The sequence below is a fragment of the Pseudopodoces humilis genome, chromosome 3 (assembly GCF_049639895.1).
Source record: "Pseudopodoces humilis isolate 2021_Gansu_Grassland_sample_001 chromosome 3, ASM4963989v1, whole genome shotgun sequence".
NCBI lineage: Eukaryota > Metazoa > Chordata > Aves > Passeriformes > Paridae > Pseudopodoces > Pseudopodoces humilis.
Genome location: NC_142202.1, coordinates 4,168,295 through 4,239,502, shown reverse-complemented (window position 1 = coordinate 4,239,502; position 71,208 = coordinate 4,168,295). Strand labels below are relative to the sequence as shown.

The 71,208-nt window shown below is 42.4% G+C and overlaps 2 protein-coding genes across 3 annotated transcripts in view; both read left to right on the top strand.

Moving 5' to 3' along the window:
• TMX4 (thioredoxin related transmembrane protein 4) overlaps positions 1 to 8,403 on the top strand; it is a 20,649-nt gene extending 12,246 nt beyond the window's left edge. The window contains exons 4-8 of the mRNA XM_005525510.3: positions 282 to 410; positions 1,113 to 1,158; positions 2,591 to 2,692; positions 4,370 to 4,433; positions 4,869 to 8,403. Of these exons, the coding sequence (XP_005525567.2) occupies positions 282 to 410; positions 1,113 to 1,158; positions 2,591 to 2,692; positions 4,370 to 4,433; positions 4,869 to 5,155 (628 nt within the window). The 3' untranslated portion in view covers positions 5,156 to 8,403. The remainder of the gene's footprint in view (positions 1 to 281; positions 411 to 1,112; positions 1,159 to 2,590; positions 2,693 to 4,369; positions 4,434 to 4,868) is intronic.
• A 4,175-nt stretch (positions 8,404 to 12,578) lies between these two features.
• Positions 12,579 to 34,937, top strand: HAO1 (hydroxyacid oxidase 1). Of its 2 annotated transcripts, XM_005525445.3 has the most exons (8): positions 12,579 to 12,731; positions 19,029 to 19,180; positions 25,524 to 25,779; positions 28,649 to 28,824; positions 29,281 to 29,372; positions 31,892 to 32,050; positions 32,329 to 32,398; positions 32,741 to 34,937. In XM_005525445.3, the coding sequence occupies exons 1-8, from the start codon at positions 12,595 to 12,597 to the stop codon at positions 32,809 to 32,811; spliced, it is 1,113 nt and encodes a 370-aa protein (XP_005525502.2). In that variant the 5' UTR covers positions 12,579 to 12,594; the 3' UTR covers positions 32,812 to 34,937. The 2 variants fall into 2 exon arrangements, with proteins under 2 accessions (XP_005525502.2, XP_014110188.2); XM_014254713.2 differs by lacking the exon at positions 31,892 to 32,050.
• Positions 34,938 to 71,208: the final 36,271 nt, after the last annotated feature.

Sequence of the window (71,208 nt, the reverse complement as noted above, 5' to 3'; positions counted from 1 at the left end):
CATATATATGTGCACCTCTAATTCTGAGTTGTATTTAGAAATGCTTTGGTTGTTAACCTCATGTGCTTTGTGTATTTGCTGTGCCAGTGAGTATTTAAGAAAAATAGCAGCTTTATAAATGGCAAAATCCCAAGCCGTTTAAAAACTGACATTTTCCATCATGCACTGATCCCAGTCAGCTCAGAGCAAGTGAAGTCTGTAATGTGTGTGGGGAGGTTTTGGCTGAGTTTTTTACCCCAGAGTTTGGGGACTCTCTGTGCTGATGGGGGTTTGTTTTGCAGTGCCAACGATGGGGTGTTCCGCAGATACCGCGGCTCTCGGACCTTGGAAGATCTTCAAGGCTACATCTTAGAGAGGAAATGGGAAGCCGTGGAGCCTGTAGCAGGATGGAAGTCTCCATCTTCTATAATGTAACTCTTGGTTTTTATTAAAAAGAACAATGTTTTATATCTCATTACTCATTAAGGGTCCTGTGTTGACAGTTTAAAGACAAAAGGCCTTTATTCCTTAGACTTGCAGGCTTTGCAGAAGCAATCAGTATTGACAGCCTGATTCCCAGCTTCTCACCTATAAAGGCAGCATATTTTCTGCATTTGCTTTCATTTGTGCCTGCTAGGCTTGTTTATATCATCTTTGAAAAAAAGATTAAGAGAAAAAATAAAGCCACTGAGCATTATTTAAAGTGGCATTTCCAATTTTTGCTGAGTCCTGGAATCAAGTGTGTGTTTATGTAGATTATTATTTCATGACTTCTGGCTACTGGGCAGCCTTTAGCTTTAAGGATTTCTCATTTATTTCTTTATAAGAAAGACTTCTATCTCCCTTTGGAATAGCAAGCAGTGTAGTGCTTGCAGAATGTAAAAGCATTTGTTTATAGGGAGAGGGATAGGAGTATTGTAGAAAGCTTGTATGATACAAAGGATGAACCAGCCATGTGAGTGGCCTGCAGTTCAGTCTGGCAGAAGCCTTTATGTATAAATTCACATCAAAGATATCCAGAGAGGGTACTTATTTCTCATGTGAGAAGGAAGAGGAGCTGTAGGATATTTAGGAATGGGGAGAGGAGCTACAGGGCTGCTGTGAACTTGTCCTTCCATTTCCTTGTTTTCCAGGATGCATGGCATGGCAGGACTGTTTCACTTCTCGGGATGGATCAGGGTAAGTAACTGTACAGTGTTTTCCATACTCCCTTTTTATGCTTAGAATAATCATATGTTTAAAAGATAACACATAACTGAATAGTTTTATTATCCTTTTATGAGAGTTGCATCTTGTATTGCCCAGGCTAAGGGAGGGCAAGGGGGTTTTTTAGTAATAATTTCTGCATCTGGGGTTCAAACTGGCAGCACTCGTATAGGAATGTGAGGAATTTGGATAATAGAGTAATTATCAGAAGTAAAGGAGGAATGCTTAGCTATACTGAAATGTGCTTTAAAATATGAAAGGATACTTTACTTTAAAATATTTCAAGATGATTTCATTTGGGAGCTATCCAAGTTTTCCCATGGCATCCAAATACTGAGAATTTTCAGACCTTTCAGATTCTGGCCAGTGAGATTGAGAGACTGTATTTGATTGTGGCAAAATATGTTACTTTTGTAACATGTGCTTCAGAAAAGAAATGTAGTTGAGAGTTGGAACAAGTTTGTATCACTTCTACTAAGAATCAAACTAACATAGAATCAAGCAGAGTTCTAAAGTTGTGTGTCTTTGATACTTTCACTGGATGATACTTACTTTTTATAGACTTCTCATGTTTCTTTTCCATGGTTGCTCTGAAATAGTGTTGTTTCTCTATAGTCTCCTTCCTGCAAGATTAACTATCCTGTGAAAAAACCTCTCATTTGTCTTCCATTTTGATGAATGTTACATTTCCTCACTCCTCCTGCTCTGCTGTCTTTGCTTATGCTTTAATAAATATGAAAAGATGTTCTGACATTTAAAAAGAAGACTCTAGAATTTCTGTATTTAAACTCCTGTAAATGTTGATTGTTGTTTGTTTTGAAAGAGATTTAATGTCATAATTTACTTCCTACCAGCTTGTCTGACTCGATGTGCTGCTTGAATCAGCCAGTTGAATTTGTAGGTTTCAGGAACATACTAAAGTTTGAAAGAAATCTTAATACTGTATTTGGGTTATTATATTTAAATTTAGAAGTGAAATAGTTTATTTAGTGTACACTTAGAGCGTGTGACTCCTTTTAAGAGCTGAAAAGCTTCAGTAAGAGCTGAATGGCTTCATTTTAGTTAATGAACAGATGCTACATAAGGATGAAGGATGTTGTGATACTTTCCTGCAAGCTCTGAGGCTCCTCATCCATCCATCTGTAGTAAGTGTTGTGTATGGCATCTGTAATGCTGAGTGTCTTAGGGAGAAGAAATTGTTCATCCTCTGCTTCAAAAGCCTTTTAATGTAAAAAAATTAGTGAAAAACCCGAAGATTTAATGGTGTCAAAAGGGGAAGACTTCAGTATAAATACTATTAAATGAAAGGGCTTAATCAGACATCAATTTATGTAATGGTGCTGGCAGTAGAAATTCTAAGTGGTTTTAGGTATGAAGTTATTCTGTATCTTGTTCTAATTTCCAGCAAATACATAACTACCTCACTGGCACTCTTGGAGTTCATGTTTGGATTTCCTATGCCATCTTCATCTTAGCTACCTTACTGATTGGCCTGCTTCTGGGTTTGGTAAGAAAACATTACTGTTTTTTCTCTGTGCATTATCTTGTGAAAAAAACCCAAACAACTTTGCTCATAAGATATACTTAAATACACCTTGCTTTAATAATATATTGCTAAATACTAATATCTCTTCCCTGTGACCTCCAGAATGTGTGAGAGTGGATTAAAGCTGTGCCAGGGAGGTCTAGACTGGACATTAGGAAGCTGAGGGTGGTTAAAGACTGCAACAAGCTCCCCAGAGAGGTGGTCAGTGCCTCAGGCCTGTCACTGGTTAAGAAGCATTTGGACAGTGCCCTCAATACAAATCAGGTCACCTTCTTATGAAATCAAATTCTTATGAAATGCTTCAGTTTAGATTTGTTTAGTCCATCCCCTAAAAGGAGCAATTCTTGTATTGGCCTTTTTGTATCTAAAACTGTTCTACTTATGGGTGGAATGTCTGTGCTCAGAGTTGGTCAAGACTCCAGCTTTCTAAGAACACAGATTTTGTGGAGAGTTTTATTAACCACAGAGGAATTGGTTTTGTGGGAGTCAGCAGTGTAAGGATTCTGCCACACTGATAATGAAAATCAAAGGATGAAAATATTTTTTAAAGCTTTGAAGATTTGGGGCTTTAAGTTCTTTTATATTAGTTGGCTGTTCCACAAGTTGTGTTCTGCAACTGCAAGGACTGTTCAAATAGTTCTGCTGGTAGCTGGTTTAACCTGCTGCTAAGTCACTACTCCTTGTAAGAGGTGTAAAAGTTGTTTCTGGGATGTGGATCTCTGCCCTTCAGTCCAAATATTAATGAAATAAAGAAAAATTTTGTCAGTGTATTTCTCATTAGTACTGGGAAGGGATTTTAATGAATAATTGAAATTTGAATTTAGGCAAAACCATGTTTTTATATTTGATGGGCATACAGAATTGTCGTATACAAGAAAATGTTTTTGATTATTCAATTTCAACAACTGCATTTTTCTGGATAGTAGATTTTCACCAAATGAGATAAAAACAAGTTAGTATAACTAGGAGCAAGTGAATATCATGTTTTAAAGGAAACTCTTCTTCTTACTCCTTCACTAAAAAAAACCCAAACTGAAAAAGCTGAAAAAAAATGTCAAGTTAATCTCCCAGCTCTTTCCAAAAAGCTTTTCAGTGATTGAAATATATTTCTTTGACATGGTGTCAGCTCTGTCTTTTTCTTTGCACTATTCTTAGCATGTGACAGTGAGGCACAAATGTCTTCCTTGCATTTTGAGTGTCCGTGTTCTACACTGGGCTGGTTAAATAATGAGCACAAAAGGTGGAATACACATCTGTATTGGGGATCCAGGGGTAGGAATGGATTAACATCCTGAAATACAGGAAATCTTGGTCAAGATTTTTTCATAAATTTTCAGAAAACAAAAATTCTCAACTGTGTTCTGAGCTGTTCTTGAGCTGTGAGCAGTGTCAGTACTGAATAAATTTAGGAAAGTAGGAGGCAGTAAATGGGTAGTAGAAGGCAGGGAATGCTGGTTAGTACACACTGAGAAAGCACTTTTTTCCATGTTTTTATTTAGCTCTTATCTCTAAGCAAGATAATATAATATTGTAAATTTTATTGTGTATATCTATCTAAAAAGAATGCAGGGTTTTTTGTAATTGCTAATAATTGCTGGTTTTTATTATTGCTGATAAATGCCTTTTTCCTTTCCACAGATCCTGGTTTTGATTTCAGACTGCCTCTGCCCAGCCAAGTCAAAATACACAGCTGAAACACCTGGTAAGAACTCTTCAAGAGGGCGAAAAGCTGTAGTTTAAAGTGTAAATTTGTAGGAGGATGGGCAATACACTGTTCAGATCTTAGGTGTGAACCAATAATCTAGGAGCCAAGTAAAATTGGTTTGTCTTTGGTTTGTAACTCAGTGGAATAAAATGAAGGTCTATCTGTGGCTGACATGCAAGGAAAATAAATGGAAGTGGAGGAGAAATCTACTGAAGTCTTAATGAAATAACTGAAAAATAAGGAAAATATTTCAATCACAAAACCAGAACGGTTCATGTTGGAAGAGACTTGAGGTATCATCTGGTTCCAATCGCAGTTGGAATAATAATCAATTATAATGTTCATCAGTATTTCAGAGTATGTCCCTGGTGATGCAACTTTAAAAAGCTTTGTTGTGAGATCCGGTCTAACTGCAGTGTCTGCTTTGTTTAGAAGAAGCAATTACCAAGGAGAACGCGGAGAACGCGGCGCTGGAGGAGCCGGAGGAGGCTGCAGAGCTTTCCGCGGGTGATGCCGAGGAGGCTGCAGATGTGAAAGATCTCTCAGACGGAGAAGATGCAGCAAATTCAAGTGCTGATGAGTCGGAGGAGGATTTAGCACTTGGAAAAGAATCAGGGGAAGAAGAAATGGAAGACTTAAGTGAGCAGCCTTTAGCTGAATCAGAGACTGAAAGCACAGTGAGGCAGCGGAAAAGTCAGGGGGCTGAGAAGGAACTATAGTTTTCCCAGTGGCGTATCTTGTACACTTGGACCAAAGAAGTATCAGACCCCTTCAGGGTCTGAAGCTGGAGCTTACACTTGATTTGTCGTTGGTGTTTACGCAAAGCTCTGCTCTGCCAGCAGGCTCCTCTTTTTTTAAGCTTAGTACTTGCTTACTTCCTTTGATAAGCACATTTGCTGTGTTTTGTGTGACCTTAGCCGTGACAATCAAAATCAGTGTCTTATCTGTTCCATGTCCTCTCAGAGAAAAAGGGGGTGTCATTCTCAGTTCACCAGCTCTGAAATGATCATTGTGTGTGTGTTCCTCTAAGGACTGACCTGGGCAAGATCAGGACTTTTAACTCCACGATAGCTTGGCAGGACTATGACTTTTCTGTCTGAATGTTGATTGTTCCCAAATGCCACAGAAGCACAGAGACGATTCACTAGTGAAAGGAGGCACCTTATTGGTCTTCTATCAAAAATGTTGTGTACCATGGGTTTGTTTTTATCACTTTCAAACGGAAGCACCTTTCTGTTCCACTTCTATTTGTGTTTGTTTTGGAAGTTGATCCTGCAGCTCACCCCCAGATGGGTCAGTTTTTGGTGATCCAGAGGCTGTGCAGCTTGAGTTGTATGAGCCTAGGAGTTGGAGTAATAAAAAACCTCAGGCAGAAAGAGAGTGGCAGCTAAATGTGTAAAGTGTGTTGGAACTTTGGAAAGGTTTAAAGGAAATTATTTTGGTTGGTGGGAAATTTTGCCAAAGCACTACTACTTTTTTTTTTTCTTTTTGGTAATTTGTTCCCATCAGGAGATTGTAGCAGGAAATACTCACTTTGGAGTCAGTAAGTTGTATTTTTCTTGCCAGTACAAGTTCATCATGTGCAGTGCAGTCCTGCCATTGCCAACTCAGGATGCTTTTGGCAGAACTCAAGCTGCTTTAGTGATGTTATCTGAAGAGGCACTTGATCACTTTTCTACTTTTGGAATCATCACATTGGAAAAAGAGAGGGTGCACAGGTGGGTAGTGGTGGGAAGCTTTGGATCTTGCTACTTCTGTCAGAATAAACGTGCGTGTGTTGAACTGTGTAAAGTGAAAATGGCTCATCAGGTAGACAGCATTAGATGTGGTTAGACTTGGGTCATTAAACATATCAGTGTATCACTCCTTTGGGTTAATATGCAAGTCTTTTTTGGTCAGGAATGCCCTCAGTGAGATCCTGTATTTTCCCACTTCATTGATGTACAACCATGAACGTAAGATATGTCCTAATCTTGATATTATTTTAATATATATATATATGTTGCATAAACCTTGCTAACATGCATGAATTTAATCTTGTTCTTCAAGAACAAAGAGTAGTCAGAGGTGAGAGCATCTCCCATTAGAAGAGAAGTTGTGAGAGCAAAATGCTGGTTTCCTTTGAGACTGTGATTAATAGGGCCAATTTTTATTGAAAGCTATTTTGTTGTTTCTTAATGCTCATGAAGAACATATTTGCCAGGGAAGCTCAACTTTCCCATCTATGTCCTGTCACATATGTTTTCGAACTATAAGGTAGAAACTTTGCATTTGTCTGGTAGAGCTGCTCAAAGAAGAAAATTACACTGCATATCCTGAAATCAAAATTTCTCAAGGAATACCCCCAGTCTGGAGTTTGAGTTCCATATAGTGGACACCTCTAAATGTGCTTTCACATAGGTGAAAACAGACTTGATAGTATCTATACATTGCACTATCTTGAGAACAGTTTGTGATGTTTGGGTGTTGTCCCATCTACCTGAGCAGTTGTAAAGCTGGCAGCCGCAGAACTCAGCAGTAGGTGAGGCACACAGCAGCCTTTTGAAAGCTACACTTTTATCTGCAAAAATCAAGCAAACTTTGTGGCCACTACAGTGTGAAGAGGAGAGCTGTGCACTTTGAAGACAAAAAGGTCTTCTCACAAGAGTTGGGTTTCCCAGCGGTGTCTTTGGATTTCAGAAGCTAACAGACCCACAAATGGCACTTTGTCCTAAAAGGCACATGGTTTGTGAGATGCTGTGGGAGAGATCAGAAACCCCTTTGTGTGGTGTGTCTGAATTCTCTGCTCACATTTCCTCCGTTGTTGCGTGTCACAGTTGGGTTCAGACTATTTAAACCAAAGATGTGAATTGTTTTCCATCATGATAGACTGAACTGTAAGATCACTGATGAGCAGGGATTAAATAAGTAGGCAGCAGGTGACAGCAGCTTAGATTGTCCTGTGAATCTAGGAATGAGCTTGGTCAGGCTTCTAAGGGTTCTTGAACATAGGATGGATGTTGTTCCTGTGTTTTCTTGAATAAAGCAGGGAATATTAATGCTGACTGGGTTTGACCATATTTGACATGTATTGCTGTATCTTGTTACAAAGATCACTAAATTGTGGTTCAGGCTTTGCTTAGAAAAGGTGATACTGTGCAGCCATTGATCTCTCCAACTTAATTTTATGTTTGTAGGAAAATTACTGTAGTGTGATACTGGAAATGCTCAGTTGTGACTAATGTTTATCTGGGAAATAGTGAGCAGCAAACACTGTAAAAGCAAAATTTGTGTTTAACAGAAAAACAATTAGCTGTGCAGTAGAAGTGTCATGTTAATATACCTTCCAGGATTGGGATTTTTTCCACTAAAACACATTTTAATTGAATCATGTGAGTAGTGCTAATTAGACTATTACAATAGTTTTAAACTTGGTGTGTTTCCAAAAAGTTGGGATCAACCTTTTGTGCAATCTGGGTGTTCTGTTATCTCTGTTCTGTTAGGATTAATCGTGAAGAAATTGAACTTGTTCTTGCAACCTCAAAATAGACAATAGGGCCTTGGAGAAGCTGCTGCTGGCACTGTTCAAAATGTTTTGATGAAGGACAGGGCCTTAAGGCTTGGGAACTAGAGCTGTGTGTCAAAATTAATTTAAGATTGTTGAGAAGCAATTTAAATATCAATTGGGCTGCATGCCAGTGGAATGGGAATGCTCAACAGCAAGTCCCCCAAAAAATCTGGCAGATTCCTTTTTCAAGATGCTGGAAATCCATCCAGCATTCCAAACCTCCTGTCCTTGGGATCTGTGTGAAACTTGTATGTGTGTCTTGGAATGCTCTGTATCTACTGCCCTGTGGGGGTGTGGCATGTGTTATATGGGTTTTCTTCCTGGAAATGTTACACAGGGTTGTCTGTTACATGAAAGTGTTGCAAATTTATACTTAGGCGTATTTTTACTGAAATGCCACATAAAATTTTGTATTTATGACCTGCCTGGAGTCATTTTCATTTCATCTGTGCAGAGTTGGCTCATCTCTGTCATTAACAAAAGGTTTGGGTTTTTTATAATGCTGATCTTCAGTTAATCATAGAGGTTGTAACTTGTGAAGATTCCTTAAAATCTTTAAAAGGAACCTAGACATCAATGAATTGCTTCCTTTTGGAGGGTTTCCCTGGAGGAACCCAGGGCTCTCAAAGGTTCAGAATGGAGCTGGGTGGAAAAATATAACTGCTCCACCTCCACATGAGGTGGTTCTTTCCCCTCCCTGAGAAATCCCCTAACTCTGCCAAAGCTGTGCTGACTCCCTGTGGGATTTGGAAGCCAGCAAGAAATGTACAGATCTAAGTGAGGCGTGCTCAGGTTGTGGTTCACGTTTTAGGCAGTGCTGCAGGAATAGGCCATGGGGCACCTGTGCCAGAGGGAGAAGGGACTGCCAGGAACCATCCATCTGTGACCTCCTTGGATGATGTGAGCAGCTGCTGGATCTGGCACGTGGATTCATTGTGCTCAGGTGAGTTACCTGAGCTGCCTCTCCCTGTGAACGGAGCAACTGCAGGCCCTGGGCCGTTCACCACTCACTCTGGTTTTCTTCTTTTCCACTGTGTTCACCTCTGGATGCAAAGGGGAATTTGGAACAGTATCAAATGAATCCTTGTGAACATTTTGTTTGCTGTTTCATCAGCTGCTTCTTGTTCTCTTTTGTGACGTGAGAATATGAAGTTTTCTCCGTGAAAACAGCACATGGAATACTACAGGCAAAATGGGATCAGGTTTTGATCAGGTTCATCAGACAAATCCAAGTTCTAGTTTTGTAGAACGAATATTGAAGATACTCTCTGGTGGCTGAACTGAAGTGATAGAAAGGTTTGATTTTCTGTCTGGAACCAGGCCAGTGGTAAGTCCCAGCTCTGGGAATGCAGCTGCCCATAGTGTGTGCTGTCATTCCCTTCCCTGCTGGGGAGCACGTTGTGTTTTACTCCAGTGAGCACTGTGGTGATTGCTTATTTTTAACCAAACATCTTCATTCCTCTCCCATTATAAAAACACCTAAAACTCTGTGCTTTTACTTTCACTTCATCTTTCCTGAGGAGAAAGGAAAGCTCAGTATTTAAACACACAGGGAGCAAATGGGGATGTAGTTATCCTAATATTTTCATTCAAATTTCCATTTTTTATGGAAAGGTTGATTTTTATGGCTCATTAGAATTACTTGGAGCCTGCTGGTACTTCGACATCTGTTACTCTGGATTCCAGGGGAGTGTGGGAGCTGAACCTGCACACCGTGGTGCTTTCAGAGATGCAGAAAGCACAGTGGCCATTCCAAGTGTCAGTCACACATCAGGAAATTAAAAGATCACCCTTGATAAGGGCACTTTTTATGTCTTTGTTGCTGTGGTTGCAGGGACAAAAGTAACACTGAGATCTTGTTTGTAAATCTGCCCTGGATTGGTTTCATTGTATCAGAACCATCCAGCTCCTCCCAAGAGAATCAGTCCTCTGCTCAGTGCTGCACTCTCCTGTCATCCCAGCAGTCTCCAGACTTCCCAGCTGACTCCCCAAAATAGACATCCAGGGGCCTGTTCCAGCCACCTGCTCACTGCTGAATGGCCAAGGAGCTGCTCATCCCTGCAGCATCCATCAGCTTTGACTCCCACAGTGCAGTTGCCAGATGGCTGCTGGGGTAAAACCTCACAAATATTTTTTGTTGGTTCTTCTGGCTGGCTTGGAGGGGACAAAATTAATTGGTTCAGCTTTGACTGATGTGAGATGCTGTCCCAAAACACTCAAAAAATGGGTATTTTATGACTTTATTTGGAGAAATGGTTTGTGGGGAATTAGGAAGCCAAAATAACTGTTTTACTTACGTAAGGTACTTGATAAAACAGCTTTGCACAACAGTCTTGGGAAATGGGCAATGGCTTGAACATTAAGATATTTGAATTCTATGCTGTAGCTAACTTCTCCAGTTAATCTTTACTGCAGTTAACTGAAGGGAGAAAGTCCCAGCTGGGTCATCTTTCCCCTGCAGAGGTTTTCATGTGCTGACATGTGAGACTGTTGTTGTTTCTCTGCTTCTGCAGAAGGACACAGGTCCAGAGTGGAAAGCTGTGCAGAGTCCCCCTTTCTAGCAAGTAGCAGACATCAGGACAAGCAGGTTGTGGTTTTTCTCTGAAATCGTTTTGGCTTTTGCAAGTGGTGTTTTCTAAGCCACAAGTTGTGTCTCTGTTCAGTAACATTCTGTGGGGTTTTTCAGCCAGAATTTGTGATTGACCTTTTTGAATCACAGTGAAAAGTTTCCTTTTCAGAGCCTGGTTCAGCTGAGCTCCAGGTGTGACCCCATTCTCTGTTTGTAGTTCCTGCCGAAAGAACAAGGGAGAAGCAGGAGGTGTGGGAGGGGATGTTCACACTACCCTGACTCTGCTGGGTTTTTGACATCGATGGTGGCGGTGAGGTTTGCGTGGTTGCTCAGGCAAACTCTGCTGTTCAGTTCCTTGGCTCCAGGGTTAAAGGTCAGACAGGCGATGCCTCATTAAGCAGCCAGAGGAAATCTCATTCAGAGAGATTCATTAAAATGAGGAGCCAATTACTTGGAGAGAAGCTGTGTGTGTTGGTGTCAGATGTGCTGGGGAGACCTGACATTCAATTTCGTGTTTTCCTTAGCTTTGCTTCCCTTGTGTTGGTGCTGGCACCTTCCACCTCACCCCAGCTCAGCAACTAGCCAGCCTGGGAAGTGGTGGATCTTGCTGGAGACTCCAGTTCCAGTTGGACCCCTGAGCTCTGTGGAGCTTCCCAAAGTGTGTTGGCTGGACTGCAGCAGGAATTCAGTGGTCACAGAGGGGCTTTGGGATGTGACTGGCACATGTGGAAGGATCCATAAAGGGTGGCACCTGAAAAACTTCACAATGGGAGAGGGAAGAGGAGCTTTCAGCCCGAGTGGCAAATAATGATAATTAAAGTAATTCACCAATATCCTGTGAATGTGGCAAAGAAGCATCTAAGTGGAAAAAGATATATCAAGGTGAGAAGAGTTTTGAAGAATACAGACATTCTAGACTGGGAAGAGAGTGGTGCAACACTGTTGTTACATCCAGAAATGTTTGCAGCTTCCCAACATAAAAACCTTTTGAGTTTATTAAGGTTGAGTTCAGCTGCACATATTTAAATATTCAGCTATCATGCAGCACTTCCTGTCTCATGCTCCAGGATAAATACCTGTTTTTAGCACAGATGATGCAAACTTTAAATAAATGCAAGCAGACGTGTCCCCAGTTTTTTGCTGCAAGCACACTGAAATGCCAAGGTTAAAGCACTTTGCATTTGAATTGTTTCTGACACTGATATGTGACAAATGCCTCATGGTGTAATTGTGTGTAAATTGATATTAATGTGCAGTCTGCAGCTGAAAAACTGAATTATATACACATGATATACTCTTAATTTCCTTGTCAAGTTACTGTGAACCTGTTGCAAACTCTGCATATTTTTTAAAATTTAAAACAAGGAGCAATTAAGAAATTTTAAACAAGTCTGTTACACTTCGGATGAGGGTTGTCTCTTTGGTAAAATATTTTTATTTCCAGCTGATGGTTGCATCTGACTCTTAACATTTTCAGAATAATGAGAGCCCTTTGGGTTGTGGAGATGGAATTACCTGAAAATCAGGAGCTGTTTGCCCAAGGATGTCTGGAAGCTGGGTCTCTGCATCTGGCCTCAGTATCCAGGATTCTAATGGAAATAACTGCAATCTCACCTGTGTTAGGTGCTACCCTAAATGTGCAGGCTGGGACCTGCTTTTAGAAATCATCTAAATCAAGATTTTGGCTTTTTGGGTGTGAGCAAACTCTGTTCTCAGTCTCCTGGATATTTTGGATGACAGAGGGGAATGTACATTCCTGTCATTGGAGGTTTAACTACATATTTCTTTCCTTGCTTAATCATTTTCTCTCTTTTTACCATATTTTATTCTGTTATGTTCTAGGTTGGCCTTGACCATATGAACTAAAAGATGGTGCTGAAGTCCAGGATGACACAAGAAGTTGGTGTATTTATTTTTTTGGGGGGGAGAATGTAGATAAATTGAATCCTGATGAAGTCCCATATTAATGATTTACAGGCAAAACTCCAGAGTTTAAAAGAGTGGGAAGTGGGAACAAAGTAACCCAGTGAGATCTGGCAAACATGTCTGGCAAGCCAGTGTGCATTGCAGATTTTGAGGAGTATGCTAAAACCTTTCTGCCCAAATCCGTGTACGATTATTACCGATCTGGGGCGGATGACCAGGAAACACTGGCTGATAATGTCGCAGCGTTTTCCAGGTAGGAGGATGATTGAAGGCTGGGGTGGGAGGCAGGGGGTGTAAGTTCTGCTTTATTGGTAGATGTGGTGCAATTTTAGATTTTTCTCTGTGACAAAACTCAGTTCTGCAACTTCTTCCTATTTTTTCTTTCTTCAAAACTCTGCGACTTCTTTCTATTTTAGCAAAAAGACTCTGAAAGAACTGATTTTCAGGATTACTCTCTCTCCCCTTTCACTCCTCCACCTAACATATTCTGTCAAAAAGCAGTCCCTAAAATCCATTAGCACCTTTTAATCTTTGCCTGCATTTGGGTTCTTTTGTTATCAGAAATTCTCTCCAGAGTCCTTCAGCTCCAATATTTAATCAGCTAATGAAACTGAAACTTCTGCATTTCAGGTTATAGTGCCTGCAAGGGGTTCTTGGGGTGGGGTTGTACTTTTTAGGTCCTTAGTAAGTTTTGCCTTTTCCTTAGTTCTCCTGAACTGATTTAGTTCCACAGCCTTCCCAGATGAGAGCTATAGGGCCCTGCAGGAAGGAGCTGCTTTTCCCAGCTCTGGAGTGAGCTAGAAAATCCAGGGCTCAGTCCTGGGCGGCCCAGCTGTGCTCAAGGGATTCCAGCAGGAGGTCAGCCCTTTACCAGGAGATACTGTAAATGCTGGGAACAGTTCTAAACCAATTTTGACCTAGACTGACCTCCTGAGCTGTTGTCAAAACTTGGGCTCAGGTCACCCTTAGCCTCAGAAGGACAAAGTCAACACAAAGTCAGTGGGCACTTGCTGTGGGATTCGGTGGAAGTGTCACAACTGGCATCACATCAGTTGGTTCCCTACTCCTAAATATCCCTGAGCAGGGCAGAGGGAAGGAGGCAGCTGGAGGCTGCTCCCCTCAGCCCAGCTGAGCCCAGTGAAGCTGCTGAAACAGCTGCTGACATCGCCTTCCTTCAGGGGCTGTGTTGATGCAGACATTTAACCCCCTGCACTTGCCTTTACAAAGGCTTTGTCTTCAGTTCCTCTGAGTTTAACAAACCAAACCACAATTTTCTGTTTTATCCTCAGTCTTTCTCCCTCCCTGCTTTGCTTTTCTGCAATCCTACTCACTGCTATGGCTATGGGCCATTCAGCTGAAAGTCTGATGCAAGTTGAAGGTTGTAGAAAACTCTGTGATAATTCATTTAGCAGGATCTCAAAGGTCAGAAATGGGCCCAGAGTCTTAATTTTAAGGACACACATAGAAAAGCTTTATAATGTTAAGAGAAGACAACTCACCTCCACTGCTTATTCCAGACCTCCTAGCTCCATGCAGAAGCTGCCATCACAGAAGTTTCCCTGCTCAAACACAAGCACAAACACAAAAAAGATTGCCCTGAGGAGTGAATAGGAGCAGGAGGGGATGGAGTAGCACTCACCTGATTTTTACTGTACCTTTTTTAATGCTTCCAGATGCTCTGATGCTACTTGCCCTCATAAAACCAAAATGAGACATTAAGGAAAGGACACTCAAGGAAGTACTTGTAGGCAATAAACTCTGGGAGCAGTGAATGTTCTACTTGGAACTGCTGAAGCTAATCATGATGAGGTGGGATCTAAAGCTGCCAGAGACAGGCTAACAAAGAATTGGGCACGTCCCTTGCTGTGCTGGCATCAGCAGAGCTGGGAGATAAGCACAGCTCTGCTCTGAAGCTGTTTCCTGCCACAGGGATGGATTCCTCTGATAAGAGACCCCCTTACACTGGGCTGGTTGCCTGTGGGGTTCAGGCTTACCTCATCTTTCCTGGATCTTCTGTCAGATTTTCAGTAAACCCTCCAGTTTTAGGTGTTCAAAACTGTGATGTTTGCAGGCAGCCTGGGACTAAAGGAGATGTTCATTAGCAGTGCCTTGAATGGCCTGAGACATTAAAAGAAATCAAAGACATTTGGTGTGGTTGAAAGTCCCGTAATGCTGGGTCCCTGCCCCTCAGCAGTGTGGGGATGAAGGGACTGGGAGATGTTTCTCTTTGCTCTCCCTCCCTTTATATTTATCTGAAATAAAACAAGATCCCATTTTCTCAGCACGTGGGATGGTGCCATTAACAGTCCTTAGACCATATTTGCAATGGCTTCCTCGGAATACATCTCTAAAAGGTAGAACCTGCTATAAAGACTGTAATATTTTGGTTTATAAGACCTATTTGACACAAAGGACTTGGTAAAACCTTTATTTTTTCCTTGGTTGCTGTTGGGAGAAGCATGGCCCAGCTGTTAGAGATGGGGAAGTGCTGCTCACTCTGACCCTCACACAGTCCTGCTGTTTCTGCCTGTTCCTGACTGCAGCTTGGTGGTAAATATAAAGTCAGATGGACTTTACACCCCTGAGGCACAAAGGGTCACCAAGTCAGATAGTTTTGTGAAATACAGGAGTATGTTCACCTTCATTTCCCATTGATTTCCCCTGACAGAAGCTTAGTTGCAGGGTTCAGTCTGCAACTAAAAGTATTTAAAAGTTTGCAGTTTATTTAATATTTATAAGTTCAAATGGAAGAGAAAGCAGAAAATGGAACCAGAAGCAGGAACTGTTAGCATGTACCTTTATGGTGCAGGATTAGTCAGGTGAGGTGTGAGGGTGGAAAAGCAGTTCTGGGCTCATCTGTGAGTTATTATTTTTTTTGGCAAACAAATGGTTTCATTTCTGGAGAAACAAATAGATGTTCTTATGAAGGACTAATATTACTATTGTTATTAAGAACTAACCCTAATGGATGGTTGTGTTGCTGGATCCTGCAGTATCTTTGGAACACTCCATGCAATTTTGGGAGCAGCACAATTCATACTCATTGGATTATAAAATTAATGTCTTGGCCTTTTGACCTTGAGGTACTTTGTGTAATCACATATCAGGGTACAAACTGCCACCACAAGGACAGTGTTTAAGATAAGTTTCGGGCACAGCAACTCTCCCCCAGCTCCCAGCTCTTCTGGGACTGAGGGAAGAACCAGCACTCGGATGTTGACATCAGTGTGTTCCTGCTGAGGCCAGATAAGTATTTCTTATTCATAGTTCTCAAATGGCCCTGGCAGAAGTGAGGCATTAAGGCCAGAAAGGATGATTTGGGATGCAGAGCATATGTCATTCGCTGGGGTCTCTGCCTGCCTTCACCTTGGCTTTGCTCTGCATCCTGGAATGCCGAGTGTCCTCCAAGCCACATCTGGAGCTGGAATTCCCCTCTCGAGTTGTCACAGAAGCAAGAGGCCTGAATAGAGAAGAGGTGTTTGTGACAAGGTCAGGACACCTTTAGCTCGATGGCATTCAGGAAATCAATCTGGAGTCTCCCCTCTCGGCATGCAAGGAGGGGGACGTCGGTGTGTGTAGGAGCAGGCTCCTGCTAATCCGCCCTGCCACAGAATTCCTGCAGGCCTTGGGAGAAGCTGCCTTGTTCTGTTGTGTGCAAGGAACAGCAGCTGCTGCTTCAGCAGTGCCAGCATCAATGCAGCTGATGCAATTTCTGCAAACGTGGTGTTACCTTATAGCAATTAAAGACATTAAAATGGCCACAGAAATGATTTGAACATTGGTTAAAAAAGCAAGGCTGAGAGTGGGACATGGTCGGACAAGTCTGGAAAGTTTAGGGGGAGAAAAGGAATGCTTGGAATAATGATTCAGGTATGTTGTTGTGATGTCTTTCACCTGGGATTCCCAGTGCACCACGAGAAGTGTGTGGATGGCAAGATGTGCTGGGAGGGAAGATAATTTTCCCCAAGGAAAAGCAGCTGTTGCTTAGCCTGGCACAGCACCAGCCCCTGCTCCTTCTGAAGGGAACTGTAGGAGAGAGAAGGGCAGGAAGCTGGGTTGGGTTTAGGATGGAGGCTTGCCCTAAGCAAAGTGTCTTTTTCCCAAATGTGCTTCTTGCCTTACAACACGAGGGGATTTGGGACAACTCAGCAGAGGAACAAGAGGAGCTGCTTGAAAATATGGTGCAGTTTGAAAATTCCAGTGTTATTCTCAGCTGAAAGCAGCCAGTGCTTCCCTCTTACCCCACTGCAAGGTAATTTACAATCAGAGTGTTTTTTGAGCATGGAGAAAAAAAGGAAAAAACCCAAAAGATTAATCCTCCTTCCTTCCCTTTAATCTTTCCTTCAGAACAGCTTTTAGCTGGAGTTGCCTAAATTTGGAGTGCTCGCTGCCTTCCCCACTGCGGCATCTCCCGCTTCCAGCTGGGAAGAAGGATGCATTCACTCTCAGTTGCTGATTGCAGCACATGAGTGTGGACTTGGCTGGAAAAAGATGTGGGTGATGAGGAGGTGATGAATTAAAATTTTTTTTTAAAAAAATCCAATTTTTTTTCTAAAATATGCAGGAAATGTTTCACTGAGAGACTTGGAGGAAGCAGGTGCTGCATGGCAGCTGAATGAATGCGTGCTCTGGTGACTGGGAAATGCTGCCTGTGAGGGTTCCTAGCTGCTGTTCAGGGCATTTCCCTGGCCAGACAATGCCTGCTTTCAAGTATCTGTCAAACTCAGAGCTGGAAACACCTGAGTTTCCAAAGCAATCAGTTTTTATTACAGGATGATGATACTCAGGTAGTGAACCTGTTTGGTGTTTTTGTGGGACAAGTCAGTTCTGTGTCAGGAGCACTGCCTGGATGTTGGTTGAGAGGATGTGACCTGATAAGGAATCTCTGCTTGGGACTGCATCATTTTTCTTGCATGCACTGCTGGGAGGATTTTGGCTTCTCCTGTTTCTCTTCCGAGCTAAACACGCCAGGGATGTTTGTTGTACCTCAGGACTGACCCTCAGAGGCTGGCTGTGAGATGGCAGTGGCAGGTAACAATCTGACAGGTCACAGAAACCAGGAGCCTGCGGAAGAGGGGGATGCTTCACATCCTTTATGCTTTTGGGTTTGATTGTATAAATGGACAAGGTTACAAAGGGATTTTTGTTTTCTTTCTTTGCTGGGAAAAGATGCCTCAGAGTGGAAGCCTTCGGAATGAGGAATTAGGAAAAAATGGGGAGAAAGAAGTCATGTTTTCTTTGTCCCACCCTGAGCCCATCCTCCCCTGAAAAATAACAAACTTACAATGGCATGAAAACAAGTGTGAGGAGATGTTCCTGCCGTGTGTGTCTTGGCACTGAGCAGCACAGCTGACTTCCACAGCCACACATCTCCTTCCAAGCATCATAACTGTCCTTCTCCTCCCTGAGGAGCACTGCCTGGGGAGCTGGCACAGCCCCAAGCTCCAGGCCTTCAGAAAGGTGGGTCTCTGCCACGCTCTGCCCTAGGCTTTTTGGGGAAACATCTCTTGATCTTTCTATAAAAGAGAAATTTTGGGGTTTTTTTTCCCCTGGATTGTAATTTTAATACACAAGCTCAAGCTCACCCCTACTCCCTGTCAGAGGGTAGCAGTGACTCTGGTTCTCTCTCCGTGCTGGTAGCTAAAATATTATCAGCTTGAGCATTCTGGTGCTGAGCAGTTGCTCAAGTTGAGCAGTATTAGCATACATTTTTAATTCTTCTCTGTAATTACAGTTCAGGAGCCATGGGAGCCTGAGGGAGGGAGGGAGGCCTCAGTGAGAGGTCAGTGCTTGCAGGGAGCAGAGCTTTGGCCTGGCTGAGCTCATGAGAGGCAGCCCCAAGTGTTGCACCTCCTCTTGTGGCTTCTAGTGGTGACAGTGCTGTGACAGCACCTGGGGAAAAGTCCCATGGCACAGGTATCCCCAGGAATGCAACCCCATCACAGGGATTATGATCTTTTGATGCTGTTTTGTGGGGGTTGAAAAAAAGGTACATTTCTGTGTGTGCAGACATGTGGTGTCCAGCCTGGCTGCAGTAAACTGTAATTTCAGATTAAGTGTGGTTTAGTTTGCTCTGGTTTGGAAAAGGGAGTTCCAAGCACACAGGTCAGGCTTGGTTATCCAAAAATCCCATGTCTTTTGGTTCCCTAGTCCATCAGTGGGATAACTGAGGGTGGCTGATGACTTTTCCCATTTACAGGCAGCATCTGGCACCCAGTTCTGCCCCAAGGCTTTCAGAAGGCTGAGACTCATCATGAACCTCATTGTTTTACAGCTCCTGTCTTTCAAACAATACCAGCCCAAAAATGTTCAAGAGGTCTTTGCATCTTTCACCCTTGCTGCTCTTTGGTCCTTCCTTGCCTGCTCCCTCAAGGTTTTGTGCCCTGCAGGAGTTTTGCTGCAGCTCTGGATGACACAGTGGGATTCTGTTCCAGCCCCAACACAGCTTCCACCATGTGACAGCAGGAAAACCTGCTCTTACCCATTGGGAACTGTAAATTCCCCCCACACTGCAGCTGTTTGAAATTAAGTTTATCTGTGTGTGTGCCAGGTGGAAGCTGTACCCCCGGGTGCTCAGGGATGTGTCGGTGATGGACCTGTCCACCTCTGTTCTGGGCCAGAGGGTCACGGTGCCCGTATGCGTGGCTGCCACCGCAATGCAGCGCATGGCTCACCCCCACGGAGAGACGGCGACCGCCAGAGGTGAGCCCTGGGTGGGGAGGGACAGGGCAGTGCTGTGCCTGCTGCCTGGCCATCCCAGCTGGGTTCCTTGCTCCTCCGTGGGTTTCAGCTTCTGCTCAGGGTAACCAGGCTGATTCTTGCCTTTGTTTTTTACCCTTTCACTCGCCTGAGTGTGGTTTCTCTCTCTGTGAAATGGAGGGAAATGAAGGATGCAAGAGGGGAATAATTTGTTGTATATAAAATTAAAAACATCTATCTGCCTACCTATACATTCTATGTAACTATAAACATTGCCACAGCAATGCTCTTCCTGTTAGAGAACTGACTTTAGAAATGCTGAGGCCTTTGTTTGCCTGGGAACAATCCTTGCTTTGAAGAGAGCTCTTTGAGAGCATCCCAGGGAAACAGTGAGATAAGGGCCCCTCTGGGCTAGAAGCTGCACAAAGATGTTGCCAGCACAGAGGCTGCAGCCTGAAAGGATATTAACCAGAATTCAGATGGGGAATTGTCACCTGCTCCTTCAACCCCAGCTAAAGATTGGCACCAAATCTGAGGAAGAGGTGTGGGCTGTGCATTTCAGTGCTCCAGTGATGAAAGTAAAAGGGCAAAAAACCTAAATAGCTGATATTTAAAAAAAAAATAATCCTGTGCGTGGTTGGGTTGTTTATCTAACGGTGTTTCCATGGCCAGTGCAGCAGATCCTGGTGTGGAGCGAGTCAAGTTCTCAGCCCTGCAGCTGGAGCTGCTCTCAGTTCTCATCGCTGTGATGTGCGCGGGGGTGGGTTGCAGCACAGCTCCAGCGTTATCTTTGAAAAACACACCTCTCCAGTGTTGCAGCGTGTTTGGGGCCGCGGGTTTCCTGTTCCCAAGAGCTTTGTTAGGAAGCCGTCGCTGTTTTCCCGGTTTGTGAATGCCGGCGCACCCCACGCGATGGCGCTCCAGCACCTCGGATGGGTTTGGGAAGCTCCTCGGTGCTGTCCCATCCTTTGGCAGCTCCTGCGGATTTGTTCTGGGCCAGCTTGTGCCGGGAGGAAACTGAAACACTAAGTGCAAACATATTACTGCAATGGTCAGAGCGAGATTTGCAACACAAAATTCAGAATGTTTCTCAGCAAAGATTCACGCTGATGCTGCAGCCCGGCCACATTTTAAGACGTAAATCCACAATGGCACACAAAGTTGAGTGGAATAATAAGGCTGAGTAGAACAGTTTCAAACTTTAACACGTGATTTAATGTTCCTGGGTTTTCAAGCTGGGACAGCTCGGTGTACTGGCACTAGTTGGAATGTGTGGTCCAGGAAACTTATCCGTTGGAGCTGGTGAATTCTTCATTGCTTTCAAAGGAGGGCAATATTAAAATCACACCCTCTGTATTGCATTGGCATTTGGGGGAGAAAAAAAGGCTTTGGTTTTGTGCTGTTAGAGGCGGAGCGGGGGACTCAATGCCAAGCTTTTGGTTTGACCTTATAAGATGACAGAAATCAGCTGTAAAGTACACATTTAGCTTAAAGGTTCTTTTAAACCTTGGACACTCAGGATCAGGAGGTTTGCCACATCCAACTTCTATTCCAGAGGTAACACAGAGTTTAAGTGAGCAAATTTGGTTGCTTTAATTCATCTTCTGCTTCAGCTGCACCAGTTTGCACAAGCCAAGGAAGTCTGATCCATAGTCCCACAAAGCCTGGCATGCTCCATAAGCCTGGCTTTTTTTGGCTCAGGTGCGAGCAGCTCCCAGAGGAGCCTCCCTGTGTGCCACGAGTCTGCCTGGCTGGCCTTGAACCCCAAGAGATAATCCTGGCTCACACCACGCTGCCCTGCAGAGCAGGGTGATGAAGAGAGCACTGACACCTCCTTCCCTCAACTCTGGGTGTTTGGAGAACAATGCTCGAGGAATTTCCTGGAGTGACAGCGTGGTGCTTGGAACTGCTCTGCTCTGCTGGCAGCTTTGCCCACGTGTTGTAGGGTAAATGTCCCCTCTAGGGACAAGGGCACGTCATGGTGTCCCTTAGAACTCCCTGCCCTCACAACCCCTTGCTCTGGGGCTTCTCAGGGTTTTGGGGGCTGCTGCTTTCTGAGGGACGCTCTCCTGCAGCAACCAAGGTGGTGGGGAGGAGGGTGCACCTTCCCAGAGCAGGACAGGCTCTGTCAGCTCACCTGAAACACCCCTTCGTGGGCAGTTCTTTTGCATGGGTAAAGAATCTTTCATAGGAAAAACATCCAGCTGTCCTTTTAGGAGCTGCTGGTGCTAAGCCAGACAACACCATGTAAGTTAATCCAAAAGTTAGGTGACCCCACTCTGAGCAGAATAAACTGCAGTCATGGGCAAACCTTCCACAGCCTCAAATCCAGGTGTTGGATTTACTTGTACTCCTGTTAGCTAGACTTTAAAATAATAAATTATTTTATAAAAAAATCTACACAGGTTTTTAAGGTTGGTCCTCAGTTTTCTGAATGTAGCAAGGAGTCCTTCCCTGCAGAGAAAGCTCTCTTGTCCTTGAAACAATTTCATGCACCTTGGCAGTTGTCCCAGTTTTTCTAGGTCTTCCTTCAAGTATATTGCCTGGCATTTTAGTTGTAGCTCATCAGTGTATGTGGCAATTTTCCAAAGAATGGATTTTCTGTTCAGTAGAAACTGAAAAATTGGGAGGAAAATTGTTTTGGATTAACTGAAATGTTTCATTTGATCCAAAACATAATGTTTTATTTCATTTTCCTACTGGCTAATGCTTTTAGCTATAGTTCTGTTTTGAAACAAAAGTGTCAGCTCAGGAGAAAACATTTCCATTTTGAAAAGATCAACACATGACATTTTGACTTAGGTGTTTTTTTCTCATCCTTCCCACTCCAATTTCAACCTCTTTAACTAAAAATATTTGCCAAATTCGATGAATAATCTTAGCCACTAAAGAGCAAAAGGTTTTTCTCTAAACACTTTTCAATAGAACCCTTCTGATTCTCTGGGATCTTTTTTCTTGCTTGTCCATCAGCCTATTCATGTTCCTCCATACCAAGGCATTCATTTGCCACCCTGACTTCATGCAGTGCTTGCAAACCAACATGATCCCCGTGTCAACAGGACCCACCTCTAGTACACTGACTCAAAATCTTGTGCACCATCCAGCTGCTCAGCAAGAAATAGCAGTTTTTTGCAACCTTTTGCAACCTTAATTTAATTAATTTAATTAATCAAACAGATTTGTAGCACTATTTAATTGAGACTTGTGTTTATATTCCTGCTTATTCCATATTGCACTTACTGGATAGTTTAAATTCCAGTGCCTGGCTTCTCCATGAATGGCTGAAAATCAAATTTCTTGGCCAGGTCTTTTGAGAACTGTCACTGATAGTTGCTCAGGGCTGAAGTTTTTGTGTTTGCCCTCTGCAGCTGCACTCAAGCCGCTCTCCAGGCTGCTGCTGACGCAGGAAGGGTTTCACCATTACCTGGGACGTGACTGCACCGTTTGCTTTGCCATATGGAGAACAGGAATATTGACTGGAAAGCTGTTTTCCACCCCTGTTTCAGCTGAGTTTCTGGCAGCTCTGTCATTCCCACTAGAGAGGGAGCAACACCTTTGTTCCTTTGGCTCTTAACAGGCTGCTACTGTGCTTTTTCTCTCTGTGATGCAGAGCAATGAAATTTGGGGTTCTTGTGCCCATCAGACATGGCTGTGACTGGGAAGGAGGCATTTGGCCATTTATTATATTTTGTGCTCAGCCACAGTGAAAACAGCAGTGAAAACACCCATTACCCACGTGGTGATCAAACTTGAGGTTAATTTTGAGATATGCAAATGAATGTCAATCCAGAGTCAAGGAGGGGACAGCATTCACATGGGACAACATGGTCTGGGCTGCCCTGGCCTGGATTCCCCCTGGAGAGTGGCATGACCAGGGGACTTTGTGCTGCAAGTGTGGCCAGGCAGCCTGGCATGACAGGCAGATCCCAGATCCGTTTTGGCCGCCTGTCCCTTCCCCTCCAGCCTTCCTGCACAGCTGACAAAATGCGTTGTGTCAAGGAGAGGAGGGCAGGCACCGCTCACACGCAGGGTTTTGTAAGGGCTGAGGGAAGAGAGGCTGACAGGGATCTCTTAGCCAAATGTGGTTTGTCAAGAGAGTAACGTGAAGTTCTTTAAACAGCTCTATTCCTCCGGAGATGCAGCTCCAAGAACACAGCTGCTGCTCCTGAGAAATACCACTGTGCCAAAAGGACCCTGTGTTGATCCCAAGGAATGTCCTCTGGCCCTTAGCTTGGGGACAGTGGATTCACTGGTGGATTCAGGAAAAAATGCCTGCAGTGGGGCAGTGTGACTGCTGGGCTTTGGAATGCCCCTAAAAGGGAAATGATGGGAATTTGCCCAGCTAGAGGGAAAAAGTGAGCTCCCATTCCCATACAAGGTAACCCTGACAAAATCTGCAAGCTTGAACTGGGCTCCTCTCCAGTGCCCTCCCTGAAGTTTTCTTCCTCTGAGCTGCCCACAGGGACAAATTCCATATCCTTCCCAAACCACATAATGAAGTGATGCCCCATCAGATGGGGGGAGGATGCTCTGAGGCTTCAGGATGAGAAAAGGGCTAAGAAAGGTCCCTGCTCTGTTCCCCACTGGAGCTCCCAAGTGTGTCCTATCCCGTTTGTTGCTACATAAAATACTTCAGTTGAGTTCCCCAAGAGTGAATGGCTTCAAACTGCCAGAGGGCAGGTTTGGATTAGAGATGAGGAAGAGACTCTTTACCATTCTGTGATTCCATGGATTTCCCCAGCTCCCCGTGTGTGGCTACTGCTGTTCTCTCTGCACTGTCGTGGAGCCCAACAGGAGCCTGCAGGGTGTACAAGAGTGAACGTGTCCTTTGGGCAAAGCTCAGGATTAAAAGAAGACCTGGAAAAAAAAACACATAAAAAAACAAACAACTAAAAGCAATCATGAAATGGCAAGAGGAAAGGCTGGTTTACAAAAACATCTCATGCTTATACTCTGGTAAATGTCACATATTGCAGCAAGAGCATCCTGTGGGAATATGGCTGTAGTAGGACTGATTTGAAATAATAAATAATTTGCAGCACCCCAAAAGTGGAGTAGTAAAATGCGGTTGTTAGAGGAAATGAATTGCTTCTGTTTTCTTCAGCTGCACCTAAATGTGTGAGAAGTGGGAGTGTATTTTTAGAGAAACCTAATTTGAGATAGAAAAAAAACCCAACCAAACCTTGCAGCACTTCAGGCCTCTGTATCTCATGGCTTTAGAAATCTAGAAAATTGTCAAAATAAGCTTTAAAATGATCAAGATCAAGCATAGATCGACCAAAACTGGAACTGGGAATTTCTAAAACTTTGAAAAATTTTGTCTGTGAACTTTGGATTTGCCTGAGAGATCTAAACCATGTGTGTTGAGCTGGTGCTTCACTAGAGAGCTGAGAACTTTACAGGAGAGACAAGGGGAATTTTGTGAGCATGCCTGCATGAAAATTCCAGAACCCCGTTTGTGATGGCTGAACTCTCATTGAACCAAACTGCTTCAAATAAGAGAAAAGCACTATTTACTCTGTTGCTACGTACGCAGCTAAGTTGAAAGGATGTGGTGATATATTGTGACTTATTTCTTCTCTTCACCAAAAATGTTTTGTTGTGCAGTTGCTGGCCAAATTTTTGCTTTTGCAACCATAGGGCTGTAGAGGTAGACTTGGGAATAAAAGGAAAAAATGGAAATAAATGCATACCTAAAGGAAGATTGAACATTTACATTTCTCCCTTATCTGATGTGAGGGTTTCACAGTTCCTGGGTTCACAACCCTCCCGGCCATTCCCGATATAGAGGGAACTATGTCCAGTAATTTAAAGGAGAGGAACAGAATGGTTACAAACCAGAGAGGTTTGAGTGATTGCTGCTGTATTTCCAGTGAGGGAAAACTAGCTGGTGGCCCTGGGAGGGTGTAACCAATTTGTTTGAATAAGCTGTTCATAAGTTTCCACTCCAAGAGGCTTGTAATCCTTATTTAATAAAATGTTGTCATAAAGACCACTTTTTAATTCCTCCGTGGGCTGGGGATGACGTCTTGAAACAGAGGTCCATTTACATTAAAAATATGCATACTGTGGTAGACCAAGGAAAGCAAGGCTTTCTATAATATTTTTGAGTTTTACGGCGTGTTTTCCTTTATTTTACAATAAGTGACAGATTACTCCAAAAAGAATAAGTGATAGATTCATAAAAACATATCTGTGTGAGGTTAGCCGGTGCAGCCTGCGTTGGCAGTCGCGTGTGTGGACGGTGATTTTTGGGAGGCAACGTGGCAACGTTTGAAAAGTTGGAAGCCTTAAACGCATTATTTTAATGCTCCTGTTTGGAAAATCTCACTTTGTGCTCCTCCAGCCTGCCAGGCCGTGGGGACAGGGATGATGCTGAGCTCCTGGGCCACCTCGTCCATCGAGGAGGTGGCTGAGGCAGCTCCGACCGGCCTTCGCTGGCTGCAGCTGTACGTGTACAAGGACCGGGAGGTCACGGAGTCGCTGGTGAGGCGCGCGGAGAGAGCCGGCTACAGAGGGATCTTCGTCACCGTGGACACCCCGTACCTCGGCCGGCGCGTCGCCGACGTGCGCAACAAGTTCCAGCTCCCGCCGCACCTCAGGTACCTCTCCTGCCAGCTGTGTGACCGTGCCAGGGCCCTGGGCACCACCAGGGCTCTGTCCTGGGCAGCCGCTCTGCAGAGCTGTGCGTGTATCTCGTGCTGGGCTCGGGCTGGGAGCTGCTTTGGGTAAAAACAAAGCTTTCTTGGCTGTTAGCACACTGTAAAAGGTGCGGTGCCAGGCAATGTGAGGCTGCAGGCTGCTGAAGGAAGAGATGAGGGACATTTCCTTATACACCTGTCAATGCATCCTTGGCTATCTTCAAACCTCAGCTGGGCACAGCCCAGAGTGGCCTGCTCTGATGTTGAGCTGGGATCCAGCAGCAGAAGTGGCTGGGCTCCAAAAGGGCCCTGAACCTAGTGGGCCAAAACTCCCTTCCAAAAGATGTTCTGGTTCCTTCTGTGTTGTCCTATGACACTGCTCTGGGCCCAGGGCCACGTTGCTATCGACTGCAGAGCTCCTTTTTGAGCAACTTCAACTCTTGTTTTACTCAAATATAGAAGCATGTGGATATCAGTCTTTCTAATTTCTCCATGAGGGCAATTGTTACCCCAAAGTGTATTTTGGGACATTTTCTGTGTCTCAGAATTTCTGGCATCATGATTGACCAGCACTAATTCTAGTTCCTCCCCTCTGCAGGGCCAATGAGGAATTCAGTTTTAAGCAGAGTTAAACCAGAGTTTTAACCTTACAATGGTGTTTAAGGGTGCTGATTTGCTTGCCCTTTTGTAAGTATGAATTGATAGACTGTAGAGACTCCCCTGATAAACATATGCTGAAGTTCTGGCTCAGTTCTAGCAGCCAAAGACTGGCTGGAAGAATATTTGCTTGATGGAATATCCATGACTTGAAGCTAAAAATCTTGTGAGGTTCTTGCACATAGGCCTTGGTAACAACCACAGTCTACCATGTTAAATGTTGGAATTATTTAGAGCATGAAAATGAACACAAAAATGGAGAAACAGAGAGAGAAAGAAAAATAAAAATAAAAGACAGCATAATATATTTTGAAGCAGATAAACTTTGCGGTGAGTTCTGGGTGAAAGCTGGTTTTGAATATTATCGATGAAATTGAATTGTTCTTCCTATGTCTCCAAAGACTGTTGTGTTATATTATGCACACATTGTATGTAACATGTACTTAGCAAGAATCGCATCTCGAGGTTTTTCTCAATTTCCATACCATTCAAAAGGAAGAGAAGCCACGGGGCTCTGCAGTGAATCTGATTCTCTACCTCACTGGCAAGAACTCCTCCAGAGCTTGGGGTGTTGGCTCTCCCCCATGCATTTGTACTTGCAACTAAGAGATGAAAGTTGGCAGAGCAACCTGAACTCTACCCTGATTTCTGTGTTAAAGTACACTTTTAGGAGGAAAGCACCAGAAAGCAAAAAAGCCCTAAAGCATCCAACACGAAAATGTACCACCACACCGATAAGCCCTGTGTTGTAATCGTGCTAGAGATCAGTGTTTGACATATTATCAATATACACTGACCTTTTGCTCTAAAAGATAAAATTAAACAATTATTTAAAAAGCTTATTTTTTAGGGGCAATAGAATTTTAAGGCTTGGGGTTGAGGAGTTTTTGAATCCAATCACCCGAAGACATTTGAGGAAAGCGGGAGAAAGAAAGCACTTTGACCCCACCTGCCCAAGTATAACAAAGTTTCGAGTGAACTGTATGAAATCACATGAAATTGGAGTAATCCTTAAAGGTTCCAATTAATCACTGCAGATTCCTGAGCGCCGCTTGGGCAGCGCTTTGTTGCAGAGGCCGCGGTGAAACTCTCCTAGCGCGGGGCTCCGCTCATTTATGTGATAACTTTTTCTTGGCTTCGGGTTTTCAACAAAGTTTCAAAGCAACAACAAGGTGCCATTGTGCTCTGAAATGTATGTAAGGCAACATTCATCCAAGTGTTGATCTGCATTTCCCAGGCCAAGAAAAACAACAGTTATTTATATAATCTTATCCATGGTTCTGTTTTCCTCTGGGCACCCCACCCTCCACAAACCAGCAGCTGAAAAGCTGGATCTTGCTGAGAGCCTGCTCCTTTCTTGTTTGCTTCTGGGCCTGGAGCTGAACAGAGAAGCCATGTGAAATGTTGCTTGTTGCAGGCATGAAATCAGCAGTGAAACCAGCCAGGTTCCATGCAAAAACACTCATGCACTTCCCAAAATGTGAAATGTGAGTATTAAATAGCCCAATGTGGAACAGGACACAGTTTCAGAAGAGCAGGGCAGCTGGGACATGGATGTGCTAGAACCTGTGAGATTTTGTTCTGAAAAACCTAAATAACAGCTAATGCTTTCACATGAGCTTCCTTTGCTCCCTACATTTTATAAGGAAATGTACAAAAGGGACACAAGGTAAACAGGCTGGCTGTTGGCCTTATTGGACAGATGAAAATTCTGAATTCTTTGCAGGGCTTCATGCACATCCATCTATTTTATGGAGCTTAAGAAAACTTCATTTCCTCCGTCTCCTCTCCACCTCCTTGATCCCCTATTCCTCTCATAGCAGAATGCCCTGGATTTGAAAAACAACAAAACCCAACCATATTTCTTTTGCTAAAGCAGGACTGTTACCTTGGGCCAGAGAAACTTGCCCCAGTGTTACAGTAAGATAGAAAGGCTTGGGTTGCAAGGGACATCAAAGATCCAGTGCTTATGTTGATTATCAAATACTTTGTCAGCCAAAGGTTTTGGCTCCCTGAGGACTGGGATCTGACATGCTGGGACCGGCTGGTTTTGCTCCTGCCCTGCAGTGCAGCAAAGCTTTAGCTCAGGTATATTGAATTCTGCCATTTGGGACCGATTGTGGCTATAGTGAATCTTCCTCAGACTATTTTTCTGTGTCTTCTGTCACTTTAGATTAAAAAACTTCGCCAGCAGCGACCTGGCATTCTCCTCAGGGAAAGATTTTGGAGAAAACAGCGGGCTGGCTGTGTACGTTGCTGAGGCCATCGATGCCAGTGTCAACTGGGAGGACATCAAGTGGCTGCGGGGGCTGACATCGCTGCCCATCGTGCTGAAAGGGATCCTCAGGGGTGCGTAGCTCTGCTGCTTCCCGGGCCAAGGCAAAGGAAGAGCTGTCACTTCCTCCTGCGCTGTTAGAAACCCTCCAGTGAAAGTGTTTGTGGAAGTAGCTGTTTAAATAAGTGCCTGGTGTTGTCACCAATACCACCCTTAATATGATCATGCCAGTAATTTTGCAGTGGGACAAAATTGAGTTCTGGAACATAATGGAGAAAATAAAGGCTAGCAACCAAAGTGGTTGCTGATCCAAAGGGATAAAATGTTCTGCTCCAACATTTCAAACTACTTTTCTGCTCTTATTACTTAAAGATAAAACCTTTTTCTCTGTTGAGGTGAGGCTTTGGAAGGCTGAAGCCCTAAGGTGGCTTTGCATGAGCTGACAATGCTTTCTTTAGTGATTCCCTGATTGTGGTGTCTACAAGCTCTCGATTGTGGAAGGACACATCCTGTTTGGGTTTTTTTCCTAGCTGATGATGCCAAAGAAGCTATAAAGATTGGGGTAAATGGGATCCTGGTGTCAAATCATGGAGCACGACAGCTTGATGGGGTCCCTGCTACTGTGAGTACTGATGCCAATATGCTCCAGTAATCTCTAATTTTCTCTGCCTCTTGGCATCTTGTTTGCTTTCTCTGAGCACGTGGAAGGAAAAACCTGGAATAAGTTTTCTATGCTTTAAGCCATGAGTAATAACCTCTCTTCACTTCTGTATGTATGTCACATCATACTCTGAGCTAGACACAGCCTTTCCTTGGTAGATCAAATTGGAAAACCTTTCAGAATTTTTTTTCCACTCTCCTCTTTAATTTCTTCTTTCTCATTCTATTTTGAAAAACCCTCGTTGCCATTTGCAGCACACTGAAGGTTGTATCAGGGTTGTTTTCCCTCTTTTAATATTCTTTGGAGGCTTCTGAAAAATTACAGTTAAGGAACAGCTAAAGGCAGAATGAAACTCTCCATTTTTCTCCTTTCAAGTATTTTCACCTTTGGAAAAGGGAGAGAGTGGTTAAATTACAGTTTTTCCTTTTTCCTTTTCCTTGTCGTGCTACCCCGTGACTTTTCCAAAGGTGAAAGGGATTTGAGAATTTCTCAGTCGGCAAAAAATAAAGAAGTAAAGGAAAATGAAAAAGTATGTGCTCAGGATGAAGGAAAAACCCCAAAATTCCAGTCATCACTCATCTTGCTTCATTTGGTGAGGGAAAGCTGCACAAATAAAAAGAGAATGAAAGGGAGAAGAATCAAAGCCCAGTTGTGCCTCTCTGAGTATTTCCAATAGGTTCATGATGAAAAACCTCCTGTTTTCCACGATGGTTCCCTGAAGGGAGAGGGGAACAGGTCCTCTTGTCACCTCCTGGGAATGTATTCCAAATTTCATTGAGGGTATTCAAAACTCTTGGGCAAGCCTGTGTGTGAGGTAATTCAACAGCAACAATGTATAAGGTTATTAAAAACATCATTTTGAGGAACATGGGAGAGCTCAAGAAATACAAATTAATTTTTGAGAGCTGCAGTAGAAGAGAAATTTGCAAACTCCTTGTTAGGGGTTACTCCCTTGCCACACCACAGGGCAGAGGAGAACTGCTGAAGCTGATGTGTTCCCTGGATTTCTGGTACAGAGAATAACACTTCACAATGCTGTTTTTATAATGTATCTGTATCAGATCACGTTAAATGGTTCTGATTTAGAAACATAATAATTTGCTTCAGTTTTGTGGGGTTTCAGATCGTGAGTTGAACCCGAGCTGGTCAATATTTCTAGTGTCTAGTTACACATTGAGGAAATCTATGTTTTAATTATGGTTTGCATCATGCTTTAGTTATTAGAGCACTTTAATGTTGGTACAGTTTGTCAGGATGTAGAAAGTGGTCTCTGGATATGGAAATAGATCCAAAATATGTCTGGCAAGAGAGCAAAACCAAAGGGAGGGGGAAAATCACAGCAAGTGCCAAACGTTGAGAAAATTTTAATCCAAATCTAAAAACAAACTGCCCTTTCAAGTATTTCACCCCCCCATCTTCTAGTCATTTTTATCCATTAGAAAGGAAATTAATTACATCCGTATTTGAAAGATGTGAATTTGTGTGTCTTTTCTCTTCCACACACTGTTTCCAGTCTCCTTAATACTTGGCTCCTGGTGGTGTTCCTTTCCTGATTTTCATGAATAGGAACTATTTAGGTGGCCTTATAGGAAAAGTTGCCCTGTAATTAATGCTCCAGGCTTGAATTCAGGAGGCTCATCCTTTCACTGGGACCTCTTGCATGGCAAGAGGAATGAATTAATTCCCTGGTTACTTACTTGTAACTTGAGAGCAGTAAAAAACTTTCCCCCCTTTACTTGCATCTCTGGTGTGGGGGATAAGTTGAGAAAGGGGATGAGCAGAGCTCAGTGAAAGCAACATACATATGCGTTAAAAGAAATTATTTCCCACCTTGCTCAAAACTTAGAGGAAAGTTAATTTTTTCTTACATTAAGAAATTTTTCTCTATGGTCATTCCTATAATTAGATGCATTTTCAAAAGGGAAAATACATTAATTAAAAATTTTCAGCCAACTCTAAGTTCCTTCAGGCATGTTTCTCTCACTCCTTGTCTATAGGTATAACCTGCCTCTGGGCTCCTCAGATGGCCCTCAGGATAAAAGAATGGGAAATTAAAACAGGATTATTTAAAAAGTGAACTGATTCAATCTCATCCCCAAACTGGTGAAGACTGAAAGTTTGGGAGGTAACACCACCAAAAGGCTTCCTTAGTGCTGCTGTTTCATATATTCTGCATAAGAATCAGATACTGGCTTGTGTCAGGTATGTGTCATGGGGTCAGACAGCCATTTAGTGAGACCCTGCTGATTCTCATTCTGTTTACGTGACTCTCCAGATAAATTTGACCTTTGCATGTACCTTCTACCCTGCAAAGTCACTGCTGGTTCTCAATTCCAGGCTGTGTTATTTGGGTATAGATTTAGGTACACAACTGCTCATTAAGCTGCTGTAAAGCTTGGATCCTGTGCGTAAGAATTGTCTCAAAAAATAAACAGGGTTTCAGGAGCAGCCAAGCTGTGTTCCTGGTTTCTCTCTTTTAGATTGATGTCTTGCCTGAAATTGTGGAGGCTGTGGAGGGGAAGGTGGAGGTGTTCCTGGATGGTGGTGTAAGAAAAGGCACAGATGTTCTCAAGGCATTGGCTCTTGGTGCCAAAGCTGTTTTCATTGGGAGACCTGTTCTCTGGGGATTGGCTTATCAAGTAAGTGAGGAAAAGCTCAACTGCATGACTTTAGATCCCTAGACTCACTCTTTAGCCTCATTCTATGCACATATTTGTGTCTGTGTGCACAGAGGAGTGTGTGTGTGATGTCTCTGTGGGCATCCAGATCATCTGATTTGCTATTTGCTAAAATTTGCTATGACCAACCCTCAGGATTTATGTTTGTGCATAAAACTTTTCTTGGCACACGTATACATGTCTATACCTACACACATACATGTACACATAATAGTTCACATTGTCTCCTAATCTCCCAGGGTGAAGAAGGAGCAAAAGAAGTTCTCCAGATGCTGAAGGAAGAGTTTCGCCTGGCAATGGCACTGACAGGTGGGACATCAACATTTCCTCTCCGTAGTCTCATTTCCTCAGAGCTTTCATTTGCCCCAGGCAAGATGCTATAGCAACTTGCATGAGGGGAATGTTTGCAATCTAAGCAGGTTAGTCTGTGGAGAAATGGGAAAAAGACTTGTTATCCCTGCCTTGTAAATGGGGAACGGAGTAGATTTCAAGGAGAGACAATAAATCCATAAACAAGTCGTGGCAAATCTTTGGTTGGTAAGGGGTGGATTTCATCTGACAGAATGTAGATTTTTATGAGGCAGAAAAAGAAAAGGCTTAGAGTGCGTTGGAAAATCAGGGGCTTGAACTGATCTGCAAATTCTCCTCCAGGATGCCGGAGAGTAGAAGAAATTGGCAGGACACTGATCCGAAGACATCAAGTATTGTTCTCCAAGATTTAGGTCTGAAGACTCTTGCCTTGTGCGCTGCCTGTTGTGCTTCCAGACAAAATCCAACTGCATTCCCTCTGTGGAATCCCTCTCCTGCAGTCCTGACTGAGGGAATGCTCTGCTCTGTAGGAGATCACTTGTTGAAGAAAGAACTCAAAGCAAATTTTACAGGTGTTTCCAAATCTCTCAGGCTCTTAAGGAAAGCTGCTACACTGGGAGGTGTGATTAGAGATGGGCCTTTATACAAGACCAGCATAGACACTTCAATCTGTTATGCAACAAATGTTGATAATTAATTTCCATGCCTGGGAGTAATTTAGCTGTTAAAGTGAAACTATAAACAGAAATGTTTTGATAGCAAACAGAAATGCTGAAATTTAAAATGGAAAAGATGCTTCTTGCTCACTGTTTAGAGAAACTAGACTGTAGATTGTAGAGATTAAATCTTGCTTTCTTATGAACAGAGTGTCCTTTCCCTAGTGACTTTATAAGCATCTGCTTATGGCACGTAGACTTTAGGAGCCCAGAGGACTCTTCATTGTAAGGAACCACAGAGCAAAGCAAATCTGGGGAAAATTGGGGAAATTCAGCCATTTAAATGGCACAAGCTCCTCTGCAATCAGACAGCTGTTATGTACAAGCATTGGATGTACATCAGTTCCTAGGCTAATGCAAATCCCTGTAGCCCAAACTGTGCCAGCTGCATCCACCTGGAGCTCCAAGTCACATTTTTCACCTGGATCGATTTGCTAACAGTGGCAAGGGAAGGCTGATGCTACCTGGGGGAGTTTGTAGAATTTGCAGCCATGTGAAAAAGGGAAACTTGAATAATTGAGCCATTAACCCATGACCTGGGAAGAGCCTAGCCTAACTTCTATTGAGTTTCCATGCACACCCTTAAGTCAGATAAATCTTAGTGTTCTTTGCTCTGCTTATGATGAGGATGCAGAGAGTCACAGGTCCTGTGCCTCTGTTCTCTAAACAATCCAAATATCCACTGAATTCAGGAGAAATTTTGCAACAGTGAAGAACAGAGGAGGTAAGACTATACTGTTCTCATCTTGGGTAAAACCAAGGGTAGCTCTTCAGCTCACATCCTCACATCTCTTGCAGGTATGGCAGTATTACAGGGAGCAGGGAGAGGCCACACAGGTTTTGAACATCTTGCTGTGAAAATTTAATGTTCATTTTTAAAGATGACTGAAAAAGAGAAAAAACTCCTCATGTCATGGTTTCACTGACATGACCAGCTCCACCATTTGTTTCCCATCAGCCTCATGCATTCTGACTCTCCCGCTTTGCTCGGTTTGAAATATCCCTTGCTGGGCTTTAGAGGCAGCTTTGTAATAAGATGATGGAATATTATAATGTGAACTAAAGCTGGGGATGGAACTCGAAATGGGGAGAAAACCCAAAAGGCCACATGCTTGCCCTCCAGTTGTAAAATTTGTACTCTTATTTACTGCAGAATGTGGTCTGTTGTGTGAGAGTTGCGTAGCAACAAAATAAAGTTTATCTGTGCAAGGAAATATGAATGTTTCTCAGAGCAAAGAGAAGCATAATTTCTGCTGTTTACTGCACTTATCATATCTGTTGCAATGTGGACTGTGTCAGATGTCAATTACGAACTAACTTCGGCAAGACTGTTTATTTGAGATAATATAAATGTTACTTAAAAGACAGGGGTATAATATCTTATGTTTACATGTTTAAGATCTATTTCTAAAGCTCAGAAGATGCAGTTTCCTGTCTTTGCCCCAACCAGATTCAAGGAAAGTTCTGAAACTCTGTGGTTCAATAGAAGTTCTGATGGTGAGGAAACCGGTTTCATTACTTGTGCGTAATTCACTGTTTCTAGTTCCTCTGGGATAAGGGGTTTACATTGTTTTTTCCTGCCTGTTATCTGAGAATCTTCTGACTGCCTTCCAGTTCAACCCTAATAAGACTAGACAAGCATTAAAAACTAGAATTTAAGCCAAATACTTAAAGGCTGTGAGACTGTTAACTGAAAGTAAATTAATTTGTCTGGTAGAATTCTCTTTTTAAAATATTCCACAGTGAAGAGAATTTATTTTGATTTTGAGACAGAAAAACACAACTACTTTTTGAAATTATTAAATAAATTCAAAAAAAAGGTAGGAATTCTGTTTGGTTTGGGTTAAAAAGCAGAAAGACTGAGTGCCTTCAACCATTTTAAAAGTTTTTGAAACTTTTCAAACTTTTCATTTGAAAATATTTCAGACATTTGCTGAACAATGTCCAGGCAAAGAAAAAAAAATCTATCTCCACACTTGCTTCATCTGGAGAAGCTGAGAAAAAAAACAGAGCACACAGGTGATAGTAGAACCTTTCTATAGTTTGTGAGAGTGTTTCTGAGGAGAACATAAGTAATGTACCAAAAAAAATAGGTCTTTGTGAAATATGTTAAGTAGAAAATAATTTCTCTTAGGTAACAAGTGAACCCAACACACTTTTAGTCATAGTCCTTAGATCCAGGCACAGAAGTAGAGGGGAGCAGGAGTGTTTTGCATTTCTGATTCTTTAGTGTAACTGCCTACCCAAATGTCAAATAACAAACTCGATGGGTTTAATAGCGAAATTATTTTCTGGCTTTACTCTGGCTCCATATTAAATCACAATCACAAAGAAAAAATATCTACATAGAAAAAACCTAATAAGGGGAGAACAGTAAGTGATATTTCTGTATCCAGAAAGACAGCAATCAGCTGGTGTGCTGGGTACTGAGAAAAATCCCAACTGGTTTGGGAGGCTGGTGAATGATCATTAACTGAATGGGGTTCTCTAACCACCTCCCAAGATGGACCAGGAACATTCCCTGGAAAAGGAGATTGCAGCTCTTAATGAGAAAATATTTATCACATGTTTTGTGAAGAGAGAAGAGACCAAAAGCAAAACCTGAGGATATGAAAGAAGAGGATGATCCTATGCTTTTTTAGGAGAAAGTGGTACTTCCCAAGAGGTTCAGATGCGAGGCAGGCTCTTACATACATACTTTCATATTCAGTCTGTGTGTGGATTTCTCTGCTGCTGGCAGTTCAGAAGTTTCCCTTCTTGGAAGCATTGCCACAAAGTTCTCCTCAGCCCCAGTGAGCTCCTGGAGGATTAAACCCACTTAAAAGGGCGGCATTCTCCACAGGATATGTAGAAACCACTCAGGAGGTTTGGAGAGGCTTCAGCCCTGCTTGGGGATCTCAACAACTGAGATCAAGACAACTGCATTTTTAGCACTAAGTTCTAAATAAATCAATCTGCTTCAAGGTGACAAGGTCAGTGAAAGCCTGTGATGTTTTCTGATCACATCGAGGCTGCGCATGCAGGGAACAGGGTTCTCCTAAGAAAAAGAACAATATCCTTCTGGAAAAGCCCACCTTGAGCAGGTTTGGCTGTGCTGGGGACATCTTTGCCATGAGAGTCTGGCATTTTAATTCAGCAGAGGAGAGCACAGAGGTGCAGGACTGCAGGCGTGGCTCAGCAGATGGCAGGAGTCAGCCGAGGGTTGTGAGAACATCTGACCTCTCCGATCAAATGTGGAGGAGGAGGAGGTTACTGTAGCTTCAGGACAGATTTTCCTCTCTCTCACTTGCCTGTCAGTCCTTTGTAAGCAGAGACCTGCTGCTTTTTGAATGCTTGGAGCATGCATGCAGGGTGGAGAATCCAGTGAGTAAATAATAGGAGTCATAATTCAGTGCACTGAAGCTGAGGAGCTGTGAAAGACATGATCTGTTTTCTTGTGACCTCCACCTCTCGCTGTGACTCCGGGACACGTTATTGTGTTTTATTTTCACTAGTGGCCAAGTCCAACAAATAGCTCTGGAACTTGTAAGAACTCCACCCCCCATCCCAAATTTTTCAGGTCGAGCATGAAATTTGTCTGTCTTACTGGGAATTTCTGAACATAAATAAACAGACACTTAGAGTAACTTGCCTTGATAAATGGGCAGTGTAGGTCGGGGCCTGCTGGATATGCAGGCGACTCAAAGATGAAGCAGAGCTGGGGAAGTAGGCAGGAATGGCTCTGCTTTTCTTGGCTTCTCAAATGGTTTTCAGGCTGAAATCAAATACTTGAGTGCATGAGGAAAGCTGGCTTCTGAAGTCATGATTTTGCACTGAACCTCACTGTAAGGATATCTCTTATAAAGCTACTTTTGATGTGGAAATTTGGCTCCAAACCACACTGAAGGCCATTATAAATAACCACTTCATCACAGGACACACAGAAGTTGGCTTCCTTGAACACTCCTAGAAAGCAAGCCTAACCTTATTGAGCCATAACCTCAGCTAGTGTAAATCAGAGAAGCTCCATTGACTTCATTAGTTTATACTGATTTACACCAGCTGTGACTGTGGCCCACAATACAGCAAGATATGTCAGCTTTTAAATTCTGTCACTGGGTGTTGAACAAAACTGTTTTTAAAACAAGACTGGCAATCCCAGATTTAGATCCTAATGAGACACAGCACTGTAATTGTTTCACGATGCTTATATGCTCCATTTTGTTTTCATTTTTGAATTGCTTCTGTTTTTCTTATCTCCTGCCAAACAGAGGAAGAGTACCACATATGTTACATTCATAACAAAGATGTTTTGCTGCGTTGAGAACATGTCCTCCAGATGCAAAGTGCCTTTGTGTTGTAGCTCAGCTACTTCCTTTGCACAGGTACATCACTTATGTGCCAACATAAGAATGCCCTTGAGGGCAACTCTGTGTTTCCTCGGGGCCTGGAGCTCTGGAGAGGGGCACCCAGAGGTTGTCCCAGGGGAACTTCAAAGATCTGATTCCCCCGTAGGGATTTCCAACTCTTAAGTCATCATTTCAGGTGGGCAGGATGAATTGTGTCTGAGAGCACCCTGATAGGACTGCCCTGAGACAATCAATACATCTCTGTCACAATCCTGCAGGCTGCCCAGGTAATTATCCACACTGAGTAATCTATTGGCACCTCTGTGGTGTGGAAGGCTGGGAGGTGCATGCAGATGGATTATTCAGCCACAGGGAAGACATTCACATGACTGGAGTGTCAGTGATTAATATTGGTTATTATTTTATGACAGCAGCAGCTGTAAGTTCCAGTCAAGGTTAAGGCAGCGCTGTGCACCGCAGAGATGCTTTTCTGCAGGCAGCAGTCGCTGCTCAACAGTCAGAAGGGTAAATTGAAAGGCAGAGGAAGAGAAAGTCTCTAAAATAAGGGCAGAAACAAACTGATTCCCCCAGCTAAGTCCCTTAACTTTCCCTTCCCCTACCTTAAATTTGCTGTTCTCCCTAAGGCAGGTAACTCTGGAGTGGGAAACACACACCACAAATACTCAACAACCATGGGGAAGGTCCACAGGTGAACAGAGCAGAGGTAGTTTTAGGAGAACTGAAGGTAGTGGATTTTAAACACTTAGTTGTCATAAAAAAAGTTCCTGCAAAGCAGATATTCATCATTTATTTCATGTGAGATGAGTCTCATTTTTGAGAACAGCCACCAAGACTTCAAAGGAAGGTGTGAAGATCCTACAGTAAGGTGACATGGCATAAACTCAGCTGTTACAGAAATTCAGGACGGGTATTATACACATCTCTATAGTATGATCATCAAATTAGTTCAGCATGTTCTGTTACTGGACCCAGAAACCTAGCATGGGTGTGAGATAAACAGTCTTCCTAACAGGTGAGACCTGAACACTGATCAGAGATGAGAATTCAAACATCAGGATCATCTCCCATATCTAAGTTTCATTCCTCTGGGTCTGCACACATATTCTATCAAAGAGAGAGGCTGAAGAGTGTAGGTGTAGGTGGGGGTCTCTGTTATAATTTTAATACAAATTGTCACTGACTTAGGAGTTACATGTCTGCAGCCTTCCCATTAGGCAGTTAGAAGCAGCAGAAATTACTGAATTTGGTATAAATTCCTTTTGACAAGCTTATGTCGCTACCCAAGAACCTGGAAAAACTAAAGAAGTGCCTTTCATACAAGAAACTCCACTGGCAAGCTCTTTGAAGGAGTTACAAACAGAGAAATGTACATTAGGAAAAGGGAACTTGTGCTTTCCTGAGACTGTGACCAACAGAATATATTTGCAATTAAAGAGTAAGAGTTGGCACTAATCCACCTCATTTCCTTACTGCCTGCTGGTGAGTTTGTTCCACAGCTCCTAATCCATGGCTGCAGGACTGGGGGTGGCAGCATCCATTTCTCGGCTGTGGCATCTCATCTCTCTGCATCCTGCATTTTGACTGCCCTGCCCACACCAGCCTTTGCTGGCACATCCTTGGGTTGGATTGCACAGGGAACCTGGGATGAGAAAGATGGGTGGTACTTCTAGGCAGAGTCTTTGTCTTTTGCAAATAGTTGGATATGAGATGTGGACAGGTGTGGGTGCTGCTGGGGGGCTTTTGGTGAGAAGGTAAGAGCTCATTTTCATTTTTCAAGAGCCCCCTACCCAGGATTAAAGTTGAAGGTTCGCCAGATGAGACAAGGGACCTGCATAGGTGGGACTTTGGTGGCCTGTAGTGCTTCAGCAGCATTTTATGTCAGCGGAGAAAGCACTGAGTCCCTGGCTCCCATACACCATCTACAGCCGTGGTAAGGAATATAAAGAGGAGACTGGCAAAGACCTTCAAGTGAACCTACAGGCTCGTTTCTACCTACCTTCCCAAGAGACACCAAAGTTTTCACAGGTTTCACTGGAAGTTTCATAGGTATCCCATCAAGTTCATAGTATTTGAATTGGTAGGACTTGCAGCTTTAATGTGAGGTTGCTTTTATCAGGAATTTTGAGGCCACAGCTGGAGGAAAGCACCGAGTTCTGTGGCAAGGCTGCTGTGGTGATTGTTCTTAGTTTGGCAAGGCCTGCGCAGTGACCTTCTAAATGCTGCCAGTATTTCCCAGACAAACTTGCCCTGTTACAGAGTTGGTGCTGAATCATAGAATCATAGAATGGCTTGGGTTGAAAGGGACCTTAGAGCTCATCTGGTTCCCACCCTCCTGCCAGGGGCAGAGGCATCTTCCATTAGACCAGGTTGCTCAGAGCTTCCCTCAATCTATCTTTTGTGAATGGAAAGATGAACAGTTCCAGTGCATGACATGCACACTTTAATATACAAAGAACCCAAACAGCTTTTGATTGCTGTATTTCACTCTCCATGTTATTTATCCATAAACTATAGCTTAAACAGATTTGGTCTCCCAACCTTTGCTTTTTGTGTGTTCCCTGCTAATCTGGAAAACTGCCACAGCTGTACAACAGGCTGAGAGACATCTCTGATAGCTCCAGCTTATGTTCTGGTTATTCAGTGGTGCCAGAGACACTGGGAAGACCTTCTGGTATCATTGACAGTCCTTCTCCTGTTAGTCTGGGGACAGTCACTTGGAAGTAGTTATGTGTAGGTTTGTAGCTGCTGCATAACAGATTACAAAACCACACCCAACTGAAATAATTGGCTGGCATGTTAATGAGCATCAACCCAGACAGTTCAGCCATCTGCATGCTCTGCTTTTTATGGGTTTCAAGTGTGTTGGGTTTGGGTGTACATGTCCCCTCTGCAAGCATAAAACCGTGCTTTTGATGTAATGCAGAAAGGCCCTTTTAGCATAAAGATAAAAAGATGAAAAAAGTGTTTCCTTTTGATTCTCAATCCTTTTTCTGTTATTGTTCTGATATGGATGGGACCATATTGTCAAGTTATTATAGAGGATGTCGAGTGCATCCAAAGAACAAGGAACTGTAGAGCACATCCAGCCCCTGAGCTCTTTTATAAATTTGTGCTGCTGTTTACTGATGTGCTTGAAAATCTTCAGGACTATGTGATGAGCAAAGATATTGGCTGCAACATAAAGTGTGTCTCAGCCAACACTGTGGCTGCTGCCTTGGTTTCTAGAGCTGTGGTTGCAGCACAATCATTCCATTCTAAATTTGTGCACTGGATAATTTACCTCGGAGGACTTTTGTTGCCTCTGAGAAGCTTCTTGGTTATTAACACAGGAGAAGCAATATGTCTATTACTATGAATATTAATACATGGGAATACAGGAGAGAGCATCCTGAGCTAGCCTTTATCAGTCCCATCTTCCCAGTCCTATGAGAAAATGGCTATGGAGAAATTCCTTGAAGCTTCTCTTTCCTTTTCTACTTGTAATTAGCATAGACTCTATTGCCTCACTGGGTGTGAGGAGGTGTCACTGTGATTAGTTTTGTCCCCCCTTGTTTTTGTTTGTAGTGCTGGCCGTAGTTACTCCGTCCTGCTGTGCCACGTCATCACGGTAAATGCCAGAACAGCTCATCCCAATATCTGAGTGTTTGGTGAAGTGTGTCAATTAATTACTCTTCACTTGTGTTGTCACATAGGCACTTCTGTTGCCCCAACAAGATGGTTTTAAGCAGCTCAACAGTATGGAAACAGCTGATAAAAACAGGACCATCAGCCTAATAAGAATGTTGGATTTTTGGGTGTAGTGCAAAAAAACAGAGTGTAACTTTAGGGGATACTTGTTGTCAAAAGCAGAAAATCCTAGTGAAATGTTTTCCATTTGTGAATTTGAATTTTCCAAATCAAGCAATCCTAAGTCCATTCCAGCATGTGATTTAGGTCTGTAAAACAAAACTTTGCACATGTGTCTGGCTAAGGGGCTGCCTGTTGATCTTGTGTGTAATGTGCACACCCCAAGCAGTTACTTGTATATGGGAGCAGAGCAGCCACGCTAAGGTGTGTATTCAACATCTGCCTTATAATTTTTCCTGCCCTGATCACGACATTTTAGAGTTCACTTATGTCCTGATGGTGAACCTGTGTCTGATTTCCCAGAGGTGAAACCTTTTTGCCATGCAGGACCCAACACCTCTGCAGCCTTTGCCGTTGCAAATATTCCAAGAAGTGTACATAGCTGATCAGTAAAAAATGGAGAGAGTACTTAGTCTTGGTTTGGAGGGGCAAGCGAGATAATTTTGAGGCTCTTTCATCTCAAAAAAGAACATACAGGGTGCTGTGGCTGAAAGTTGAAGCATGGGGTATTAAAAACAAAGCATGAGGGGATTTTTTATTAGCCACCAGGATTATGAGTGTTGGAATGTTCTCAAGGGATGTGGTAAATGGTCCTTTGTAGTCTTTAAATGAAATACAGTTTGTTTTTTTTAGAAGATATGCTCTATTTTGGCCAAAAGCTATTGGAGACTATTGGAGACTTGTTGAATGAAATTTTCTGGTTTTTCATGGTCAGAATCAAATGGGATGATTGCAACATCTTTAAAGCTTTCTAAGTCTTATCACCTTCCTTTAAGAAGGTGATGTTTATAGTAGTCATTTTTTTTATTTATGGCGGAATCTATAAGAATCAGATATGACAGAATAGTTTGCACGACTGATTTGTGCAACCCAAGCTACAAAAAGGTATTCCAGTTTCCTGATCCTGAATGGTGCTGAGCCTCTTCACTAGGACTTCCCAATGGCTCTGGGAATTTAGGATTTTTAATCCTCTATGACCCAGTGTTGATACCTTGCTGAATTAGACTCATTAAAGTTCTGCATTGTCACCTTGTTTTTCTAATGTCTCTGCTTCTGACTTCGCTGGTGTAGCTTCATCAGATGTCCTGCTGACCCTCGGTAGGTTTGAGAACATAATTCCAGGCTTTGTGAGAATGGAACATTTTTAAAGCAGCAGCCCCTCACTAATCTGCAGAGAGAAAACACGTATGACAGGCAGTGGGGATTCCATTTTTCAAGATCCAGGGCTTAAGACAGGCTTAAAGAAGTCTTATTAAAAGTGTTTTCCCGTGCGTGTAGCTCCTTCTGACAGCACCCAGGTGGTTAAGAAACCAGCATTAAGAATAAAAGCCGTTTCTCTTTTCTGCACAACAAATGGTTCAAGTGTCTGGTATTCAATTCAGAAAGGAAACCTGCAGCAGTCATGTCCCCTGAAATAAACCAACCAACATTTTGAGCTGCCAACACTTCTGTCTATTACGTCAAGGCATCGCAAAGTTTAAAGCATAGCAAAGTAATATATATATATATATATTTTTTTTTTTTCAGTAATCCCAGGGTAAATATTAGGTAGACAGAATTTCTGCTTTGCGCATTAAAAGCCCGACTGAATTTGAAAAGCCTGCAAGGGCACTTTGGGGATTTCAAAAAGTGTCGTTTGACCATGAGCTAAGACCAGAAGCTGCCATTTTGCAGATGGGGCAGGAGGGAAAGGCGTTTGGCCTCATTCATAACTTCACAGCTACTGCAAATATCAGCTGATGAATATTTATGTTATGACTGGCAGAGGCCCGAAAGGCAAACAGGGGGAGGAGCGGAGGGGGAAGCTTAAGTTAGGAAAATGGTTGTCTGATCTCTGTGGGATTTCTTTACCAACACTTTCCATGCTTGAACAGTAGCTGCTGAATGAAATCATTATGTACTGAGCCCCTGTGCAGGAAAACAAGGTTTGTCAAGACTCCTTTCGTTAGCACCTCGTACTTTGTTTGAACCTTGGACATTTGCTGGGCTCTGTAAAGGGAAGTTTTTTTTCTTTTCAAATACTCTACACGGTTGAACCAATCTTCTTTTGTTTAGTCATGGTTTAATTTAGTATTGTACTTGAATTTTAAACAAGCAAAATATGTAAGCGCCATTCCTCTCTGTAGAACATAATTTCAAAGTAATGTATTTCTTCATATTTGTATTATCTCAAATCAACCACTGAGAGGGGAAAAAATCCCAACCTCTTCCTTTTGCCTTCACCAGGCTGTAAATTAACAGCGAGGAACAACTTTCAATAAAGCTCACCAACATGACCTCAAGTGTTGGGACAGATCAAGCCCAGGAAGGAAACCGGCTGGAAAAAGGAACCACTGGAAGGGAGTAAGGGTTTAGCAAAGTGATGGTGGCTGCGGGTGGGCGGGCTGAGCCCCTCCACAGGACCACAGGGTCAGAGGTTTAGAGCTTCATGAAATGCAAACATAAAGAAATAAGGGCAGGCAGAAAGAAATAAGGGCAGACAGCCCTAGTTTGATATACAGAAAGAATCAAAGTGCCCACAACCAGTTAGTCACCTCAGAAAATCCTCCCTCAGGAGCTCTGCAGATTCACTACCCTCTGCTTCAGAGGAATAAATAGGGGGAAACCTGGATTTTGACTACGGTACTTCTTCAGAAAAAAAATCCCTAAATCTTTCACTAATATGTATACTTTTTCTCTGAGTGGTGGCGATTCTTATACCGCTTATTTAGAGACACCCAATGCCTTTACAAGAAGGAAAATCTTCAGGAAAAGCTCACGCTAACAAACTACGCAAAACCCCCTCCAACTTTCTTCTATTCCTTTCTACTCCCTTGGGAGATCCCTGTGTGTCCCATCTACAGGAACCAGCAGATGGTGCTGCAATACACCAAGTATTTACTTCCCTGGAAAGGGAAATCCTGCGCTAGATCTGCTCCGGACTGCCTCCGGCTGCTTCCAGCCCCTGAGGGAAATCGCTTCCCGCCTTCCCCCCACTGCAGCCCGGTGCAACCGCAAACGCAGCCGGTGCAGCTCCGCTCTGTCCCGAGGGCGAGCGAGTGTCCCCATTGCTATTTCCTAATATCCAAAAAAGCTTGTGGTGGGGAGGGGTCTTTGGGACTGAGGCGAAGGTGTCTGGGGAGGGGTTTGGGGGAGGCAAGGCAGCCATGAGGCCCCGGCGCTTTGCCCTCAAGGGGAGGGTTTCGGCGGGCTCCCCTCAGGGAGGGCAGCCATGTTTGACTCTTTCTCCGCCACTTTGCCGATGCGGGGTTTGTACCTGCGGCTTGGAGTGGAGGTGCTTGGGGCGTAGGAAAAATCCAGTTTTTCCTCAAAAATTTAAAAAGAAGTCTAAGCCTCCCAAGAAATAATGCTGATTTTGTGTCCTGCCCTGCGGCCAGCCCAGCAGGAATCTTGTGGTGCTTCCCCTCTCAGGGTGCTGAGGGCCACCCAATTGCTGCCTCCACCACCTGCCTCCAGACTCTGTGGTGAAAATAATGAGGAAGAACCCAAAAAAGGACAGGAGAGAGACTTGGGAAATTTGGACTGAGGTGCAGGAACACATGTAAGAACAATGAGCAAGCAGGGTATACTCATGTGCAGGAGACCTGCAAAACGTGGCAGGGTGAACTAAGACCCATGTCGATGTGATACCTTATTTTTAGAAAGAGTTATGTGGAAAAAAAGGCAGCTTCTTGAAACATTAAGTGTTTATTTGTGAGATTGTCCCACCAGCACCTGTAAACTCATGGTGTGCTGTGAGGAGAGGGGGTGGAGGAGCTGCTCAGCAGCAAGCAGCAGGGAGAGAAGGCACAAATAGGGAGGCACAGATTAGGGAGCAATATAGGACAAGCTTGTGCAGCTGTTTTTGTTATACCACCGAGCTGTAAAGTTGAAAAATTATTTAAAAAGCAAAGGATGTGCCAGGAGTACTGGTGTGTCCTGCTTACGGATGCTTGGGGTATTCTGTGTAAATTGAACTTTCCTCCTGCTCCCGGTTTTTTTGGATGGCTTAATATTGTAGAAGTGGAAGAGTTACAAGACAACTTGGAGTGTGGAGCCTTTTCCCTGATTCCTCTGGCACCAACCTGCACCAGAGTGACCTGAGGACAGAAGCAAAGCCCGGCTGCTCCCATCTTTTCATTGCTGTAATCCAAAATGTGGAGGTTACTTCAGTGTGGAGGCTGCACATGGAAAGGGCCTCGGTTTTTTGGTTATTTCTTTTTTTTGTTTTGTTTTGTTTTATTTTGTTTTTTTTTCTTTTTTTCTTTTTTTCTTTTTTTCTTTTTTTCTTTTTTTCTTTTTTTCTTTTTTTCTTTTTTTCTTTTTTCCTTTTAGTTAAATAAATTAATAACCAGATGGGATGAGAAGGATAACCTGTGCATGATTTACTGGACAGCAGGGGAGCAAGTGGAATAGCCTTGATGGAGCTGGAGCGATTTGCATCCAGGTAATGTGAGGCTGTACCCAGAGGTTTGCACACTGATGCTCCACAGACTGCAGTTGCAGCTCCCAGGACTGAGACTGCCTACGTTCCTTTCACAAGTAAATAGCAAAACTTTTCACTGCAGGATTATTTGATCATTGGGAGTCGTGTGTGTGTTTGTGTGTGGAGGCTTCTGGTTGGGTTTTTTATCTGCTCAGTGGCTTTTTGGGAAGGTGACCCATTTGTTTCTAATCAAAAGCACCTAGGAAAACCTGCTTCATAAGAGAGGTTATTCATCTCAGTGAGAGAAGAAGGATGGAAAGACAATTACTGAATCTTGTGACTAATACAATATGTGACTCAAAACATTAAGCAAGAATGCTGCTGACGTGATAGCCTCATCCCTTCAACTTGAATTCAGTCTGAAGCATCAGGCTGAAACATGAAGTAGTTCCCCTGAAGCCAGGCTGCTCTGGCTTTGCATACAAAGCCACTGAAGTTAGTCCATAACCTAGAGAAAAAGGAGCTGTTTAAGTGGCTCATTCCTATTACAGACAAAATTGGGAGATCTCTGCTGTAGTCTTTATGTTTTGATTTAGCAAGTAGAAGGTGGATTTCATAAGCAGCCTCACAGAGTCATGGCCTGCAGCCCTGCTGGAGGCTCCTGCTGTGGCTCAGGCAAAACCTGCCAAGTAATCCCACCTTTTCCTCCTTGCCAGACTCCTCTGCCATTCTTGGATTTGATGTATGGTGCAGATTTTGGTTTCATCTCTGTGTTGGAATGGATGTTGGTGTTCCTTTTGCAGGAAAAGGTGGCTGTGAGGTGATTTTTCTGTCCTTTTACAGCGTGCCTGTACATATCTCTTCTCCAAATGGTTTGAGGGGCTGCAAATCAGAATTTGAAAAATGGGTCCTTGCAGGAACTTCTCCTGTGCAGGGTCTGCACAATCATAAAAAGCTTAAATAGAGAGGGACCTTAAAGACCATCTCATTCCACCCCCCCTGCCATGGGCAAAAACACCTTCCACTAAACCAGGTTGTTCAGGATCACATCCAGCCAGGCCTTAAGCGTTTTGAGAAGGTGAGCTCTGTGCAATAGAACAAAAAATTTGTTTAACTTGTCACATCTATATTTCAGAATACAGCTGAGTGACAATAAAAATAATTATTCTGTGGGAAAATTGGAAAGTTGTGGGGAAATTCAGTGAGTATCCCAGAGGACTTAAGTTTATATTCAGTGAAGCATTAGTAACAATTTTATTTGCCATATGAAGTGAGGCAATTTCTCTTTTGGAACTATGTTCTCTAAGGCGCAGTGATGCACCAGTGTGGGTGATACTGTTGATACTTTGTATAATCTGGGTGATGCTCTTGATACTCTGTAAATGAAGAAGCACGCTGTTGCAGGTACTTCCAGTACTTAAGGTTTTTCAAAATTACAATGTTGCAAACATTAGTTTAAAAGAGGCAAGCAATTCAGTTTTAAAAAAAATGCTCATTACAGAAATACCTTTTGTTCTTCTCTTCCCGAGCTTACCTCTTCCTTCCCTCATACTTCACATTTATAGTTTTGGGACCTGAGCTCAAACATGGAACTGTTTCATTTCTTCATGTGGAAGATCCAGAAGGACACAAAGCTTTAGGTAGGTAAACATTAATTTTGTTGGGGAAACCATGTGGCAGCATTTTGGAGAAAGTGCCTTTGAAGGGTGAGGGCTGGATCATCCTGCCTGTGGGAGAGCTGCTAAGGGGCTGAGCTCCTCAGTGTAGGGTTAAAGGGTTGTGGTCTGACTCTGGCAAGCCAAAGGTGAGTGACCTCACCCATGAGCTGATGCTCCCTGGAAAAGAGTGTGCTTCCACCAGCCCCAAAATGGGACTGTTTTCACTTGTTTCAGAGCCAGTCACAGGATATTTGTGTGACTCTTGTAGCATTGTACTGCACTGGACGATGTTTTTTTAGTGAAGAATCATTTCCCAAAATACAGCCCTACCATGTTTTGCAATAGGGTGGCAAATACTGCTTTGTTTGTCAGCTATGGGGTGTACTGTGGATGGCGAGTGATTCATTGCCCAGCGGGCGAGAATTTAATTTGTAAGAGGTGTCTGTAGTTTAGCTTTAAAAAAACCTTGTATTTTATGTTCAAAAGTCTTGTGAGAATGATAATTTAGATGAACTTTCAGAGGTAGTTAAGGTAAGTGATAGACTAGGCTTCTAACACCACGCCAGATTTGCCCATAGTTTTGTGCAGTCAGTTTAAAGGAAAAAATAAATTGTAGCCATGATTTTTTTTCTGATTTTTAGGAGACTTAATTTTGTACTTTGCTTTGGGATGTGACATGCACAGTTGTTACCCCTGAAACTGGACAAGAGCAAAGCAGATGAATTTCAGTTTTCTTCTGGAAGTCCATGGACTTTAGGAGATCTCAGTTTATCCTCCCATCCAGGAGAGTATCATGTGGTTTGAGGTTTCCTTATAGACTTTTTCTACATCTGTACTCAGGGTAGATTCATGTCGAAGTGGAAGCCCCAGCAAGGCCACAGCCAGGTGTCAGGATGTGGCACGGGTGACTCAGTAGGTGGTAGGTTCCTTCTCCATCAACATTGAATAAGTGTCCTTTGTGGTAATGGATGGGTCAGCTCCTGGCTGACAGGGAGAAAAACAAAGTCACTACTAAGGCTTTGGTACTTGTACAGCAAAGTCCTCTGTCCTCTGAGAAGCACAGATTTTGTTCAGGGTGTTCAGCTGTGACATGGCTGGGCTTTGTGGGTCTGGGAACTGAGAACTGGATTTAATTGTACCATCCGCAATTCCAAGTTCCCTGATACTCCACTGCCTGGACCCTGTGTGAGGGCACAAGAAAGGCCCCTTCAGCCCTCAGAGGTCTCCCAGCAGCAAGCCTCCAGAGACAGGGACAAAACTATATATCCCATAGTTTTGAACCTCTCTGAAAACTGCCAGGGCTCACAAATGACCAAAGCACGCAAGAGTTCTGTTCTGCTTTAAAAATGAAAAAAACCTGTAAGAAACACATCTTGGAGCAGCAAAAGTGTTTTTTCACCTTAAAGGTTGTTATTTCAAAGGATATTTTCATAGTGACTGAAAAAGAAGCTGGAAATCCCATATTATTTCTCCTTCCCTCCGTCAGCCAGGCCTTTTCTGTGCCCAGAATTTTATCTGGTGTGAGGAAAAGGCTCCCTGGATAGAGTGAGAGAAGTTTGAAGGCAGCATTTAGGTGTTGTTTGCCACCTGGCCCAGCTGCAGCTGGCTGGCTGCTGAGATGGCATATCCACTGTGCATGACACAGTTAGGGACTTTCTTTTCCAAACTGCCTTAAGGAACAGAGGGGGAAAATAGCAGAGAATTTAGCTGTAAAATGGAGAAAATGGTGCTTCTGAAGTAAGCACCTCAGATACAGAAAAGTACAGCTAGAGCTCCCTGCTCTGTGCATGTTTCCACAAACTATAAGATGCAGAGTTGTTGTTCTTTGGCTGCAACTGGGCATTGAACATGGAATTCAACAGCAAAATTTGTAGTCCTGACAAAATGAAAATTCTTTTTGTAGTTCAGTTCACATTTTAAATCTGCTTTTTTGTAGCCACAGAAGCAAAATACCCCATTATCATAAACTTTGATTATGCAGCAGAGTTTTACAGCAAATGTCACTTTCTGTATCTCCAGAGTTCCAGTGTTTGTAGGCTCTTGGTCATGTAAGAAAGATCACACTGCTTTTCTCTGTAAGGGTTTGAGCATCATTGGCTGCCAAGATTACAGAAAGTAGATACTTTTCTTCCAGTGGAAATGACATCTATGCTATTTTTTTTACTATATTAACTTATCACATGGGCTTACATAGTGTTGTGTTACTTTCAGTGAAAGTTATTGTGTCCTTCTGAACGCTTCTGTGGCTTCACTGTTTCAGTAGAGATCTAGGTATTTTTAATGTTTGTGTTACCAAAGGGATCTGGATCCTTAACTTTTGGAAGGACCTTTGAGAACCTTCCTGTGCTTCAACAATTTTGAGAAGCTGATCCTTAATCTCTCCAAGCACCTTGTTTGCACTTTTTCTGTAGAAAGAGCCTTTTGACAGAAGGTAATATGGACTTAGGAACTGGTGGTTGTGGTGATACTTGTGTCAGTTGTTGGTTCTTAGCTGGATGCAGCTCCAAGGACAAAATAATCAGAGGCACCTGCTGGTAAACTGCTCCATTCAGGACAGATCAGAGGAAAAAGGAGCATGTGTATCTTTACTAGTGACGGTGGAGGCTGGAGTAATGTTTTCACTAGAATGTAACTGTCTGTACTGCCTGCATTGTAAAAAGAGAGGGTAAGAAAAATAATACCTTTAGTTATGTTCTGGTTAGTCATGCACAAAGGAACAAATGCAGAGGGAAGTTTTCACTCAGCTATAATGCTTACTCATGGTGGGTGGTGCAGTTTCTAAACTTGCAGCTCAGCTGGGATTAGTGCTCCAGAGAGGGAATGACTACAGCAGGAAACAGTAGCCCAGTTAGTCCTAGGGCTCCAGGCAATTTTCACCTGGTGCTGATGTTGAAAACATTTTATTTTTCTGAGGAATCTCTGTCATTTGAAAAGCTGTAAATCTTTTTGCTGGGTGTATTTTAGCCTTTCTGATGGAAAGTTGCAATTTTCTGTGGAAAGCAAAGCCCGGCTTTGGAGGGGATCATACTGGGGGACTTGCAGGTTGCTTTAAATGGAAGCATTTCCCACCAGCTCCACACATTCAAAAGAAACTGTGTTTCAGTGAGCTTCCCAAGTGACAGTGAAGTTATTTCAGTAATTCTTGTGCAGGCAGAGCACCCTGGGATTGGCGTATGGCTGTGTTCATTGCAAGCTGTCCAAATTCAAATTATATTTTAGACAAGCAATTTTCATTCCAGAACTCCTTGTGCTGTTCAGGAGCAGCCACAGAACACCTTGTTTTCAATAATAAATTTACTGTTATCTATAATAACTCTCGTAATGTGAGTCCTTGTATTGAGCTGTGTGATCTAACAGCTGTGATTGCTGAGGGCCTGCAGTAAAAAAGCTCTGGTTGTTTTTGCAAAGAATGAAACTGATTCATATAGCAAAATTATATGAGTTTCTACATGATTTGAAGGTAGTTTGTGGGCTTTTACTCTCACTCAAATTTAAATGGTTCCCAAATTTCCAGCAGAATGATTTTACACGTTTGAATACTGGCAAAGAGAACCCTTTAGAGCTTACAGGAGATGTGTGGTTTGAGTGGCAGCTGCACCTCCCTTCAGCAGAAAAAGAGGAAGGTGGATGTGAAAGGAGGTAGCCAGGACAACAGCAAGCAGAACATGGCAGGAGAATCTTTTCTTGGCTTGGTCTGGCTGTCTGAGGAAGTCCTGGAGTTCTAATGATGAAAGATGTGAAGATCTTAAAAGACTGGGACATGCAGGATAAAAAGGTTGAAAGGTGATGGACAGCAAAGGAGACAATCCATCAGGGAAGCCCAGCTGTATTAATTGTGTTTGTGTTCTGATGCTCTCTACTTGCCATCACTCAGAGCAGATGTGTCTCTTTCTCCTGGTCTACTCCTCTTTTTCCTCTCTGAGACTGCAAAGGCCACAGCTGAAGTGCTCTTCCAGGCACGGCTCTTATTCAGGATGGGCTCCCATCCCAGCCTCGGCTGACAGCAAAGAGCCTCAGTCTCAGTTGTATCACCAGCAGCACTGAGAGCAGAGCTCAAATGAATGTCTGCACTAATCCAACGGGATCTCATTGGGAGCAGCAAGCCTGGTGCCCCGGTGCATGCTGAACCTGGGCTTACTCTTAAATTTGCCAGTTCTGCTGGAGCTTAGCGTTGAGGTAGTGCTCACCTTACTGTGAGTCTGTCCAGTGGAGGTGAGGAGCACAGGGAGGAGGGGGACAAGGGTGAAGGAATGGGAGCCTGTAGCTGACAGGCCCTGTGCAGGGCAGGTTTTCATGTCTTCGTCTCACTCATCTATTTGTGGCATTGGTGATTCCCATGACCTTGGGGTTTTGCTGTGAAAGGAAAGTTTGAAAGCTTACCATCATTTATTTATAATTATAAATAGTAATAAAAACAGAGACAGTTTCTGGGCTCAGTACATTCCTCGCAGCAGGATTTCCCCTTGACACCAATCTCTGTTCCAGAGAATGGAATGCCCTCCTTTCCCTCTCTGCACTAAACTTTCCTTCCAAACAATAACCCTGTGTTGCTTCCAGTGGCTCAGTTGTACCATGGTGTTGGTCCTGCTGTCTCCCATCCCTACGCCTCCTGCACTACTGCTGTGCTCTGGTGACGATTTTAAGCAGGGAGTCATCCACAGTATTTAAATTATTCTATAAAATAGGCTTAGAGAAGTGACAGCCAAGTATGCAATTTCTACATTTCCAAACAAACTATGTGTTTACTCAGAGGTTTTAAAGCAAGTTTTATAGGCTGAGTATGGCAAAAATCAGTGTAATCAGCAAATACTGGCCTTTATGATAGAACAGGGTATTGGCTTTAGTAATTTTGGTCCAGGTCAGGTGATCTAGATCTGGGAAGAAAGTGAACTTAATTTGCCTCCCAATGTGATCTGATGTTTCTCAACATCTGATATCTAGGAATATATGTCATGTCAGAAAACCACAAAGTTAAGACCAAAAGATAGCATGGAGGTTTTAAAATAAAAAAATCAATTCCCCCCCACCCCACCCCCTTTCATTTCCCTTGGACCAAAATCTTGAAATATTTTTAAAACAAAAAAGATATTATTTTAAGTATATGGTAATATGGAACTAATAATTGTCTGGAATAAGGAATCAGATCTCAAATGTCTTGTATGTACCTGAGTTATTACTAAAAAGCCTAGGCACTACATGGGTTCGAGCTTTGCTAATTCACACCAGAAGAGCATCTGGCCACTTAGTGGTTTGGGCTTTTGACTGAGCTTTTTTTTTTTTGGCTTTTTTCCTTAAGAATGTGAAAATTAAACTGTGATAAGGACTCAAGCAAAGCATTGTGGAAACCTCTTTTATCTCTCCCTGGTCCCCAGTTTTGTCACTATGTGTTAGTCTGAGCTTTGTGGGAGTGACTGAAATGTCTCTGTGATATTAGTCTGGACCCAGGACTGGATTCTTTTGAATTCAGGTAGCTCATTTCTACCTCCTAAGAGAGCAGAGCTGGGGCTCATCATTGTCATGAGGAGCCTGCTCAGTGGAAGCTTAAAGGTAACCAGAACAGGTTTATGAAAATGGAAAGAGTGAGGAGGACTCTGCTCCTTGGAATGAATGTTTCTTGAGTTTTGTCAGCTTTATTTTAAATATTCATTCTTTAACCTTTAACTTTAACCTTTATCTCCCTCAATATTAATTGAAATCCACATTATTTTAAACATCAGGCAACACAAAGAGTCTGTCTTGGTAGATTTTGGCCTCAAGTCACCAAGTTGCCACTCATCAGCTGAACTGCAGCAGCTGATGACACATGCTGTCATAAATGAATGCTTACAATTAATATTAATGGGAACTAAATGTATAACTACCCTAGTGAGATTTGGACTTTTTGTCCAATTCATAATATTTTTTTTTTTCATTTTACTGTGGAGACATCTCTTTGCCTTTATTCCAGTGGAAATTAAAGAGCTAACCTAAGTCAAAGTTTAATTTTTAGTGTTATGTTATATTTTCAGAAATCTAATCAAGCCTAAGTTCACTCAAGGAAATCAGCTCCTGTTTTCAGTCTAGCCTCCTTTTTCTTTGAGAAGTTGTGCTGCATTTTAGTGGTCAGGATTAAAATTAACAACCTGCTCACCTGGATCCAAGCTAACACTGAAACTAAGGCAGCACAGTCTGATAAGTGGCTGTGTGTACAGACATTCCTGAGTTGTTCTTTTATTGCCCCTTGATATCTGTCAGCAAGAGAAGCTCATGCTTATGTGCAATATTGCAGTTTAAAGACCCCTCCCAGTGAATGGGGGAATGTTGCATTAAATTGATTTTAATCCCACTGAAAAGCTTTGCTATTTTTTAAATTGTCAGCATTTGGATGTTTCTGGAATTGCCACTGGTGGAAAAAGAAGTTCTTTCCGTGGCTGCACAGAAAGAGTGATTTTGACAGAGGACTGGAATTAATTGTTTAAGTATTGTACATGCGTGGCCTTCTAGAAATTCCATTAAATTGCCTGTACATATAGATGAACTGAGCATCAAACCAGCTTTGATGGAATAATAAGTACTGGGGTTAGAAATTGAGGAAGTCAGTCAGTCAATGGAGCCTGTGGATAGCAGAAGGGGAAGTCACTCCTTGGAGCTGTGTAAACCCAGTTCTTGCTGTACATAACTCAAAGTAAGACTTTGCAGCTTAATGTAACTCCTGAATTCTTACATCATACATCTTCAGCCTTTTCTCCATAAAAAGGGCAGAACCTTCTGGTAGAGCTGTTTGCTTTGAAATGAGTTATTCAGTACTGCATCCATCTAATCCAAAGCTTTTCCATCAACACTAGACTGAAAGTTTCCTGTTCTTTGGTTTTCTGTGGTCTAACTTCTTACTCACCATAACCTCTGGACTGCCAGGTCATACACAACTTGTAAGTTCTGGCTTGTGTTTGATTATCATGGGAGCTCCTGAAACCCTTTATTTGGTTACTAATTCCATTGGGAAAGGCTGAAAAATGAGTTTGCAAGCCAAATGTTATCTACTAAAAAGCCTCTTTTACTAATATGTAAAAAATGTCCAGTTCCATCTAAACCCTGCTTTTCTTGTCTAAGGATATAACATCCTGGTGACATCAGAGACACTCTTACTATATTATTTTTGGCCTATTCACAGTGGCTTTAATTCTCAGTCTTGTCTCAGCCAAAATTGTGTCAAAAGGGGTCAGAAAGGAGAATGTAGTAGCCGTACTAAGAAGGTCATTTTTGCTTAATATGTTGGGTGTGCTCCCTTAAACCCTGGGGCTTAGTATCTGAGGAACATTTGATTGGCTTGGATCAAGTACAAGTGCTTCTATACTGGAAACTAATCCTGATAGATTTTACAGGATGTTTCAAGTTACTAAAACACAAATCTCTGGATGAGAGTGAGTTAGAGGGAAGGAGGACCCTGCTGGGCTTGCCTCTGGAAGAAACAACAGACACAGAGCCACTCATTTGCTTTTAAGGAGAATGAGTGAGAGGGCGTTGGGACACTGACTAAGGCTGACAGTCCCTTGATGGCTGCGGAGATGGGAGTTACACATAATTTCCATTATGTTAATGGCAACTTAAAAACACAATGTCAATCTTGGTAACTCTCTCTGCTCCACAGAGCATCTACAAACAAACAGCCAGCAAAATCATGTGAAATACTGGCAGTGGCAATGAAAAAGTTCCTTTGACTCCTGCTGAGATTTCTGTGGGACAGGGAGTGATTGCTGCAGGGCAGATGTTCGAAACAGCATGACAGACAAGGGAGAATCTTTAGGTTTATGAGAGAGGAAGGACAACTATGTTTGTACACGTGATCAAAAAACCACCAGAGATGGAGGGAGAAAAAGATATGTAGACTTGGAGCCCTCTGAACTGTGTTTTCTGAATGTTTCTTTTTTGGGGGGGTGGAAAAAATCCCTAGAGGTGCTTCTCTACCTCTGGGGAGTTGAGAAGGAAACTTCTTCTGTGTACCCGAGAGTCTGTGCTGCTTGCTGGAAAACAGTGCATAGCAAAGATCTCCTTTCTGATTTTAAATAGGATCAGTAATCTACTGAATAAGCCACTTCAGCCTTGTTTCATATCTACCTTTACATCTTTGAAAGTTTGTATTTCAACTAAATTTTATCCTTGGTCCTGACCTCTTTTGCTATAGTATTATCTCTATGTATATACACAGCAATTATTTAACAGAACATTATGACTCCTAACCATTAAAACTTGGTAGAATTTGAATTATCCTGGGAAAAGATGAAAAATATATTTAATTTCACTCAATACCTGCTAACTATTTACTTGTTCATCATCCTGGACTGCACATAGATAACATTCAAAATTAAACTATAATGCACAAAAAGACCACCAAAATGTTTTATTAGTTGTATCTCTTGGCGTTCCTGTTTATGTAGGGAAAAACATTATTTGAAGATATTTGGCATGTAAAATTAACCCGTTAAACACAGAAATAGCGAGAAAGATGTGTACAACATTCACATTAGAGGCTTGGAAAAAGCCAGAAGAACCCCTCCCCCTAAGAACTTTGATATGGTTTCTACTTCTTGCCTGGAAGCAGTAATGTCTGAGACCTTGACTGAATTAAATCAAGCTGGTTGCAAATTTTTCTCAAATCTCAGCTGGAAAATCAGGCCACAGTGAAATTAACAACATAAACAATGTCTCGAGGAATAAATGCCAAGAAAACTGGAAAAGTAGTCTAAATTTCTGTGTTTGGCTTAGGTCAGGAAGAAAGAAAAGGGGGACAGTGTTCTTTTCACAGAGAAATGGACAGGAATCACCAAGTGTGAAATAAGGCAATGATGTCTTTCCACTGCTGTTTATTGGAAACAGTTGGAGACTTTCCTCCCTACTTCACCATGAGGAAGGTCTAAACAAAACAAACTAAAGGCCCCCAACAAACAAACAAAAACAACTAAATAAGTTTTGACTTCTAGTTTTTCTAGTAACTTTTTACATGTCTTTGATCAATGATCTGATTTTATTTTAGCCTTGTTTGTTCTCTTTGGCAAAATGAGGATAGGAAGTCTCTTTTTGTTGGTTTCATACATGGATTTTTTCTTATCTAGCTCTTGCCATCAATAAAACTCTAAAAGGCTGAAAGAAATTAATTTTTTTTTTCAAGTTAACCTCTTCCTAGAGAGCAGAGAGAGATGAGCACCTACATCCCATCCAATTGATGTCATTTGAATATGCCCAGCTCCTTCAACTGTACAAGGAGACTGATGCCCTCAGTCAATGCCTTATGCCTACACAGGGCACTGTAAGCATGGACTATCTGTACAACACCTTGCATGTCTGGGCTCCAGCTCTGGTTTTATTTGTACTGGGAAATATGAACTGGAAGCAGTGGTATGATGGGAGGGGTAGAAAACCTCGTCTGAGTAGCTCCTAAGACTCCTACCCTCCAGGGATCAGTAAGACAGGATCACTTACTGTGTGATACCCTGATTAGAAAATGAATTCAAATATTCACCTATATGATTTTCAGACCCTTGGACAAAAGCTTAATAAAAAAGTATTTCTGGCAACAGACTTGTTCTGAAAACATTTTTTTAAGCCAGCTTTACTCTGCATCATTTTGCAGGTAATTTGCACCTCTTTGTGCATGTGCAGTGTGACATTTCCACTAAGCCTGGACCCATCTACATTTCTGTGCAGAAATCCTATCAAACACACGGTTTGGCAGCAGGCACACTGAGAGCATGGGGTGGGTACCTGAGTGGAGTTCATACCTTGTAGTTTATTCAACTGGAGATGAATGGAGCTGCTGTTTCCAGCAGACTGCTTTTCTAAAGAGTTCACTTGTCTCAGAGTAGCAGTGAAAGAGTAAAAAGGTTCAAGTCCTCAGCCTTGCTAAGAATTAGACCATAAAGTCATCACCAGCAGCTTGATTGGCCAGAAATGCTGGATGACGCTGTGGGCCTGCAGGACTCCAAACACTCAGTGGTTTTCACCCAACTCAGGCACTGTAACAGCATTCTGTATCAGTTTTTGTTGTCCTGAGAATGTTTATGATTGTGAGAGCAGAAATCTAAAACAAGACAAATACCCCCAAAACCCAAGCAGGGATTTGGGGATTTTCTTCTCTCTGTGCGCATAAGTATTATTTCTGGCTACCATGTCATTTTTCCTCTGCAATTTGGCTTTGTTGAGTTGATAGTATCACTTTGGTCAAACCAACTACATTTCCAGACCTGGGCTGCACAGCCCATTACCGAGGTGAACGGAGAGGTTTTTAACAAATAACCTCATTAAACTGCTACACTTTTTGCTCAGCAAGAAAAAGTTCATCGTGCAGATCTTTGGGCTCCTCAAAGATCCTGAAATTTGCCTACCTTGTCATGAGGTGCTTTTTTTCTGTTGTCACATGTTCTGTGTTGTATGCCATAAGAGTTACAGATGGTAATTTTAATTTGAAAACACAAATGTAATAAATTCAGCAGATTAGTATTTGGCTGGGATCGAGGGCTGAGATTGTTCAATTGACTATTATGGAAAACACATCAGCCAACCTCATCCCTGACCAGAGCGCAGTGGTTCCATCCCCTTACAAACAAAGCCTTTGTTTTGTCTTCCCTGCTCTGTGACTCTGGTCTCAACTGTGCATTTGTTTCCAAAGCAAAACAAAGAATTCATAATCTTTGGCAGTTGAAATATTTCAACTTGGATTTTCCTGTTACACAATTTACCTACTAGCTGATCGAGTAGGAGATGACCTCAGTGCTGAGGAACAGTATTTTTTCAGATGCCTTCAGCCCTGTTTGTTTCTAGTCCAGCTTTAACCAGGAGTCAACCATAAGGCAGAGTCTAAGGATCAGGGTGCTGGTGCTGCTGCCCCCCATTCCATGCTGCAGAGGCACTCAAGCCTGTCCATTTGATACTTTTTGTGAAATGAACACACACATTATTCGTATTCCCTGTGATGAAATGTAGAGGGTTATGGATAATCAATGTCTGCCATACAGCCCTTGACTGTTTTACCTGCATTCTGCCTATTGCTTCCCCCTGGTTAATTGTAATATGTCTAGACTTCTATCAGATTTAATGAAAACAATCATAATGGCAACAAAGATTTCATTTTTCCTCCAAATGTGCTCCAAACTGACCCTGGATTGGAGTGCCAGCAGCTTCCTGCAGTGCAGACAGTCCTGTCGTCTTCCAGGGTATATTCTAGGGACAGATTTGAGCTAGGAACAGCTTTGAACTTTTAGGTGTAACTGCCATGAAACTCAGTTTTCCATTGAGTCATGTGATATCTCTTCCTTATTATTTTGGCCATTCTGTTCAGACAGGTTTTAGTGTTTCATTTTTTATTCTGAGGCACTGAAAACAAAGAAGTCTAGCAGAAGAAAGCAGGAGAACATGTAAAAGAACTTAAGGTACTGGACTGCCCTCTATTTTTTTGGTTTTGGTCCTTTATCAGTGTAAACTGCATGATCCATTAACCACTGAGTGTGATGGGGTCTTGAGAAAAGCAAATTAATTTAGAAAATGGATAGACTACCTGGGTAAGGACAGCACCAGTATCAGGCCTGAAAGACAAGCAATGAATGGCTCTTACTTTTTGGATAGGTATTTGTAGGAATAACATATGAAGTTGAAAGCTGAACAAGAGAGAGGAATGAAAATGGAAAAAAAAATTATATTTCTTTACAGGTCTTCTGCCAAGCATTATATTTTTCTGAGAGTGCATTTTTTGACATTTAGTAACAATAATTTGATTTATTTTAGTATTTGAGGCCCTTGGCCAAGACTGGGGATTTGTTATGCATTGCATGTGTTGCACATGTAGGGACAGCTCTGCTCATAGGACTTGCAAAGTGCAGGAACAGAAATAAAGACTCACAGAGGTGCTGGTTGTTTCCATGGGGTGATGGAAAAGGCCAAGCAGGTCACTGGCATAGCCAAGAGTAAAGCCCAAGTGTGCTGACTCCTGATCTTGTGTCCTGCTTACTAAATTTTGCCTTCTGTAGCAGAAGAATGGCAGCCAAAATGCTGCAATTGTCTGGGGTGGGAACAGGGTTGAGAAAGACACTGAGAAAAAAACACATTCAGCTTTTTTATGAATTCGTAATTTTCTGGATTTGTCACTAGCAGTGACAAAACTGCCAGTGCAGTTTCTGTCTGTTGCATTCTGCACCTAACAAATTTGTTAGTGACTCTTGACTGCTCACATTCCCTCTGTTTCAGCTTTTCTCTCTGCATGGTGTCTGTACAGTCAGATATTTTACTGGATTGTTTTATTACTTTCCAGTAATGAAAAGCATTAATCCAGCAGCAATATATGAAATGAGGCATCTTTAAGTGCACAGACTTGAAGCTTGGCAAGCCATCTGTTAAGGAAGAGTTGGACAAATGTTCTGTCCCTTCTCCTGAAGCCTTTACACGCTGGCACACGACACGTACAGCAGTTGCCATAAGCTTTTATTAGGGCTGTTTTTCCATTTCTGAGAGGGAGCAGTGCTGCTGTATCTGCAGCACTCGTTGTGTTCACCCTAGGTAATGGATAAAGCACACTGAGCACGTGGGAACAAAGCAGAGCCTGCCAGCCCCAAGGATGTATCTGATAAGTACTGCATGGGTAAGGATCAGCATACCCAGAGCATGACAGGAGAGCTGGGCTCAGAGTCGTTCTCCTGAACAGGGAGTTGATTTAACCACTACCATTTACCGCTGAGACCTAGATTTATGTGTTTATAGTCATTTCTATGTCAATACGTCAGTGCTTAATGCAGATCAGCTCTCTCTAAAGAGGACAGGAATGATCAAATTTCCTTTTTACTGATGGGTGAACAGGAGCCACAGAAAGACTTCATGATTTGTTCACCTAGCCAGCCAAGATGGAATAAGGGATTCCCAATTCCCAGCTTGTTGTTCTAGTGATTGGTGGAGTCTGTTTCCATTCCCAAGCAGTAATGTCTATCCTAAACCCATTAAGAACACTCCTTCCTATTCCATATTCCAAACTAGAACAAACTGTACTGATCTGACCCCAGTTGTGAAGCTATAAATTTAATTTACAAGGTCATTTATATGGGAGGAGAAGTAGTGTCAAAATACAAGAATCTATGCAAGTAGAAAACAGAAGAGGCATGGATAACATAACCCCTATAAAATGTCTCCACATGTGATTTGTGTGGAAACAGTTGCTCTGAGATCAGAAGGAAATCTGTTGCTTTTGGCAAAACTGGTAATTCTACAGCTCAGGAGTTACTAGGGCCTCTGTGTGATACTTTCTGAGCTATGGACTTATCTTAAAGACTTCCTGTTTTGGAGCTCTCGGTCCTGCCATGATGTTTGTCTTAGTATGATTCAGTTCTGTTATTAGAATGATATCAAGATTTACAATGAGCTGGTAAAAGATTAAAAGATAGAACTGCAGCAAGCATAAAGATGAACATAGTCTGGAATGGAAGGTAGAAGAGTCAAGAAGAAAATTTCAGGCTGGATGTTGATTTAGCAGTATTTTAGGCACTCTGTCCTTTCTGTAAGTCCATCAGTCCAGCAAGCCTGTCCTCTCTCTAATACTTGTTAGCTCTTCTTCCACTGCCAGCTCACTGTTGTGCAGTGTGGGTAGGAGATAGAAATAACCAAATTAAATTGATTGGATTTTAAAAATATTAACAATGTCTTTACAGAGGTAACTATAGCAGATGGTCTCTAGAGCTTTTCTGTGCTAGGTGCTGACCCAGTTCTGTGTATATAGGGGGACATTTGGTCTGTTCTTTGGTAACTTCTTTAAGTGAGGCTGATTAAAATAGGGAGCAACAACCTCTGGTTTAAGCTGTGGACACACAGGGCTCATTCTGAAGCTGCATTGCTGTGGAGCTGGGAAGAGACAGCTGAAAAAGAAACTATCTTTTGGCAAAAGGATCTGAACACGCAAGGTCTTCCGCAGGCATTAAAGGGTCTGACCATCAGTGGGAAACACTACAAGTTTCTTTGGAAAACTCATGACCTTTATACTGTAATGACCATGTCCTGTCAAAGCTCCAACCCTGCCAAAGCCCAACCTACCTTATACTAAATAGCAACAAAAAGACATGAAGTCAATTTATCTTAAAATCACAAATCAATGCACTTGGGGTAAAAATTCCATCAAAACAGGGTTGGTAACTCCCAAAGACAGGGCAGATAGAAACCTGTCTTGCTTGGGCACTCTGAGTGCTCTCAGTTTTGGTCAATTTGATTCATCAGGATATCACTCAGGTTCTACTAAAACGTGGTAGCATAAAATAGACCAGGAAAATAACATTAAAAAGCACAGCAGAAACAGGTATTTTACCAGCAGTGTATTTTACCAGCAGTGTATTTTACCAGTGCAACTTGAGGTTTTGGGCAATACTTTCTCCACAGGTTCGGCTTTCTTTCCCTAGTAGCATCTCAAGGACATGGATTCAGGAGTGGGGTTCTCATCTGAGGTTTAGCCACACTCTAAAGAAAATACTAGCAAGCTTGGGAGAGAATGTACATAGAAAGTAACCCCAAACTAATCAGAACTGCTGCTTTTCTAAGTTTTTCTAGTTAGCACATATGAGCAAGGAAACCTTGGTTCTGATGAGATTACTGGGAATTTTTCTTTTCTCTTCCAAGGGGCCAGGATTTTACCCACACCTCAAGAGACTGTGAGTCTGAAGGAGAAGGTAAAGTGCCTCTTGTCCAGCTGTGCAATCACTGGGCTAAGCTGTGTGATCTGGGCATAATTCAGTATTTCTTCTCCAGCCACTGGAAAGGTGAGGGAGCTTTTGGAAAGTGGATTCTGACTTAAATGTCAGAACTAAAAAATAAAAAAGTGTGACCGGATTAATGAACGGAATGAGATGATGGATTACCTCATACATTTGCAGTAACTCACCTGGTCTCCTCCACAGTATAAAGTCACCTTCTTCCTTTCAGTGGCAGGTTTTGTTGTCACTAGTAGTTAATATTGTAATTAAATAAACATAGATTTGGCATGGAGTTTATGCTGGCCCCTCTCACATTCACAGAGTAAGGAAAGAGGCACCTATCTGACCTGGCTCTGTGACACGTGGGACCAATCAGTCAAAGGTTTTGCTCTACAGAACAGTTGTTTAGATAGCAATTCACAAGATTTACAGAGGAGATAAATTATACTGGACTCCAAACCACACCATATCCTTTGCTTGCCTTAAGGTTAAAAGGTGAAAAAAACATTTATGAATGGATAGAGGACAGGATGGGAGCTGAGCTCTCTCTCCCACTCCCTCACAGACATACTTGTATGTATAGCTGCTTCATATATATATAGGAATTATAGCATTTAAATATACTGGGAATAGAGACTGAATCAGCTGCTGAATTTGATGGAAGCATGGGCACTCGAAAAGGTGCTGATTTAACAGCTCTTGAACTCTGTAGAGGCTCTTCAGGAGATGTTGAAGCCTTTTTGGAAAAAAGCACTTTATTTCTGTTGGTTTTGGGAGAAGAGAGCTTCAGTGTCAGCAAACATCCTGTAATAGAGTGGATTTTTTTATTGTGTTTAAAAAAAAAGAGGAAAATCTCTGTTTTGAGCTGTTATTAATTGTCACTGTGCAATTGAAAGGTCAAACCTGATGTTCTTGCTCAAGCAAAATGCTTTGGAAAGCCAATGGAGTTTTGCCTGAGAAAATACTGGATAGAAGCATGCACAAATGTCAGCATTGGGACTGGATTTGAACTGGATTCAGGCATTAGTTAAGAGAGTTCCAGAATAAGCTCTAAATGTTGAAAGAGTGCTATCTTTAAAGGGTACTTCTACATGAGAAATACAGGGTGATGCCCTCAATTTATAAACTCTCAGGAAGGAGGTGGAAGTGGCTGTCATTTATGGCTCTGTTCTCTTGGTCCTAGGGGTATGAGCTACCAAATGTCATTAAATAAGTCTGAGGTCAGGCTGAATGCTGCTCTTAAAAGTGCCAACTGGTTGTCCACATCCTGTCCTTCCTGAGCAGGTGATATCAGGGTGATTTTCAGTCCAGGCCTGTTCAGAATGTCTTGGCATCCATTTTTCCATGAATGTGCATGAACCAGCAAGAATATTCACAGTGTAACAACTATCTGTGGTGCAGCAACCAGGAAGGGCTGGAAGAAGCAGGATTTAATTTGTTTAGCAGCTGCAGAGGCAGCTCTACTGCTCATCTCCTTCTAACCTGAGCTTACTGTCCCACACCAGAGCTCATCTGTCCTGCACTCTGATCTCTCTTGCAGCACTTACCCTATAACAGTGACAAGATCATTTTGTGTGTGGCTTTTCAAGCACTCACTGAAACATTTGTCAAGTTCTTAATTTGACCTTTGCAGATCTAGAGTAACCAATCACGGGATAGAAAAGGTAATGACTAATTTTTGTGAACAATTTACATAATGTAGCATCCTAAAATTAAATAATGAAATGCCAACAGCAAGCTTCTTGTAAATTATTCTGAGAGGGAAATGGAAAACAAGTTCACAAATCCTTTCAAATAAATCTGAAAATATCTCAAGCTACTCACAAACAAAATAAAGGAGATGGATGTTTCCCAAGAAATTTATCATACCACTCAACTGCATTCTTGTCCAAAAGACTGGGAAAACGAACAGCCACTTCTCGCTTTTGCAATTTTGATTTCCAAACAGGACAGGATACAAAGTGTTAAGTAGACTGTGGGTATTTCTGCATTGAGGGATGTCTCCTGAAAGATGAATCAAACGTTTGCAGGTCTTGTGTCACTCTGATATTGATGAATAAGACTGTTTTACTGATATTTCTTCTGCTCAGTTATGGCATGGTGGATGGAGCTGAGGAATACTGAGATGTTCTTAACTCTTAAAAGAAAATAATGGTAATAATATTAAAGGCTGAAAAGTCTGAACCAGATCTCAGCCGTCCTTGTGGTAAAGCTTGACACAATCTCTGTGTAGAGATTATTGCCATACCCTATTTAAAAAGAAAGATAAACTAGAGTAAATAAATAATACTCCTTTGCATCAAAAGATGAAAAAAATCCAGGCTCTTCATTTTGAAAAGTGCCTTGTTCATTGTGTATAATTTTGTCACAGTCAAAAAAGATTGTGACTGTGGAGTTTGCTCTGCTCTGACAGAGAAAGGTGTAACAGGAGCCAGCAAACAGAAGGAGGAGGATCCGTTCAAACCAGGAGTAAGGCTGTGTTTTGAACAATGAGCTTATTTAACCAGGTTGGAAAAAATTACCCAGGAACATTGTGAATCTCCATCACTGGAAGTCTTTAAATCAAGAATGGATGTCTTTCTGATGACCATGCTTGTTGCTACAGCAGGAGTTATAGGCTTTGAAATTCCATGGCTCGTGTCATCCAGGAAGCCAGGGTAGATGATTGCATTTGGTCTCCAGTGGCCTTCCAGTCCCTGCAAAGCATTCAGCTGGATTGCTGCTTGCAGCATGTCTGGAAGAGGAAAAGTAACATTTCTCATAGCTGGACAATAGATGACAAGTGGTTTCCACTGAAGTTACAGATCAGGTTTTTTTGAATTTTCCAGGCAATGCACTAATTATTCAGGGAATAAGGAAACTGCCAAAGGACCTTTTGGTTATTTAAAATTTCATTACAGAATCCTTTCCACTCCTCCCCCTTGTCCTCCCCTACAAAATCAGTGTAGAGGTGAACAATGCATAGAAGTGGGGTACTGGTCCAAATTTTGGAACACTGGCCCTGAATAACTGTGCTTGCATTGGGCATCTTTTAAATGACACTAATTAAGTTGACTGAATTTCTCTGAGTACTCTGAAATGACTTTTGAAAGAAAACAGATTTCATCAATTTGAAAAAAACAATCTATTTCATTTGCAAAAGGCATAGACCGACTGAGGCTGGCCATAGTGTTCATGAATTGCAAGAGACACCTGTGGAACAGGATCTACACAGTTAATTCCAAACTTCATTGCCAGAACCAGCACTCCTGATCTGCTATACCAGGTAATGGTAAATATTATGTATGCAGAAGAGAAGAAACAAACAGGCATTCCTTAGTGGTGTTCTGCTGCAAATAGACCAGCATTGTGCACAGCCCATAGCCAATTAATTAAACCACAGAATATCTGCAAATATTTACCTGATGGCTGGGGCTTGAAAAAACTAATACATAAATAGCTTAGTACATAAAATAGATCTGATTTACATTTCAACAGATGTGTTGGTGAGAGTAAACGGTAGGGAAAAAAAAAAAAAAAGAGGAAAAAGCAAAAATGAAAACAAATAGATTATGTTTCCAAAATCCTATGAAGTATGTGATGCACCGAAATCATCAGACTCTTAACTGCTTGCAAATCTGCCTAGACTGGGGTTGTGAAATTATTTTTAGGGTCACAGCAGAAGCCTTTCTAGTGCTACCATTGTGGCACTGTGTCAGCTGAGTTAGAAGTGGCAAGAATGGCATAAAAGTCAAGTGGGCAATGTGAGAAGGAGGCAGTTTAGCAGTACAAAAATTTCTGTCCAAGTAGAGGAAGTATCCTGATGTAATTGTATTTATAAACTGTGAACTTCTGGAATCTTAGGGACAGTACATCTGAGGACAGTGCTGTGGCTGTGCATGGCCCAACTAGGAGTTATTTCATTTTTGAGGAAGGGCATCAAGAACTCTTATTCAGCTGCTTAATAGAGTGTGTCAGAGCTCTGCCATCCTCTGTGGAAGTGGTACCTTCCCAGCACAACAGTTCTGCATCCAGTCCTGCCAACCTCAAATATCCCCCCGAGTCATATCTTAGACTTCCATAAATCTTAAACTTGGTTTCAAATGAAAGAGCTTCAAATAAATGTCTTTCAGCTACTTTTATTTCCTGTCTGGTTTGGGAGTTTGGTATTGGTAGGGAATAAGGTTTTTGTGGTCTTGCAAGCGTGCTTTCTCTTTTTGGACATTTGGCACTCCTCAAGCATCAGCCTGAGGCATGGTGGCAGCAAGGAGGACTTTGGAAGAGGAACAAAGCAGAAGAAGATGCCATTGTGGAGGAGTTCCGGAGATTGGGAGAGTTGCACAAACAGATTGTGGCTGGATATTAGGATTTGAGGTTGGGGCTTTTTAAGCCACTGAGTGCAGAAGTGGGAGACTGCAGAAATTCAGCAGAGCATTTCTGTTGACATCCTCAGCTGGATTCCTCAGCTGGGAAAGCGTTAACAATGTTGACACAGACTGTCAACTTCTGCTTTCAGATTCACTCCTCCAGGATGAGAGACAGGAGTTCACATCCCTCAGACATTGTTTCAAGCTGTCTACAGGCTAGAGAAGATAACAGTGCATCAACTTACATTTTTATGGCTTTGCTTGTAATTACAGGAAAGGAAAATTGAGGTTTAGAGTGTTGATTTCAGTGGGAGCAGAAATGCAGAGGCACTTCTGAAAATCTTGTCTGCAGTTTATTTTGAAAACGGAACTGTAAGTTTTTAATTTCAGTTCTGTGAAAAATGTCAAAGATGGAAAAAAATATTAAGTCCTGCATGTGTGCAGAAATAGATGTGACAGTTCTACCTGATTAATTCTGAAGAAAAGCAGCACTGCCTTATGCAAAGGAAATTTCTCAAAAGTACATGAAGACCTGAAAAGCTACACTAAGGGAGATTAAAGCTGGCTTTTGAACATCAAATTCAAAAGAACTTCTTACTTAACTTTGTGAATTGTAACAATTCTGTTTCTTCAAGACACTCAAACAAATTGAGCTTTGTCTTCCAGGCCAATGGAAATACATAGTGCTGTTGCAAAGTAAAATGGCTCCAACAACGTTATGGAAAGGGGGAAGGTTCCCAGGCTTTCTGCTCCCAATCCGGTTTAGTTTCAAGCCTCATGCTCAGTTTCACTTTCAGGGTGCCCTAAGAGAAAGTGTAATTTAGACTAGAGCTGCATTCACAAGTTAATGGCATTACTAATGCAATCCTTCAAAATGATGGATACTGGAATTTTCCCCTCTTTACAGGAGGAATTGCATTTCTCAATGTCACATAAGGGAGAGAAACAAACATGCAGAAACAGCAACAGACCCTCAAATCTTTGAAGATACATGTGTGTTTCCAAAGCTGAAGTAATTTTCCTGCCAGAAATCATTGTGACGGAAAGTTAGAACTCCTGTATCTGTGCCCTTTGTACTGTGCTGACCTGGTTAAAGGTACCATTCTGTGTATTGGAGAAAAACTGGGAGTTGTGTGGGAAGCAGAGGGATCCTGAAGCAGTCGAGGGTTTGTCTCTTGAGGTAAAGGAAAAGCTTAGACACAAAGCCCAGTTTCTGTTGTCGGTCTGTTGTGTTCTGCATGTTGCGAGTTCCCAGTGAGTGTTTGAACAGCAGCATTAATTTGTTTGGGCTGGTTTTGCAGTATTGTATCTGCTTTTGCCTTGTTGTTGATGTAAATCAGCATGGGCTGATTTAATGCTTTGCTTTGCTACACATTCACACCTGTGCTGGTCACATGAGGAGGTCTGTGCTGGAAGGTGATGTCCTCAGAATATTCTTCAAGAGCCTTTGAGGGTAACAAATGGATGCGTTTGCTGAAAGAGGTGGGTGGAAGAATGAGACAGAGCCATTCTGGCCTTTTCATCAGTACTAGCAATACTAGTTGCAAGAAAGGAGGCCAAAGAGGGATCCTCTTTTCAGAAACAACACAGGAAAGGTTATTTTGATTTAGGTTAATAGAACCATAGACCCAAACTCTGCATCCCTGCAAAATAATCCATGTCCTCTGTGGGAGCTACATGGGAAAGGTCAGTCTATCACTTAGAGATTGTTGGGTGGGCACAGTCCTTACACTTAAGCTCAGCACCATCAAACACATTGAAGGTCAGAAACACCTGAAAATATTGAAAGTGACAGCTGGTAGAACAACAGCATAACAAAAAGCAGGTGGAAGAAGCTGTGTGTGCTGCTGATGGATCCACTCTGTGTCTCCTTCTGAGCTGCACATCATGCTCATGGATAAATGTAAGGCTTTAGCCTTTCAGACAATCAGCACTGAACCCTGAGGGACTAACTCTGCGTGGACTGGATGCATGTTGTACTCAGAAGTAGCTGCTTGCCTTCACCAGGCAATTCCTCTTTTCAGATGACAGTTATCCATTCAGTGTTACTGGGATCAGTACACAGAGATGTTTTGTGCCACTATAGGGTGTCATATGGCCAAAGACAGAGCTGAAGCCTCTGTGCTTGTGTTGCTGGACTTCACTGCAGCTTTGTCAGGGTGAAGTACAAGGAATTACTGTGATGATGTGGTAGGAGCAGCATCCCCAGGAATCTGGACAAGAATATTGAGTGGAATAACATTAGTAACTTCTCATGCCCCATTATTTCTGATGTATCTAGCATATCTGAGGCATATCCCATTATCCCAAGTTATTGCAGAGGTGGCTGAGGCTTGGTGTTTTTCCATGGATTTATGTGTGACTGCCATGATGTGGAGGAACAGAGGGGTCATATAATCAGGTGATTTTCCTGAGCAGTAGTGAGCATGGGGTCTTGGTAGATATCTGTGTTCTCTGCTCTTCTCAGGTATCCTGCTCCAGAAAAACTCCTTACCAGTACTTTGTTTTCAATTTTTTTCTTTAAATAGGCAAGGAATAATACCAGGAGAAAAAACCTATGATAAAAGGAAGGCTACTTCTTTCATGTTTTGGGAAACAAAACATTTTCACATTTTTGTGAAAAGACTTTTAACATTTGTTTTTACAAAGAGATACCTTAAAACACTGACAGTTGACAAACAGGCTGGAGTAGGGAACTGGGTTATATCAAGACTGTTTGGTGATGCATTGACATTTGGTGTCATGGCTCCATTAATCAAAAATATTTTGGAGGAAATTCTTCCTGGTTCATTCATGCACAAATAATTTACATTGGGAGCAGTGGGTCTAAACCTCTTTGGCAGACTGAATGGAGGAGCATGATGAACAGCTAGGCTGGCTCCTGACTGACCAGACACTCACTGCTTTACCAGGGCTCTCCTTTTTTCCAGGTATGCAGTTCGTCTGTTGTGCCTGGAGGGAGCTCACAGTAGATATTTGTGAATGATAAAATAAAAGGGGGCTGAGGGCCCAGAGACTCAACAGAGGATCTTAGGTGAAAGAAAGCGCAGTTGTTAACCTTCCTGTGCCCGATACGTGGTTTGTCAATTAGGCAGCAGAAGCTGAGTTGGTTGTATATTGACCTACAAGCATTAAACAACTGGCTGGGAGCCATATCCTGTGAAGTCTATACTGTCCTTTTGATTTGAAAAGCAGCACCACAGTTGTGGTTCCACTTAGGGTTTTTGAAACACAGGCTTTCGTAAAAAAAAAAAAAAGAGAAAGAAAGAAAGAAAAGTATCTTTCACCAGGTGCACTTTGACTATTTATTTGGAAAAAATAAAAAGGGGTTTGCACAGAAATGCCCATAGTGTTCCAAGGGCTATTAACATGCATAGCCATGCCTGGCTTGACCGTACAGTGTGCTCCTAGACAGAATGACAAAGCTGGAAAAATGAAGTCAAGGAAATATGAGCTGATTTATTTTTTTTGTGTAACAAGCTAAACCTTGATCCAGTGCATCTGTGGAGCAAAAGAATATTTATTCAGTTCCACCATCAAAAACACTGAGAAACACGAGGTGAGTGTGAATTGTCTCAGCTGAACTCATGTATTCTCCAGACATAATTAAACACTGGCCCAATTTTTAATGTGAGCTACTTAATTGGATGTCAGAAATTCCACATTTGAAGGTTCAGTTTGACCTTTAGTTACATAAAAGAAGCATTTAAGAGTCTCCAGTGAGTGTCAGTGTCTGAATGCAGATGCCTTATTTGAAAACTGTGCTCCTTTACAATGATGCATTCCAGGAGGAGAAAGCCCTGATCCTGCAAACAGTTTGGAGCAGGCTTCAGCTTGCTGCCAGTAACACCAGCTTGCTGAAATCCACTCATTCCAGGGAATGGCATGCTAGTAAATACAAGCAGATGGGAAAGCAGTTGCAGGATTCAAAATTAGCATGAGCTTTTTCTCCCATCTAAATACATACAAATGTGTGAATATAAAGGTCCAGAAATGGAAGCTCAGATAGCCATCTTTCTCAAATGCCTGAGAATTTGCGGAGGAAATATCAAATCAATTACAGTGAGATTTTCATTAAGTGGTAGAGCCTGTTAAAGCTGGTGTGACCAGGTAAAAATGGGACTTTGGTATACACACAAGGTCATTTTTGATCCAGCCAGCCCAGAGAAGATAAATACCACTGAAACTGGCAAGATCAGCTGTATTTCCATCCACCTAGGAACGAAGCAGAGCATGTGGGCAGGTATTCTTAATCACAGCTATTGGAGATGTTGGTAATGCCTAGTGAAGTGTCCTGAAGGAGCACTTCTGCGATAAGGAAGTCCTAAAACACATTAAGCTGTTTGGTTAGTGAAGCTCTATCTATGCCCCAAGACTTGCAGAGACTCTTGCAGCTCCTGCTTCTCAAACTTGGCTCCTACCAGTCCATGGCAGATTAGGGTTAAAGCCAGGGGAAGCAGATTATCCACATGCTGCCAGCACAGCTCCAGTGTAGGCTCATGTAGAGTGGGCCTCACAGGGAGCACAGATCACAAAGGTGTCTCAGAGATCCCTTTGCACATGGCTTGTGATTCCCTTTCTGTGGTTAGAAAACAGGCCTATTACAACACTGGGAAATTAACTCATCAAGGGAAATGGTTTGTTGGCTGAGCATTAAATGCTGGGAGCTGCTTACAAGGTTTAGGAATGAAGTGGGAATCTCCAGACTTAGGTTGGATATCTATGTGCAGGTCTGTTTGCTATGATGTTATGGTAAAACATCCAAACTGATGTTCTTGTTCCCATACTGATTTGTTTGGT

Coding starts and splice junctions, on each gene's coding strand:
- HAO1 (XM_005525445.3), top strand. CDS start 12,595: ATGTCTGGCAAGCCAGTGTGCATTGCAGATTTTGAGGAGTATGCTAAA. Junction 12,732..19,028: donor AATGTCGCAGCGTTTTCCAG/GTAGGAGGATGA, acceptor TGTGTGTGCCAG/GTGGAAGCTGTACCCCCGGG. Junction 19,181..25,523: donor AGAGACGGCGACCGCCAGAG/GTGAGCCCTGGG, acceptor GTGCTCCTCCAG/CCTGCCAGGCCGTGGGGACA.